This window comes from Alligator mississippiensis, chromosome 4 (assembly GCF_030867095.1).
Source record: "Alligator mississippiensis isolate rAllMis1 chromosome 4, rAllMis1, whole genome shotgun sequence".
NCBI lineage: Eukaryota > Metazoa > Chordata > Crocodylia > Alligatoridae > Alligator > Alligator mississippiensis.
The window spans coordinates 21,293,292-21,365,380 of NC_081827.1; the positions used below are offsets into that span (position 1 = coordinate 21,293,292).

At 42.7% G+C, this 72,089-nt stretch overlaps 1 protein-coding gene across 1 annotated transcript; it reads left to right on the forward strand.

Annotated features, from left to right (window-relative positions):
- Positions 1–17,780: 17,780 nt before the first annotated feature.
- On the forward strand, positions 17,781–51,977 carry GNAT3 (G protein subunit alpha transducin 3). The gene is made up of 8 exons (XM_006260159.4): positions 17,781–17,913; positions 28,049–28,091; positions 35,219–35,360; positions 40,455–40,612; positions 44,840–44,968; positions 49,665–49,794; positions 50,032–50,185; positions 51,240–51,977. Exons 1-8 carry the CDS (start codon positions 17,796–17,798, stop codon positions 51,428–51,430), a joined length of 1,065 nt encoding a protein of 354 aa, XP_006260221.1. The 5' UTR covers positions 17,781–17,795; the 3' UTR covers positions 51,431–51,977.
- Positions 51,978–72,089: the final 20,112 nt, after the last annotated feature.

The following is a 72,089-nucleotide window of genomic DNA, read 5'->3' on the forward strand; positions in this document are numbered from 1 at the left end:
AAAATACCCACACTGTAGCAGCCATAGAACCCATTAGCCTACTCAATAATCATGTGCCTATATTTTGGGCTGAAATTTTCATTATGTATCCAAACTTGGGCTTCTGAGTACCACAGTCTGATAATTTCTGTGCTCTTCAGAATGGAAATGGAGAGGGGCATCTGAACTCTGCCTAATGCCAACATCAATTAGATGAGGTCAGTGCAAGGCTCAGAACCCACAGCCACTAGAAAACATATTTGGAGGAGGTGTGCTCCTGTCCCTGCTGCTAGGGTTAATTCTGTTTTCTATCCTGTCTATCACAGGGGTAGGCAACCCTCAGCACACATGCCAGAGCATGGCATGCAAAGGCATTTTGCTTGGCACATGCACCTTGGGGAAGGGGCAAGGGCTGCACTGCCACAACAAGGATCGGACCCCTTTCAGCTACCCCACTGTCCTCCCCTGGCATGCCAACATCTTATAAGTCAAAGGTGTCTCTCTGCCCAAAAATGTTGCTGACCCCTGGTCTATTGTAAAATAATCCTGAGAGCCACAACCCAGCTTGCTTTCCTTTTGGGGGAGTGGCCTCATCACTTTTTGTAAAAAGAAGATCTCTCTTGCTTGCTCCTCTCAGGGCCTTACCAACTCTCACGTCCCATTCTGCACTGCTACCCAGCTTTGGCATGAAGGGTAGAAGATGATTCCACCAATTCTATTGCATAGCCTAGTAGTTAGAGGTGGGAAGTGGGTTTAAACCCCTTCAAGGCTAGAAGAGGTTGGAAACTATATCTTGCTTTCTATAATACAGACTCATAACAACATGAATTTACAAAATCAAAAACCTATCTAAATAAGCAGATGCTGGTCCCTCTGAGAAGAAGATAAGAGCACAAACAACACATGAAAGCTGTTGATCATAGTGAGTAATATATTTTAGGAATGCACCCAGAAAATACCATGATAAGCACAGTGTAAGAATTTACAAAGAATAGTTACATAGCATGACCTGAGTGATAGCTCAGCATCCCTATAACATATGCCGTCTCTTCTAGAGATCTACTGACAGCTCCCTTGCAGAAGTAAGTAAAAGAAGAACCTATTATTTATGCAGTATAGTGTCATCCCAGCCATAATATGTGATGTATGGAATTCTTCTTCCAGTCCCTAAGACTACTTCTGCACATGTATGTGTCACTTGAATATCTGGAAACCAACAGATAATTTTTTTCCCCAAAAAGTTATGGGAAACAGTTATCTCACTGAATGGAGCTGCTCTGCCTCCTATTATTTGGATCTCCCATTTCTACAAAAGGGACTGATGTCCTACTGGTAAATGGGCCCAAAAGTTATAGCTGGACCATGATGGATAAAAGAGGGGGAGCATGTTGCTTTAGCAGCATCATGAAAAAAACATTGTTTTTTTTTGTTTACTTTCCCTTCTGTTTTGTTTCCTTCAAGCTGAATATATGTGGGAAAGGTTATAATCAGAGCTATTTAAAGAGTTCCATTAATCAAATTAGAATTACCATGTGTTTTTCTCTTAATTTCCTGTAACGCAAAGCACTGTGGGATCTGGCATGGTATAAAAACCTTGCTCCAATGGGAATTAAGCAGTCCAAAATAGGATGTTGAGAGGTACATGTACTTAATTGTTTTTAGATTTTTTTTTCACATACTATGTTCAGTCTGTACTGGTAAATAAATCTTTCAGATTACATGTAAAGCATTTTCCTTATGAAACTCCACTTCTTATTTCCCTTAATATAAGATGTATCCTGTACAGTATTAAACTGAAGGAAATGTCAGTCAGTCTCATGAGGAACCAAGAGTCATCAGCTCTTAGCTATAAGCTTATAGCCCACAGGGTTTGTATGTCTCTCTCACTATTCATCACACTGCATAGGCCATTGTCTGATGTCAACAGCATTTCCTCCTTCTTCAAAACAAACCAGGAGAAAGGTTAATCTTAACAAAGTACTTTTCAGTACAATGATTTGTGCCAGTTCAAAATGATACAGACTAGGTGGATCCATATGTGAGTTTTATGGATTAATTAATTGACTATTTAGCTCCGCTGTAAAGTGTTACTGTTTACACGTGCATATTAGGGCACAGTAAGTTAATTAACGCTGCTGTAAGATACTACTGTCAGGAAGTTTATCATGTTGCCTTATTGGCATGTGTAGATGCACCCTTTTGGTAGTAGTCTATACTCACTTTGCCCAAGTATATGAGTCTGTACAAAGTGAGAACCATTGAAAACAGGGTACTTACTTTGCAAACCTCAACTTTTCACTGTTTAGACACAATTATGAATTAATTCCAAAATTAGAATAATAGAAAGTTAGGTTTGGAAGGGACCTCAGGATGTCATCTAGTCCAAACCCCTGCTCAAAGCAGGACCATCCCCAACTGGATCATTCCAGCCAGGGCTTTGTCAAACCAGGCCTTTAAAACCTCCAAGGATGGAGATTCCACAACCTCTCTAGGTAATCTGTTCCAGTGTTTCTCCACCCTCCTAGTTAGAAAGTTTTTCCTAATATCCAAGCTAATCCTCCCTTGCTGCAAATTGAGACTATTGCTCCTTGTTTTGTCATCTGCCACCACTTAGAACAGTCTAGCACCACTGAGAACAGGTAGTTGAAGGCTGTTATTAAACAGTCTCCTCTTCTCTGGACTAAATAAACTCAGTTTCCTCAGGCTCTGCTTATAAGTCATGTGCCCCGGCCCCCTAACCACTTTTGTTGCCCTCTGCTGGACTGTCTCCAACTTGTCCACATCCTTTCTATATTGGGGTCCCAAAACTGGACATAGTACTCCAGATGTGGCTTCACCAGTGTAGAATAGAGCAGAATAATTACTTCCCTCAATCTGCTGACAGCACTCCTACTAATGCATCCCAGTATGCTGTTAGCCTTTTAGGCAACAAGGGCACACATCCATCTTAATGTTCACTGTAACCCCCAGGCCCTTTTCTGCACAGCTGCTACTTCACTAGTCAGTCCCCAGCTTGTACTGGTGCATGGGATTGCTCTGTCCTAAGTGCAGGGCTTCATACTTGTCCTTATTGAACCTCATGAGATTTCTTTTGGTCCAACCCTCCAATGTGTCTAGGTCTCTCTGAATCCTAATCCTACCCTAGAGCGTATCTACAGTTTTTCCCAACTTGGTGTCATGTGCACCCTTGCTGAGGGTGCACTCTATGCCATCTTCCAGGTTATTGATGAAGATATTGAACAAAACCAGTCCCAGGACTGACCCATGGGACACTCCAGTTGATGCCAACTTCCAACTAGACATTGAGCTATTAATTACTAACCATTGAGCCCAACAATCCAGCCAGCTTTTTATCCACCTTACAGTCCATTCATTCAACTCATACTTCCTCAGCTTGCTTGCAAGAAGGCTGTGTAAAAGTTTCAAAAGCCTTGATAAAGTCAGAGTGTATCATGTCCACTGCTTTCCCTGCATCCACAGAGCTAGTTATCTCATCAAAGAAGGCAATCAGTTTGGTCAGGCATGACGTGCCTAATCACCTTCTTCCCCTCCAAGTGATTAGAAATGGATTATTTTAGGCTCTGCTCCATTATTTTTTCCAGGAACTAAGGTGAGGGTGACTGGTCTGTAGTTCCCTGGATCCTCCATTTTCCATTTCTTAAAGATGGGCACTATATTTGCCCTTTTCCAGGACCTTCCCCGATTGCCATGAGTTTTCAAAGATAATTTTGAAATGATCTTTTATCTAATTCTCAAATTACTATAATGAGTATAGTTTGTTTATATCTCTGGTAAAATTAAAAAATAGATATAATAAATCCTGTTTTAGTACAAATTGTTCAAAATATATATTTAAAAGGTACAAAATAGCAAATCTTGTTCCCACTAATGTTAATGAGAGTTTGACTATTGACTTCCATGGTACCAGATTAGCGTACAGCACTATAATATTTGTTAACAAGAAAAACAAGGCTTAATCTTGGCTTTACTTGTTCCTTTTGTTTTTTTAAATGGAAAACCATATGAAGCTAATAACCCTTAACACATTTCAAACTAGTCACAAACTGCACATGATTTCCTGTAGACATGGCCTCAGAACAAAATCTTTGTCCCAAACAAATTAAACCTCTGGGAATTGTTTTCTGAATGTGCACATGAATTGTATGTCTGGCTTTTTCCCTTTATTGGTTTAAACCAATAACCCAGGTCCATGCATTTCTGGACTCACCAGGTCTGTATCTGTACTCAGCCATATCTCTAGTATTACAAATTCAAAACTTGGCACAAATTTTCTCAGAACTGGGCACATGTTTAATCAAGATGTTTGTGATCATGCCAACATTATCTCAGACTTATCTACACTGGGACTGAGCCAGCTTTCCCCTATCCAGGCCCCAAAAAACTACATGCACCAGGTTACTTTTTCCATTGCATCAGCATGTGCTATAAATATAGAACTGGGTATCATGAGCATACTGAAGGCAGTACAGTGCATATCACCTTACTAAACTCCCTTGTCTCATCATAGACAAGGTGGCTAGAGCTGATTAATGAATTATCAATGTGTGTAGATTTTTGTTTTTTCTTCTATTCATTAGTTTTTTCTATTATAATTTTTTAAACCTTTTTTAACTCCTAAAATCAATAAAATGAATTGGATTTTCCCCATGTTTTGTTCCTTCCCTTCTTTTAATAACCCTTCACAACTCCAAATTTGGAAATGTTGCAAAGTGACAAAGGGATAGTATGTCGTTTTGGTAAATGTTCAGAAGTTGGAGAAATTAAGCAAAACATCGCAAATTGTGAAAGAAAGGAAAGAATACAAAAAGAAAGAGACATTACCATTATTTATGCCATTAGATTCTGTAGCAACAAGAAAAAGTAACAACAAAAATAGAAAAGAATTACAAAAATATTTCACTTTGGATACTTTTTTTCCTGAAAATTAATGAAGCAAAAATTTCAATTGCAAATTGCACAGAAATATGTGCTTACCCCATTTTAACATTTCCATGGGGAAAAAAAAGGGATTTTTCAATGACACTTATCCTATGAAGGAAAATAATTTCTATTAGAACCTATTTTATATACATACATATGTCAATTAGAAAGTTTTAAGCAATTTGAAGCTTGTTAAGGAGTTGTACTTTTTATGAGAGAAAGGTCAAGGCAAAGGATCAGCCTTTCATTATTATGTTTTTAGTGCCAACTGTTAGAAAGAGCTTGAATCTCAAAAATGCTGTCAAACTCTAAAAAGACAGAGGGACTGAGAGATAGAGCGGAATTGTGCAAGATAAAAAGGAAAAAAAAATAATCTCATCTGAGTCCCATCCAGTTTTGTTTATGTATGAGTCACAATTCAACAAAATTCCCTAGCTCTATTTTGCTCTGGATAAATGAAAGATAATCAGTCTTTCATAGGCAAATAGTTCAACTGAAATTCAGTTCTGCATTATACATGCACTGCTGAAAAAGCTTACACTAGAGCATCCTTATTATAATCTCTGCAGAGATAAACTAAGTGGATTTGATTTTCTGATAGAAGTGGCAAGATAAACAGCAGAGTTAATCAGCAGATAAAAGCCAAACTAAACCCCAAAGATTACAGCCAGTAGGTATCCAAGAAGCTAACATTTTAGATAACTTAATTCTTAAGCTGCCTTGGAAACATATGTACCAAAAGAAATAGGCTTTACATCGGATATATAACAAGAAGAGACTATAATGTGGAGAAGGTTAATAGCTGCAGTACTGGATCTGCTCTGCTTGACCATTTGTCCATTTTCACAATAATATGCTGTTGGTTTTGATTGGAAAATCTTTAAAACTTGGTAAGTTTTCCTGTGAAAATGGTGCTGTTCTCAGGAAACAGAATTTGTAATATGTTTACAATTTGTTTTGGATATCGATACCCACGTAAACCTGACTAGGTAATGGCTTTTTCTTGCATATAATTTGTGTGGCCATTTGTAATAGTTTGAAATGATATTTTATAACATTAAGATTTGGAAGGAGTTTGGGGTAGATACAGCGCAACTTGACATCTTCACAAATGGATGGATAAGTGAACTATGCCCAAAGCATTGGGAGGCAGAAGTCACTCTTACATACAGTGCATTCTGCAATAGTGCAGTGAAGAAGCCCAGGACAGGGCTAAGTGGGATGGAGGGAGATTTCATCTGTTGTGGTAAGGGACTAACTGGTCTCTTGTATGATACTGACTCCTCCTTAATGGAAGAGAATCTATTTAGAAGAGTTCAGCTATGGTGGTAAAAGTCAGCTGAAGCCCTGTACACTACTGACTTTCTTTTGAAACAGCTTTTACCATGTATAAGCTATGTTGAGATGGGATTTTGCTAAAAGAGCTCCGGTTACTACAAAGTCTGATTATAGGCAGCCTGAGGAAAAGAATGAAACCAGCATTGTAGAAATAAAGCCTGATGATTGAGTTGCAGTGAAGATGCTTGGGCTGAAGTGCTGGGAGGGAAGTACCAGCCTGAGCAAAGGGCTCCAGTAAGGGCCTCCCTACCTGGTAGCAGTTGCTTCAGGGCTGCTAGGCTGTAGATCTCCCAGAACTGTGCAGTCTTACTGGTAAAAGATTAACTTGCTTTCAGACCTAAACTCATCTGAGCTAGGACTATGAACTATGAGAAGATCCAATGAACTGTAGATCCTTTACAGAATGCAGAAGACAACCTAGTTTTGGATCTAGAAAGAGAGACAGTTGGATTATTTAATGACTTTTTTTCTTCATTCTTCACAAACAGGGGCAGCTACCAGATGATAAGCACAGTTGGTAGCAGTTAGGAAAAAAAAGATAAACAAACTAGAGTAATGAAAGAACAGGTTAGGGATTATTAGATGCTTTCAAGCCAACAGGACCAGATGGGATGCACCCTAGAGTTCTGTGGGAATTGGCTGAAGTAATTTCAGTTATACAGATTTCATAGATTTCACAGATTTTTGGTGTTGGAAGGGACCTCAGTAGATCATTGAGTCCAACCCCGTGCCCTGGGCAGGAAAGAGTGTTGGGGTCAGATGACCCCAGCTAGGTGCTTGTAGATCTCTTCTTTGAGAACTTCAGGAAGTCGGATGAGGTCCCGGATGATTGAAAAAGGGCAAATACGGTTCTCATCTTTAAGTAAGGGAAGAAAGAGGATCCAAAGAATTACGACCAGTCAGTTTGGCCTTAATACCTGGAAAGATCATGAAGCAGGTCCTCAAGAAATCTATTGTGAAGCACTTATCAAAAGCAGTCAGCATAGATTCACCAAGAGCAAGTCACGCCTGTCCAAGTTGATTTCCTTCTATGGTAAGATGACAAGCTTATGTAGGGAGAGCAGTGGATGTTATATAACTTAACTTTAGCAAGGTTTAACACGTCTCCCATGACATTCTCATTAACAAGCTAAAGAAATGCAGACTAACCAGAAGTAGTGCAAGGTGGATACATAACTAGTTGGATCATTGTATTCAGTGGGCAGTCATCAATGGCTTAATGACTAGTTGGGAGGAGGTATCAAGTGCAGTTTCCCAGTGGTCTGCCCTGGGTCCAGAATTCTTCAACATCTTTGTTAATTATTTGGATAATTAGATTGAGTACACACTTAGCAAATTTGCAGATGACATCAAGTTGAGTAGAGTTCCAGACACACTGGAGGGCAGAGCAAGGATACAGAATGACTTAGACTGAAAAAAATGGTCTGAAAGTAACCAGGTAAGATTAAAAATGGATAAGTGCAAAGTCCTGCACTTGGGATGGAATAAGTGCATGCACAAATACAGACTGGGGAATGACTGTTTAGGCTGCAGTACTGCTGAGAAGAACCTGGGGTTCACAGTAGACCATATGCTGAATACAAGCCAACAGCATGCTCTTGTTGTAAAAAGGGTCAGTGGTGTACTGAGTTGTATTAATAGGAGTGTCACTTACAGATCACAGAAAACTATTCTTTTGCTTTATTCAGTACTGGTGCAGCCTCACCTGGAGTACAATGTCCAGGTTTGGAACTCACACTTTAAGAAAGATGTAGACAGATTGGAAAGAGTCCAGTGGAGAGCAACAAAAATGATCAGAAGCCTGGAAAGCATGACATATGAGGAAAGGCTGAAAGAACTAGAGTTATTTAGTTTAGAGAAGAGGAGACCGAGGATGGATTTGATTACAGTCTTCAAATATATAAAGGGAAATTATAAAGAGGATGGAGATGTGCTCTTTTATGTGGCCATCAAGGGCAGCACTAGGAACAATAGATTCAAGCTTCAGCAGGGGAAATTTAAGTTAGAAATTAGATGGCACTTTCTGACTGTGAAGGTGGTCAAGCCCTAGCACAAGCTAGCTAGACAGGCTGTAGACTCTTCATCCCTATAAATTTTCAAGAGCAGGTTGGACAGACACTGTAAATAGGGTGGTCTAGTCAGGGATGGTTTTGACGTTAGCAGGGAGCTGGATAACTTTGTGAGATCCCTTCCAGCCCTACTTTCCTATGATTCTATGATCTGAAGAAGGAAGGAAGTAGTGGCAGCTACCTAGTCTGCAACTCAGCTGGGGAAGGAAGAGTGGTTCAGGATTACTGCCAAAGAAATGTGGACTATTGTTAAGTAGTTTGGTTTGTCAAAGTTGTTGTTAACACAGTTTTCCCTTTCCCTTTCTATTCTGTTAACCTCTGAGATCAGGTAGACCACACTCTTGACTCTGTGCTGAGGGTGGTATGTTGTGGCTGATACAGAGTCCAGAACATCCCTATTAATTTTAGTCTATGAACTGACACGAAATTTATTTTGGGGGTTTTAGTTTCTGACCTGAGTCTTAGACCAGACAGAAAATGTGTCTAATGTCTTTAGGGATGTACTTGATAGCTGTGTTGGCATGAGACAAAAATGCAAAAATGGTTTCCTAGTTGGTCTAATAAAATCATTTCTGAACCAGAAGAGAAGATGCTCCTTTCACTAGCCACTTGTCCACATATAGCTATGCCAAGACTCCTTACTACCAGTTGAAACATTTGGGTGAACACCCTTGTACTGAATCCTGTCTCAGATACTTCCTTTATGGCTGCATGATGGATGGGTGTATGATGGATGGGTGTATGTAGGCAGAAGGGTGTTCACAAAAATGTTCTGGCATTCCTCATCAGATCAATAGATAAGAGCTGGTCCCCCAGTTCCAGGAAGGGGATTATGGTAATTGGTGTCACCCTCTTGAACTTCAGTTTTTGGATGAATGATACGAGTTTCTCCAGAACTGAACTAGGCCATCACCTCCCTTTTCCCTTTCATAGATTTCATAGACATTAGGGCTGGAAGGGACCTAGGAAGATCATCAAGTCCAGCCCCCCGCCCAAAGGGCAGGACATCAGCTGGGGTCATAGGATCCCAGCAAGAAAAGCATCCAGTTTCATCTTGAAGGTGTTCAATGAAGGCGCTTGAACAACCTCTGGTGGCAGGCTGTTCCAGACCTTGGGGGCTCGGACAGTAAAGAAATTCTTCCTTATGTCCAGCCTGAAACGATCTTGTAGTAGTTTGTGACCATTCGTCCTCGTCATCCCTTGGGGCGCTCTGGTGAACAAACGTTCCCCCAGATACTGGTGGTCACCCCTGATAAACTTGTAGGTGGCCATCAGATCACCCCTGAGCCTGCGTTTTTCCAGGCTAAAGAGCCCCAGGGCTCTCAGCCTGTCATCGTAGGGTCTGCTTCCCTGACCTCTGATCATGCGCGTGGCTCTTCTCTGGATTCTCTCAAGCTTCTCCACATCCTTTTTGAATTGTGGAGCCCAAAACTGGACGCAGTACTCCAGGTGCGGCCTCACTAAGGCCGAGTACAGGGGGAGAATGACGTCCCGGGATTTGCTTGAGAAGCATCTATGGATGCAAGCCAGCGTTTTGGTCGCTTTACTAGCCGCAGCATCGCATTGCAGGCTCATGTTCATCTTGTGGTCAATGATGACCCCCAAGTCTCTTTCTTCCATAGTGCTAACCAACATAGCACTGCCGAGCCTATAAGGATGCTGCAGATTTTTTTTCCCAAGGTGGAGAACATTGCATTTATCGGCGTTGAACACCATCAGATTCTCATCTGCCCACTTGCTGAGCCTGTCCAGGTCAGCCTGGATCATCCGCCTGTCTTCTGGTGTGGTTGCTTTGCCCCAAAGTTTGGTGTCATCGGCAAACTTGGCCAGTCCGCTTCTGACTCCAGTGTCCACATCATTAATGAAGATGTTGAACAGAATGGGTCCAAGGACAGAGCCCTGGCGGACCCCACTGGTCACAAGACACCACGATGAGTGACTTCCATCAATTACTACCCTCTGGGTCCGACCCCGGAGCCAATTTTCCAGCCAGTGGATCGTGGGGGACCCAAGGCGACAATTGGCCAGTTTCTCCAAGAGACGATCATGGGACACCAGATCGAAGGCTTTTTTGAAGTCAAGATATATGACATCAATCTCATCTCCCTTGTCCAGGTGATAGGTCACCTGGTCGTAGAAGGAAATGAGATTGGTCAAGCAAGACCTACCCGCAACAAACCCGTGCTGGCTATCCCTTAAGATGTTGGCGTCGGCCAGTCCATTAAGGATGGCCTCCTTAATAAACTTTTCTAAGATCTTCCCCGGGATAGAAGTCAGGCTGATGGGCCTATAGTTAGCCGGATCCACTTTCCTCCCTTTCTTGAAGATAGGCACCACGTTGGCCTTCTTCCAGTCTTCGGGCACTACACCAGAGCGCCAAGAGTTTTCAAAGATCCGCGCTAGAGGCTGGGCTATGATGCTCGCCAGCTCCTTGAGTACCCTGGGGTGAAGATTGTCAGGGCCAGCTGACTTGAAGGTATCCAGCTTCTCAAGATGTTCCTTCACAAAGTCAGCATTAATGGAGGGCAGGGGATCACCCTCACCCGGACTTCCCGGCCCTGTAGCAGGCACAGGCGTCCCATGGGGCTGATGAAAGACCGACGCAAAGTACCTATTTAATAGGTTGGCTTTTTCCTGGGCGTCAGTTGTCAGTTGCCCCATCTGGTTCAGCAGGGGTCCAACGTTGCCCCTGCTTTTCCTCCGGCTCCCCACATATCTGAAAAAGGACTTTTTATTGTCCTTGATGCTCAAAGCTAGCTGGAGTTCAGTTGCAGCCTTGGCTTTCCTGGTCTGCTCCCTACAGGACCGGACCAGTGCAGAATAACCCTCCTTGGAGGTGACTCCCATCCTCCATCCTTTGTAGGCCTTACTTTTTAGCCTCAGGAGGTCTGCTAGGTCCCTGGAGAGCCAGGGGGGCTGCTGTCCCCTCTTGCTGCTTTTCCTCCGAGATGGAATAGACTTAGTTTGTGCATTGAGGATTGCTCCCTTGAAGAGCAACCACTCTTCTTGAACTCCCCTCTCCCTGTGGTCACAGTCCCTTAGGGCCTCACTGACAAGCCTCCTGAGCTTGTCAAAGTCGGCTTCCCTGAAGTCAAGGACTTGCGTGTTGCTGACTGACTTGCCAGCTTTTCCGCAGATGGTGAAGGTGATCAGCTCGTGGTCGCTGTCACCCAGCTTCCCATCGATCACTAGGTCGCCGACTAGGTCCTCCCCAGTAGCCAGCACCAGGTCGAGCAGCGCTTTGCCTCTCGTTGGCCCATAGACTTCTTGAGTCAGGTAGAGGTCATCCACGCACGAGAGGAAGCTCTGCGACCGCTCAGATTTTGCTGAGCGATCCTCCCACGAGATGTCTGGGTAATTGAAGTCACCCATGACAACCATGGTCCTGGAGCAAGCTGCCTCAGCCAGTTCCTGGGCAAACTCCTGGTCTAGCTCAGGACTTTGGGTGGGAGGTCTGTAATAGACTCCCACCATTGTGTCCCCTGTGCCGTGTTCCCCACGGATTTTAACCCAGAGGGTCTCCAGCTGTCCACCCTGGTCGCCAATATCGGCTTGCAGGGACGCATAGCTTTCCTTAACATAGAGAGCTACACCCCTGCCCCTTTTCTGTACACGATCCCTCCTGTACAGGGTATAGCCATCTATCCCCGTGGTCCAGTCATGGGTGGAGTCCCACCAGGTCTCCGTGATCCCTATGACATCGTAATTGTTTGCACTGAGCAGGAGGATGAGCTCCTCCTGCTTATTCCCCAAGCTCCTGGCATTTGTGTACAGGCAGGCAAGTGCCCCCTGGGGGGCTCCTTCCTTGCCCACAGATTTTACCAGGGCTGGGGCTGGGGTGGGCTCCCTTGAGTGCCGTGATCCGCTGGCTTTGCAAGGATTGTTCAGTGGGCCAGCAGTGGCGGTAGTCCCCCCGTCCCCCATCGGGCTTAGTTTAAAGCCCAGTGGAGCAGGTCAGCCAGTCTGGCTGAGAAGAGCCTCCTCCCTAGGGGAGAGAGGTGGAGACCATCTCTTCCCAGCAGCTCGCTGCCTGTCTTGCCAAAGAGCGGTCTGTGGTCATGAAAGCCAAAGCCTTCCTGACGACACCAGCGCCGCAGTCTTTGGTTGACCACATAGATCCTCCTGTCCCTTCTCAGCCCATAGCCTGAGACTGGGAGGATCGACGAGAACACCACCTGTGCCCCCAGACCCTTAAGCCCCGCTCCCAAATCCCTGTAGCGCCTCATGACCTGGCTGGGAGTGCTCCGAGCCGTGTCATTGGTGCCCACATGAATAAGGAGCATGGGATAGTGGTCTGTGGGTTTGAGGAGCTTGGGGATCCTGTCTGCAATGTCCCGGATGCGGGCCCCTGGGAAGCAGCAGACTTGCCGGACTAAGGGGTCAGGGTGGCAGATTGGCCCCTCCGTCCCCCTCAGGAGGGAGTCTCCCACAACAAATACCTTACGTTTTGTCTTGGGGAGAGCAGGGGCGGGAGCTGCAGTTAGGCCCATGTTGCCTGTGGGGGCCGGCAACTCAGCAGGCTCTGCTGGGGCAGCAAGAGGTGCATACCTGTTGCTCAGTTCTGGCAGGGGAGGGGCCTTGGTGAGGCGGGCCTTAGGGCCCTTGACCACCTTGGTCCATGCCCCTGGCTGGACACAGCAGGAGGTCCCATAGTCCTCCTCTGGCCTGGAGGGAGACTGTGATCTACCCTCTGCCTCCCGGGGGAGAAGGGCCTGGCAGTAGGAGTCTATCTCCTGCTCGCAGTCCCTGATGGCACGCAGTCGGTGGACTGTGGCCTGGAGCTCCTCCAGCTGGCGCGCCAGAGACCCCAAAAGGGAGCAGACCCCGCAAGGGGAGGTCGCCATGCTCCCAGGCCCCAGAGCCTGAAAAAGGGACAGGCAGCCCCCGCAGCCGAGAGCCAGGGGCTCCGTCTGTGTGGAGCCCGGAACCAGGGGCTCCGTCTGGGTGGCCGTCTCTGAGGTGCCGGGGGGGGGCCTCGGAGCCCGAGGGGACCCTTGGGGTGCGGCGCGTGCCCATCCGTGTCATGCCTCAGGTAGGCTGGCTACGGCTGGGACTGTCTACCCTGGGGGGTGCGCAGGCAGGGTCTGGCGCCCTCCCGCACGCCCTCCCGCGCGAACTCCGCGCTAACTCACGCGCCGGCAGAGAAGCGCTCCTGTTTGTGCAGCCTGTTCGCGTGGTTCCTGTTGCGTGGCTCCCTGGGGGGCTGGGTGAAGTAGGGGCCTGGGCAGGGCTTGACCCGGCCCGGCTCCACTCAGCTGCCGCCTCCCACACACACACTAAGGGGGTTAGCCCCTTCTCTCCACGGGCCCCGCTTACCCCGGCTGCGCTGGGGGTCAGCGGGGGGCTCCACGGCTGCTGGAGGGTTTCTGGGGGGCTTCGGGGGAGCGGGGGTGCAGCGAGCTTTCACCCGCGCGTCTCTCGCCGCTCCCGCGTCTAACTTTGGCTTTATGAAAAAAAAAATCCCTTCAACCCTTTTCTCTGATGTTGAAATAAGGATTTTAAAGGTTTTTATTGATCTCATGAAAAGAGGCACAGGAACAGGATTTGGAAATAGACTTTCAGATGAACTGGATGGTATAACCAATTGAGACTGTGTCCAAGATTAACTGATCAATTGTAGGGGGCCTCACATACCTGATAGACCTAGCACTTCCTGAAAAGAGGTGCAATTGACACTGGAATTATATGAATTGGGTCAGATCCGTCACCAAAGACATCAAAATATTTGCATATATTCCAACAAATCCAGTCTTTTGCATTTCCTATGTATTGGAAAACTGATGTTCTTCCTCCTTTGCTGATATCACTATGTGAGAAGATGGGTATGGATATATAAAGAAATACTCTGGCCCTTTGTGTAGAACCTGTCGTTTCACTTTGCCAAACATGAGGAGAGGGCTGCCATGGCTTGGAGTTAAACAGTAGCATAGTCTGCCTGGGTCCATTATCACGTAGTTTAGAGACTAGGCCAAGCCTCTATCAAGACTTTAGTGTTGAATGACTTGGTTCCTTCAGTATCCTCAGTGGGGACCTGAAGATGGTTGCCATCCTTACTAGTATAGGGTGACCAGAAAAGTTACCAGTGCATTTGTGAAGAAGGAGGTGTTGGAACTAGGGCCTTCTATATCTACAAATGATATCATGCATTAGGCCTGTGCGAAGAGGCTAACAGTCACTTCGGATTTGGCCGATTTGGGGTACAGTGATTCATGTTGGTGATTCGAATCACTGTCCCAAATTGATTCAGCCAAATCTGATTTGGAGGTTTGCAAATCAGCCAGGCCCATCCTCCGTCCACTTTCCCAGCCCAGCAATGTTTGTCCTGCCTGCCCCCACTCCTGGCACTTAAAAAAAAAAAAAGCCCCCAACTCACTTGATGCTGCCCCGCAGGGGGGGTGATCCCCGCTGCCCCCTACTACCTCACGCTGTGTGTGGGGCTCTGCCACAAGCCCCCCAGTCCCCTCCCACTCTCCCAGCCTCCCCCCCACCACAGCTGCCCTGCCCACCCCAGCTCCGGCCCTTTAAGAAAAAAAAGAAACAAAACAAGCCCTGACTCACCATTTCTGCTGGGTGGGTGGGGGCAATCCCCACTGCCCTGAGCATGAGACTCCCAAAGTCTGCATGAGCCTCCCAAAGTCCCAAGACTGCTGCAGGAGCCAGCGAGTGTGGGGGGGGTTGGGTTTTTTCTTAAAGGGCCGAAGCTGGGGTAGGTGGGGCAGCCATGAGGGGTCTCAGGGAATGGGGGGGTCAAGGGGCTTGTGGCAGAGCCCCTCCACATGGAGTGGGGCAGTGGGAGGCAGTAGGGATTGCCGCTCCCCCCTCACCAGCCAGCACCCAGTGAGTTGGGGCTTTTTTTGAAGGGCCAGGAGCTGGGGCAGGTAGGGCAGCCATGGGGGGGTGGGGCTGGGGGAATGGGGGGGGCAGGGGATAAGGCAGAGGATGGGGCCTGGCAGTTGTCCCCCCATGGTCCCCTCCCCTGCTCCCTACTTACCAGATCCAAGTCTGGGTCCAGCTCCCTGCTGCAGCAGGTGGGAACTGCCTGAATTGTCGAAGCTCTCCGAATCTTTTCCAAATTGATACGGAGAGCTTCAAATCATTTCAGACTTTTGAACTGGTCCCCCAATTCAATTCAGATTTGGAGAGTTAGCCACCGAATCGGGCCTAATCTCCTCCAAATCAAATCAGCACCTGAAGCTTTGCACAGCCCTATCATGCATCATCCTGTCCTAAGGACAAATGAACTAAGATCATACCTCACTTCTGAGGCAGAAGCTGAGTGCTGCTTCAGAAGAGGAGATGGCTGATATGACTGCTGAGAATATATAGCAAGTGGAACCATGGGTACTTGTGCAGCACCAGGAAGTTCGCCATATTTTACAAAGGCCATTGGAGGACGTCTGATCATTATGACCCCAATATGGTTCCTGCTTCTACTTCAGTACTGTGCCCCTTTTACCATCCAGGAGGCCCTTTGTATAGCATGCTAGTGGGGCCTCAGGAAGAAAAAGGTTGAGAAGCCCTGCTCTAGACTCCTGATCAATGAGAAAAGTGGGAACTCAATATAGATTATAATTGCTATAGATGTGTGTAGATTTTATATATATATATATATATATATATATATATATATATATATATATATATATATGTTCTAATCACCCTGAAGTTTATTGAAGCATTTTACTCCAGGATGGGCCCAAATTCTAACAAAGAAATGCCTGGCACCAGGACCGCACTTGTGCCATTGCAATGTTAATTTCTAAAACAAATGGAAAGATTTATGCATGAGTGCAGATGCACAGAGATCTTGTTACCTGTCATTTTAAAGAATAAGCAAAACAGGAATGTAGACTGAGCACAACAGTTTTTCTTGCTGTGTAAATAAATATGCAAAACCTCAGCTGTTGACACTTAGCAACTGCTTCCAGCCCTCCAGGAGACATAGGAAATCTAGTTTTCCTGATGCACTGAGCAGAAGGGATACACTGAAGGAGCCAAACCAGCATACCTGCTAGTATATGTATGCATCTTGCAATAATCCCTTGATTTTCAAATCTTATCACTGTAGTATCAGAGCACGTATTTACTCAAACACACAAGCAATTTTTCTGTAAGGTAAAATCAGTGTTTTGCTGAAGTCAGCAACAAATTTGCACTGATTCCAACAGGACCAGAATATCAGCCTTTGAAGTAAGAAATGAGTAAGATCTAGGCATCATTTCAGCTGAATTCTCCAACCGGATGCAGTTTGTACCTGGAGAAACAGGACTGAAAAGGAGCTGTTTCCAGGCCTCCAAGGCCTGACAATCATTATAACGCAGCATTGACTAAAGAGGAGATCATAGCAGCTGGCTTCAAGCCAGGAGAAAATGCCAACTTTGCAACTCCTTTGTGTTGGACCCAAAGGAGAGAATCTGGCCTCATGCCTTTAAAGAAGTCCTTTCTTCCAGAAAAAGGGGAGTGATATTTTTGGCTAAAAGTTATATGCATCACATTCAATAGCAATTTCTAGGGTGACCCAAAATGGCAAAGATACCATAGCTTTCACCATTAGGTGACTATGCACAAGTGGGCATCTTAGAGAAGTTGCAAACTGGAATAAAACCTAAATATTATTGAAGGAAACATAAGGCACGGCATCACAGAATCATAAAAAATTAGGTTTGGAAGGGACCTAATTCAACCCGCTGATCAAAGCAGGACCAGCCTTAAAAACCTCCAAGGATGGAGAGTCCACCACCTCTCTGGGTAGCCCTTTCTAGTGCTTCACCACCCCCCTAGTGAAAATGTTTTTACTAATATCCAACCTAAACTTCCCTTGCTGCAACTTGAGACCATTGCTCCTTGTTCTGTCCTTATAGTATCATTATAGTGTGAAACTAGAAAGCATTGTGGCATCCCAATTTATTAATGTTAAAATCAGCATAAACAAGTAGCTATGAAGCTGCACATTTCTTTGTGGATAAAGGGAATGTTTAGAAAGATTAAAAATAAATAAATGTTCCCAAATGTTTGGAAGGAACATTTTGCTTCAGGACATAAGCCAAAGATTAATTCCTGGGGTGAAAAATTCATTCCCCCTAAACAGTGTTATCCTAAAATCGGGTACGTTAGGGTTTCTTTCACTTTCCCATCTCATTAAGGACAGGATGCTGAACTAGATGGCTCTTGGTTCAATTTGGTATGGAAATGCTCATGCTCTTCTATCATGCTTTTCCATGGGTGTAATAGCTGAATGGGACATTTACATTTTCTGACATCATATGGCTGTAATTCTGTGTCCCAGTATAAATTCCTGTCAGTAGCATCTTCAAGTCATGTGACAGGGGAAAAGCAACTACTTAATTTGTATCTATAGAGAGGAGGCTGAATGGGACATTTCAGACTTCATTAAAGCATTGCTGTTGAAGAGTTTGAACTAAAGCGTTTTTTCTACTTAGATATACACTGACTCTGTAACCCCACGCCATGGGTAGTGGTGCCAGCTCAGAGAGTAAAGAGTCAGCCAAAAGATCAAAGGAATTGGAGAAGAAACTCCAGCAAGATGCAGAGCGGGATGCCAGGACTGTCAAGCTTCTTTTGTTAGGTAAAACAAAAGTATATTACTCTATGATTTTATTTTAAAGTAAACAGTACTGTAAAGGGATAAATGCAAACATGCTTTCTGATCCTTCAGTGATACTAGACACTTGACTGAACAGGTTTATTATACTGAATCTATTCCATTTTAAGTATCTTAAATCCCCAGCATAAAGGAAGAATTCGAGGAATGATCACTCCTGTCAGAACAATTATAAAGAGCAAACTCTTTTTTTTTAATGCAGGGGATAGTGCAGAAAGCAAAGGGTAAAGGTGCAGTAAATACAACACTTACACATAGATTTAAGGAGGCGATTGATTTAAAATACAGAAATGACATGCCATCAGCTAATGAAATTATCATTAATTTTTATTAGTGATTGTGAACTTCACATTGATTGTTAAGAAGCAGGGAATGACTGTAGCAGGAGACAATAACCCAAGCAATGAATATTGGGGCTATATATGAAAAAGCTTTCAATTTACTAAGTCCCCATTAGTATGATATGCACTTCTATATATTTCTGAACATTATTCTTATTCATATCTAATAGTTCAATATTTTGCATCACTAAACATGTGTTTGCTTGAGTGTATCAGAATACCGGTTGTGAGCCAACGTTCATATTTTTTTGTTATAGCTGCTTTTATTAAATACTTACAAAGGCCTTGAAATGGGCCCCATAATATAAATATCTGGCAGATCCTCAGCTAAGATAACTCAGCAGAGATCCTCTGACTATAGTTTTAGCCTAAATTATTTATATCAGATGAGAGTCTAACTATCATTATTAAAAAAATAAATCTAGAATTAGCAAAACCACCCAGTTACCTTCAGCAGCAAGGAGCAGTTTAGTTTCTGTCTTGAACATTCTGCATGGCATCTTCAGCCCTGCGGGGAATAAAAAGATCATTTGTGCTACAGCCACACAAGCTACTTGGAAAAATTAAAGCTGTTTGAAAGACCTTTTTAAAATATATATATATATAGAAAATGTTGTATTTTGCCAAAACCCCAAAGGCTGAAAGAGATTTTAACTTAAATGTGTGTGTGTCTCTCTCTCTTACTCTCTATACATGACTATTCTAGATACAAATCCTAATGTGGTCAAAATACAGACAGAGAGACAGATACAGGATTTTCTGTAGTGAATTAAAACATAGTCCATTTAGTCCACTATCCTGTTTCTGATTCTATTTCTATGCATTACTGTGAGTTTGAGAGGAAATATGAGTAACCCAGTAGAAGGCACTTGTTGAGTAAACTGCCTCTGAGGAAATTTTCTCCCTAAAACTTTATTATTTAAAGACAAAGTATATAACCCATCCAAAAATCTTGGTCTTTTAGTATTTATTATCACCATGTGGGTGTTTTGTCTACTGTTCAGTCCTTTTTACAACCTTTTTAACTATCCCTGGGGACATACTGGGCAACACGTCCTGCAGGTCAGTTGTATGCTATATGGAAAAGAATTTCTTTTTTTTCAAATTTCAATTTCTGTTTTCCAATGTCATTGAAGGTCTCTTTGTTCTTCCATACCAGGGGTAGGAAAATGACAGTGACTGAACAACTTTCTTTAAACCGTCCATTATTTTGTTTACCTTCCCTAAGGTAAAGACAGAGTTTTTCAAAAGAAAATATCCAGGCAAATTTTCTCTTGTAGAACTCTTACAATATGCATTATGAGTTGTCAGCCATCTACTAAAATCCATGTGAAAGTATTGGACAATTTAACTGGTCCTTTTTAAAACAATATAAGAAGCTATTAAGACACCGTTGTGTGCTGGGTCTAGTAGAGAGAGCTGCCCCAGGCCCAGAACCGCAAAGCCACCCTGAGCTCTCAAGATGTACAAGGATACAATGTATGGCTCTTTCTTGATGATCAACCAGAAATGTTGGCAAAGCTAGAGACTGTCCAGCCCCAACAATTTCAGTCTAGATGGAAAGCAGGGACAATAATAAAAAGGCCAAATTTGTTCACGTTATTTTACTTCCATGTTCTGTGCCAGTGTCAACAGAAATGCTGATTACATCCTTTTCATGGAACAAGTACTGGGGTAAAGAAAACTATAGTTTCCCAATTTACATAAGTCTTCTAATGGACAGAAGCATAAAGTTATTTTTAAAACAGAATCCTGTCCAGAAAAAGTGGTCCCATCCCCTACCTCTCACCCAGGCACGCCCATAGATAACACTTGCAGTTATCAGTTAAGGTTAAACTCCAGAATGATAATTAGTCTCCCCATGAACATGTTGAAAGCATAATCCAGAGCTATACTTTGTTCTGTTACATAACATCTAGCTCTCATACTTGACAAGGTGAGGACTTTCTATGTGTTTATACATCAAGTGCAATGTGCACCCTTGACACTGCAGAAACAATCAGCACTAACAACGCAGTAATAATGGGCAAGCCTCAAAAGTGGGAAAGCTCAGTTTCCATTTAGACAATCACAAACAAGCTTAAAGAACTTGCCATGTCTTGAAACCCGTTCACTGTGCAGAAATATCACCCCACACATGGACACTGGTTTACCAGCCACTTCCAGCTCTCTGGGAAGTTGGAACATAGCCACTTACATCAGACAATAGTCTATTCCCTAGAGAGGGCAAGGATTTAGATAGAAGCTGAAAAGCAAGAGAATAAGGTCTGTCAAGCATTTCCAGAAGGCTCTCATCTCCCAAGAACCCTGGATTTAAATTTTCAAGAGTGACTAGTGATTTGGGTGCCCATACTGAGACACCTCAAGCAGGACTACTTTCCGGAAAATGCTGAGCAACCATCTGCTAAATGTGCTAAAGCATCCAGTTTGAGATGCTTAGTAAGGCGTCTCAAACTGGACACCCAAACTCTCATGTCACTACTTAAAATGTAAGCCGCAGGTAGCAACCCCTGGAGATCTCCTTTCAGACACTAAGGCTCACACACTTGGATTTCTACTTTTGGAATGGCTCATTTATGCCTTCTACTCTTGTTTGGAGGAATGACAGAGGAGAACAAGAACTGGACCCCTTTATATTATTAGACACTAAAGAAGCAGACCCCAAGAAACCACTCTGCCAGTTAGGTTGATTGTGCACATCAGTTCTGTCTTCTCCCTGTGCTCCTGGGCAAGGACAGACTGGGACAGAAGCAGGAAGGGAAGGGCTAGTAAGATGTCTGCACCTACTGCTGAGTTTCTTATTCTCATCCTCAGTCAACTACTGGAGATGCAGGTAGCATGTGATTTCCAATCCACTTTCCAGATTCCAGAGGTCTGAATGATATTTGTTAAAACAAAACAAAAAAAGAGAAGAAGAGAGAGAAAAATCCAAAATGTTGGACAGAAGGGGTCAAATAGTATCTTAATAATAAATTCTCAAATGGGATAATTGTCTTCCTCATTCTTCTTATTCACCCAGCTGTTAGATCAACGCATAGAATTTGCAAATTCAAAGAAATGTTGGTACATGACTTTCAAATCAATTCTCAGGCAAAAATATTTCCTCATGATTTGCCTGCCTAATGCTGAATGCTTATCCAAACAAAACCCTTAGTTTCCAGGATAGCGAAACAGGTGCTAATTTGGAGAAAAGAAGAGGGCGGGGGAAAGAAAAAAGCCAAAGTTCTATTGTTTTATCTCACTTTCATCACCAACCACAACATCATAGGTAAAGGTTCTTTAGGGGAATAGGAAAGTGTGATATTCAAAATTAAGTTCATTTTTTTTTTCTCCAAGACTAAGTAAAAAGTTCAAAATGCCAAAGGTCCAGATGATCAAAGCCATTTATGGCCTAGGTCCTCAAAATACTTGGGCAACTAAATAGTTTTGAGGATATAGGCCTGAAAGCCTGAATCCCATTTTCACTTCAACAACACTTAGGCCTATACTTTCAAAGTCAAATAGGCATTTCTTTGCTCACCATTGCAAGACCTATGCACTTCTTTAGCTACGTATAAGCTGTTTACCCACTGTTAACCCTATTTTCATTCAAACGAGGCAAATTTAACTGTTTTATGTTAGCTCTGCAGTAAAGGCATACCCAAGTCTGTCATGAGTACACAAGTTGTATTAGAAACCAGCAGGATAACATCCAGTTGCTAAACACCACCTAGCACCCAGCACAGACTGTCCATCATCTTTAGCAACATATTAACTAGTTATGGTTCCACCTACAATTAATCCATTATTGCCTAAGTTTAAGCACTGCTATTGTCAACACTAGCTATGATTTGACAAAGTGGTAGAAAATTACATGTTAATTAAAGCATGTTGTTGAACAATATTTTCTAATATAGATTATTTTTTCAGTGTAGATAACAATCAACTCACTCCCCAACCATTGCAGTCCTTCCTGTATCTTTCAACTTCTTTCCTCGCTCTTGGTTTTATGCCTTCGGTCATATCATCTTTCATCTTCCTTAACATGCATAGCTGAGAATCCTCCTCCCCCACACACAAACACAGAGTATGGACAGATACCACATTTGCAATGCTAAAAATATGCTTGTAATGTTACTAAAAGCTATTGCACAGACCTCTGTATTGTGACAAAAATGGTGGATCCACTACAAAAATGGCAGACCCACAACAAAAAGATTTTATGAGCCCATCTTTGAGGCTATTTCACATTGCAATGTTTCTGTAGCAAGACATTTTATAGCACTATATATAACATCTGGTTAATTAAAAGTACTATTACAGGGGATTCCTTTGGTCCCCAACAGCCCATAGTCCTCCACCCCCATGCTCCTAGTGGGGTAGGCAGGAGAGAAAGCAACCCACCAAGCTAGCAAAATGGCAAAGAACCAGCCAGGGCCCTGCTACTTCCAGAATGGCTGCCCTAGTGCCACCAGCAACAATGCCAGGGCCTAAATTCCCACCACTATTACCAGAATGATGGCAATACCCAGTGCTCTGGCAGCCACAGTGCAACAGGATCAGCAACCACTGCTGCCAAAGCAGTCCCTCCCCCCCACCCCCCAATCCCTCCTGTGGATGCTGCCTGCCTCCCCTGACCCCTCCCATGGACTCTGCTTGAGCCCCATCCCTGTCTGTGGACCCCTCAGGTCGGGGTCAGGAGTCCATAGGGGGGACTGGGAGGGCAAGCAAGGTTCATTGGAGGGATTGGGGTCAGAAGGGCAGGCAGGGTCCATGGGGGGATAGCTAGGCTCTAGGAGGGTTTGGTGGGATCTGGGGGGCTTGCAGGGTTTGTGAGGGCTCTCTCCCCTACCCCCCCCCAGGACCAAGGGCTATTTTGAGCCCCCTGACCTGCCCCCCCAGATAAATACCCCCCCCACACACACACAAACCAATCTCCCATCCTTTCCCCCACCAGGATTTACTTCCTTGACTCCCGGCATTGGTGAATGCTGATTAAACCAGCACCAGGAGCAGTTTATGGGATGGGGACTTGATGGGGTGAGGTTGGCTGGTCTGTTGTGGGGAGGGTTGTCCATCTGGGAGTTGGGTGAGAGACCAGGGAACTAAAAATAGCCTGGTGCTAGGGGACAGGTAGGAAAATCACGGCTCCAGGGCTGGAGCTGAGGCTGGGGCCCAGGGCCAGTGGCTGTGCTTTCCTAGGCTTAGGGCTGCAATGGGAACTGTACAGAAATTCAGGACAGTTAGATCAATCTAAAAATGGCCAACCCGATCTAAGTTAGACTACCTCAGAGGTAGGGTTAACTCTAGATAAAGATGGCCATTTTTAGACTGATCTAACTTTCCTAGAACTTCTGTACAGTTTGCACTTAAATCAACTTAAATAGGGATCTGAGTGTACGGTCCACACCTGAACAAACTGTGTTAGATTGGGTGGCCATTTCAACACTCTCTAACCTTTCTCTAACCTCCCTGAATGCATGTATGAACCTTTGGTAAACAGGCTCCCCTGAGGAGAAGGGGACAGAGTACTGCTCTGTTGCTCCAAGGCTGGACAGCAGGTCTTTGGGGCACCAGTATAGTCTTCCAATCAGGGGGCTGGAATGCCTGTATGCTCCCATAGTGCTATATTTTTGTAGTGCTACAAAGTGCTCAGGCAAATTAACATCTGTCCACAACCACACCCACTTCTTATTCACCATCCACATCCTTCAAATCCCGCTTCAAAATATATTTATTCCATGAAGTCTCAACAATAAAATCCCCATAACCATCCAATAAGAGGCAATGATTTGTATAGGTGATATCTTTAATTGGACCAACTGTATAGTTAAGAGGGATTTAAACAAGATTGTGGCCATAAAGCACCATTCTTCAAGTCTATATTTGTTTATTTTACACTACTTATGCTTGCGAATGGTGACTTGATTCTAATGCATAATACACATTTATTTTGTATGAAAAAATGTGCAATGCTAAATAATAAAATAATCAAGCTCAATTGAGTTCACTTTGCTTAATAAGTGACTACATTTTTGAGCTGGAATAATCATTCATAACCTTTGGAAGTGCTATCTTCCAGTTGTCAGTCATTCCTAATCAACATTATTCTTTAAAATGATCAAAGGGCCAAGTTCTTCCTTCATAGGACTAATTTAGCAAAGGTCATCGGGAGTAACTTGGCTTAAAGCAATTTAAAGCTGTGCTGCAGTATTTCATATTTTAAGAAACCATGCTGCCTTTACAATTTATACTAGTCTGGGCAGAAATTAAGAGTTAACATGGCCTAATATAGGTAAACTTAAAAAAAAAAAGCATAGTTTTGCTTCAAACCAGGACCCAAGCACTAAAAGTTTATGTAATCTCTATCCTTCCAGCTCAAATCTTCTGACTGTAATACCACAAGAATAAACTTACTGACAAGATTCCCAAAACTATGTCACAGAGAATGGGTCAGGAATTTTCAACAACATGTTTCAGTTTTGGTTCATTAGAAAGGTCACTTAAGTCTGTTACAGAATATCTGGTGAGAACCAGAGAGGGGCACCCCCGAATGATTAGGGCATCCAGTTATTCCAGGTAAGTACTCTAGGCATTGAGCAACAGAGACAATCTCTCTCTCCCTATCATGGGCGAAGATGAGCACACACACACACACTGAATATAAGTGGCATGGTTTCACCAGAAAAAAATTGTTTTTTTATAGCACTCACTACATATATAGTATCCCCAAGTCTTTTGTTAAAAGAAATCAGGTTGCCTTTGTACCCCAATAAAAATGAAATCTCAAAATGTTTTAAAAAATAAAATTTTGTTGGCCTGTTTCAAAAGTGGTCACTGACTCTTGGATGGCTCCATTCTTGAGAAGTCTTTCGTGAGGAACCTTTTGGTTTACTAATTTGAGGCACTAAAGACTTGAGGCCACTTCTGAAAATGGTAGCTCTGATTTTTTTAGGTCTTGAAGACATGAAGTACAAGAAAAGAGTCATGGATGACTATATCTGGTTCCTGGCAAGCTTGGAAAATAGCCATATAATACTTTTTAAAGTTAATTGAACTTTTCACAGAAAGAAATGAGGTTTGGCTTGAGCTGTGGGCCCAGATGAGCCTCAGTTCTTTTTTATTCAGAACAGTTGGGCTATGTTATCACTTCTTCCCTGGGTCTTCAGAAGGGAGCAGTGGTGACCAAAACCCTATAAACCCTTGGGCAGCAATTTAAGTGCTATTGTGGCTCTGAGCTCATTGTACTCAGTTATTGAAGTCCTGCTGTAGAGGGGGAGGAGGGGAATGTATGTAGAGTTATAGTTCTGTTATTTTTTACCTTATCCTGAATGACCTGGCAAATGGAGTTAGCTGGACTTGAAGGAATAAGGATAGATGCAAAGTTACAGTAGATTGTTTCTGTCCCATCCCCTTGAGAGCTAGTGCATCTATGAATGCCTGGGAACTGAGCTTAATTGCTCTATGTAGTCCATTATTTTGTTTTTATTGCTGGGTGATACATTAAAAATATATGCAGATGAGCAAAGATGCACCCATAGGATAGAAATCCCAGATCAGCTCATTTGACCTTGAACAGGAACTCATTTCCATATTATTTTCACTAACATCTTCCAGCTCCCTCCCTGCCCCTGCCCCCCGCAGCATGTGTACTTTGCATGAACGTCAATTTTATGAGTTTTCAAACTGAGGCCAGCAGGGGTGCATGGGGATTTGTTTCATCTTCCAAGGGTATTAGGAAGATACTGAATAACCCATACCAAATTTGCAATTTCCAGATGCAAAACTGATTGTTGACACAGTCGTAATTATTCACAGTGAGTGGCAGATGGCAGCAGCGGCTAACTTTGCATAATCTCAATATTTTTCACCAGCGCTTTTTGTAACTCATATTAAGAATTTCAGAACCTGTTTTGCATATGTCTTGCTATTGGTTGTGATTCATTTGCTTAAATTAATCACTGACATTTAAGTGCTATTCAATTTATAAAATCCGTTTAGAAAATGTTTGTAATCAATTCATTCAGTTCATCCAGTAAGCATCACTTAAAATAGCTACAGCCTGACTGGCCACAGGGCAAAAACGGATGCAAGTCAAAAATACGTTGCATCCACTTTGCATTCTTGAAATAAATGACTACAGACAGGGCAGGGCAATGGAGAATCACATACTTCAAAATTAGCTCCAAAATTATGGCCTTGTTCAACTTACAAACAGTTGGGCCAGATTGTGGTAGGTAATTTACTTACCAGGACTTGCTTCTCCCTGTTAGCAACTCTGGTAAGTAACTGCAGCTACCCTTGCTTTGCAGTAGGAGAAGCCATTCTTCTTCACCTGAATAGAAAGACTGGGTCATCCAGTTATATGAACCCAGACCTGACCAGATCTAGATCTCAAGTCCACAACTGACTTTTAGTCAGCAGATGACTGCACCCAGTTAAAATCTGGAGGTAACATTATCCATTACACTTAGACCACTTAGATACTAAGGGCACTTAAAATGTGAAGATGCTTACAGATGTTATCAAAGAAACGAAAAACTTTGCCAGAAGTGCATGTCAGATCAACTCAGGTTCACAGCATCTGTATAGACTGGACATTTCAGTGGAGCTTTTTTCACATTTTTATCCAATAGCTGATTCAATCAACTATTAGATAAAAGCGTCAAAAAAGCCCCACTAACGCAGCTGATCTATCATTGGGCAAGTTCAACTAATGAGATGTCTGTCCTGGGTATGTACTGGACTCAGCATGAGAGCTTATGGAGTTTAAAGTGCCTTTTTTATGTCTGTAAGCAGCCTGCGCATTCACACATTAAAGCTTGTTAATTCATGCTAAGTGCCTTCTCAAAGTTATACTACATCAGGCAAGGTTTAACTCTGGGCCATGCTACCAAGCTCATGCCAGGGTAACTTCAGTCCTCTCCATGGAGATAAAACAAGAAATTTGCAGTACTCCAGCATCCCAGGAAGCACCACTCCCAGTTCACAGTCCCCCCTCTTCTCCCCTCCCCCAATGCCAGAGCAGTGATAGACCCCAGGTGTCCTGGCTCCTAGCTACACCTGTAGTAGCAAGTCAGAGCTGCACAGGCAAGGCACAATATTAACCCTTAGAGTATGCGGTGAGCAGTCACATGGTATCTTCAATGCTGCTGAACATTCAATAGCTTTACTATGGTCTAAGTGTAACATATAGCTTCACCCTTGGTCAATACGGCTCCGGGAAGACATGGAGTTCTTCCTGAGCTGTGTCAGCGGCAAAGTCAATTGGAATCCAATAGTTTCACTCATGCCACTCTCTGATTTTACCTCACAGTACTTGGTTATGGAAAATACAAGGCAGAGCAAGATAACTACACCAAGTTTGTGTCCATAATGCCTCTGAGTCCATCAGCCAGGGAAATACCAAATGTCCACATTCTCTTCCACAAAAGCCATTTGCTTTCTTGTGCGGAGAGAGGCACCTGCTGCACTTTGTGGAACAATCAGAACTCAGACTTCTGTCACACTCCAGGGCAGGAGATTGTGGACAGCTCCCCCAGAAGGCAGCATGACTCAGAATTAAGGGTATCATTTGCCTACTTTTTATCCATTAAGAGCTTTCCGCTGCTTTACCCACCTCACTGGATGTTGATAAAACCCAAATCTGCCCCTGCATCTTTTTTCTCTCTCTCCCTCTGTGCAGCCATACAAACTTACGGAGTTTGCAAGGATTATGTTTAATGTCTAACAGAGTTAATTGTGCATCAGTCAACTTTTTGAACTTTTTCTTTCTGCAGGTGCTGGAGAGTCAGGGAAGAGCACCATTGTGAAACAAATGAAGTAAGTTTATGACTATGTAGATGAAGCAGAGAATGTGACTATGTGCAGCATAAAACTATGAGTTGTTATAGTGACTTTATTTTTCAATAACATGCAAAAGAAATAATTAAAAAGATTGTCTTGGTTATTCAGCCCAGTAAAACAAGGCCTGACAGGGAATCTGACTGCTCTTTACAAATGTATCAGGGTAATAAGCAACTGGGAGGGGAAAATGCATTTAAATTAGAGGACAATGCTGACACAAAAACAAAGTTGTTAAACTAATCTGGAATACCTGTGGGCTAGAAACAAGAAGTTGTTTTTCATCATCAAAGGAGTAAGGTTCTGAAACAGCCTCCCACTACAAGTAATGGAAGAGCTGGTTTAAAGTGGGTGCTTGATCAATTAATGAAAGTCCTCTGCAATAGTAGAAGACTACATTCATTGAAGCAGGAGGTCACTGAATGCAGTTGGAGTCCTTTGAATTAGATTGGAACATACAAAGAGAGCAGAGACAACCTATTAGCTTGCTAATGAAACCTATCTGATAAATCTTGCATTGATGCAACACCTACTAGAGTGAAAGGGAGTCTTCCCACTAGCTTCAACAGGATTTGCAGCAAACTGTAGATATCCTGTTAGGGAGTGGCAGTCAGTAGATAACCATTGATTAGTACACACTTGCTCTAATTCATACTCATCACCACACCCCCTTGCAAGAAGAAAGATTGTTTTTGACTCTGAAAGTTTTGGGCCTGCCCCCGAAACACTCACTGGAGATTGGAACAGAAAGGTATTTGGATTTTGCTACTATCCAAATAGCCTAGAGCTGTAACAGCTATGACAGCCATTTACTTAAGGGCCTGGTTCTACTTGCATTGAACCTTGGCTTATTTCCATTGACTGCAAAGGGAATTGAGTTACACAGTGAATGAACTTCATGGATTATTCTATTATAAATCATAACTTGACAGTTCAGGGTTCTTAAGATGTAATGAAACTGGCTAGGACTCAATAAATCATTTCATTTTCTCATTTTCAAATAGCCAAAGTAGCCAAAGTAGAGACTGCATGTCTGATTTGAAGAAGTAGCTCAACTGTACCAAGTCAGTAGCAACATAGCTCATACTTAAATGCATAACCCAAATCCTCCTGTATATATAATCTTGTAAAACCTTATAGGTTTATCTAGATTTCTTTTTCTAAATAGTCATTAGGCAAATACAGGGAGATTGGAAAACTGCAAAGCTGAGAGCACTGTGAACATGTCCTCAGCTAATTAGCAGCAACCTGTTCCAAGGAAAACATTTTTTAGCAAGAGAAATTTTAATAAGTGAGCTACTTCATCCCTTATTATTTTTCTCTCTCTCTCACAACCTTATTGACATATTTAAATAGCAACTTAGACTGTATTATGTGTTGGGGAAAATCACAGAATGATAGAAAAATACCACAATAAAAATAATTTTCCTTTTTGTTCTACTGATTATGTAGAGACACAATCTCAGTATCACCAGCAATGCTTTCCCAACTTCCCATTTTCTATGAGATGTCTTACGTTGTACTGTTCTCCTTGGGCACATCTGAACATGCAGTTTAACATGCAGTAGCCTATTTTACTGCACATTATAGTGTCACAGCAAAAACCATCCTAATATGGTAATGCACAGTAAAATTAGGCTGCTATGCAGTAAGCATCACTAAAAAAAGTATGTTTTCACTGCTGCACATTAGGGCAGCCTAATGCACATTTAGTTAGTACCTCACATTAGAAAACGTTTATACTCGTGCTTCAGGAGTGAGGGGAGGGTGCTTTAATTAGAGTGACTCAGAGGGTCACTAATTAGAGATTCACTCTAATTAAAGCGCCTGGAGCATCTCATGTATCAGTGTCCTCATGCTTCAAAATGGTGGTGGAGACACTTTATCTGAAGCTCATCAAACGAGCTTTAGATAAAAGTGTTCCTGCCACCATTCTGAAGTGTGGGGATGCTGATACATGAGATGGAGGAGGCTGCTGGAGCACACTTCAACTGACCTGATTAATTGAATCTGCTCCAATGCACTGGAATTGCAGCACAACAGAACAGCCTCCCTGCTTGTGTATAAGGACCCAGAGGTACTAAATTTAATGTGCCAGAACAAAAACTCATTAATGAACATGTAGATGTACACCTTATGAATAAAACTGAGAGGCAGAGTCAATTAGTTCACATGGGGCACATCTACACAAGATGCTGACTGCTCAGTAGCATGCCACAGCATGGACAGTGCTAATAAGCTACTGTGCAGTGCTATTAGGCTACTGCACAGTAGCATCACCTAAAAGATGTTCTTCAGCACTTTGTAAGTACTAAATAAATGCACAGTTACCAGAGTTAGAGCAGCAGTACCTGCAAGCATTTTTTAGGTGATGCTACTGCACAGTAGCCTAATGATATGTTTGGTTTTACAACTAGAACAAGTACTAAATAAAAGCACAGTATCAGCTTTGCAGTAGCGTCTCATGTAAACACATCCACTGCTCTAATTCAGCAGTTTACCCTATTCAGCCAAACATGTCAGTAAGTACTTAATTCACATGGAAGTTGTACATAAATTCATCCTTACTCTGAAATGCATATAAGTATGTTTTTTTCCACCTGGGAAGTGAGAGATGGCTGACAACCACAGTTCTTAATGGCACTGAGAATCAGACTGAAAAGCTCAAGATCACTTTTAAGGCCCCCATGGCTATGAAATGTACAGCTCAGAGTGTGTTCCATACAAAAAATTGACAAAAATGAGGGTTATCATTTTTCTTGCCTTTTTTGCATACTTTTTTTTCCCCATGGACAGTGTCAAGTTTTTAGCAAAAGTGCAAAATTAAAGTATTTGCAGCCAAAAAACAAAACCATTTAGCTTTTGGGCATTTTTTTTTTTTCAACAAAATGTCACACACAGTAAGTATGGTTCACAAATTATGCTATTGTTAAAAGCCCAATTTTTCATTTAAGAAAAAGCATTAATGGACTATTTTTATCCAACCCTAATGAGGTTATTTTGATACAGGTAATATAATATTATAGAGAACAGATGATGCTATTCTGTCTTTTATTGGTCATCTTGCTGGAGACCTGTTCCAAAACTCACTAAAGTCAGAGTCTATCCAAAACCTATTGACTTCAATGAAAAATGTCCTATGAAACTCTGGGTAAATTGACACTGCAGTGAGGAGATACCAGAACTCTAAGATTGGTACCAGAATCGCGGCAGAAGCAGGGTAGATTAGCCATAGCTGAGCTAGCTTGTTTAAACCTATACCACTCATGAATATACACTATACTACTTGGATACACTATAGTGTGGGAGGACATGCCATAGCTCAAGCTTGTGGTGTCTTAACACAGAAAAAAAAGAAACATTTCAAACATGTGTTAACTGACCCTGCCTGTTGCAGCTGAATTAACCACACCTATCTGATAAAAATGGCATCTCCCTACACTTAATAACAGGAGACTAAATTTTCTAAGGTTCACATGTCACTTATTATGAATAACACCTAACGCAACATGGTTTCAACTACATGAGGTTTATGTTAAAGGTTGTTTACTTTCCCAGTTAGGAACAAGGTCAATATTCCTCTGATGCTACGTAGAGACATTCAAAAAGCGCAAGGCCGAATCAATCCAAGTTATACAGTTTTCTGTAAGCGGCGTAGTTCAGATTGGTAGTGAAGAGAACACACATTTGTTCCTTGGTGGGGGAAAGGGAAAACGTTAGACTGGGTTCTGCCATTTTTAAACCAGTATGTGTGTCCTAAACTCCTGTTCTGCTATGGGTATAGACTAGTTTGTGACTGCTTACGTTGGTAAAAGTGTAATGTCTGTACCAGGCCCAAGTGTTAATAACTGATGTTACCTTCTGAGCATTTCAACATGACAACACTGGTTTTCAATCTTTTTTAAAAGAAGTTCATGCCCCCAAACTGTACTTGTATATGTTTCTCTCCTTGCTAAAGGCATGTTAAAAGTTTGCTGCTGCCTTAGAAGTCCACAGGGTAGATGACATGGAAGCTGCCAGATCAAGTAAATATAAGTATACATATATAAAAAGCCTCAAGAAAAACCAAGGGCTCTTTTCCTCTAATTACAGTAGCATATTTTATTTTGGGTGTTTATATTTTCTTGGTCCCTTTGTTCTACAAATGTTCTGAAAGATAAAACAAAAAGCTTACATCGGTTGTTTTGGGATTATAAGCATCTTTGTCTCTCGTTTGATCTCATTCCCTCAGATATTTGCAACTCCACCGCGAAAAAAATCCCAGACATTTTTTTTTTCAGTGCCACAACTTCCACGTGGACCCTACTGCTTTCTTTGCCATGACAAGCTAAAACAGCCAGCCTCAGAATTTGCATGTTCTGTGGCCTGGAGTTTCCTTGCATTTCCTTCCATCATTCATACTAAAGCACCTGTTCTCAGTACTGAGCCAAAATGTTTTGAAAATGTATCTGATTTTCCCCCCTGTAAAACATGCTGTAACCACAACGGTTGAATTGCCACTCAGCTGGGTGACCTACTTTGCCTGTTATGAGCATGTGGACATTTCAAAATGATCCCAAAATGTCTTCGCTCCCCACCCCTCCCCAATATCTCACACTGTCATGGACCCTCCACAATACATAAAATTGGGACATATGCAACTCTTCTTCCTTCTTGAAAGTTTTTACAAATGCTTGAGGTCTTTCTCATTTTGGGCCAGATGTAAACCACTGGCATCAGTGGGAGTCCCTGACTTCAGTGGGCTTTGAAACACTATATTTTCTTGCATACAGCATATACCCTTCATCTCCTCCCCAATACCTCCCATATATAGTATGCATTTTGTTTTGAAGAGAAGCCAGAAGGAAAAAAAGACATGATCTTTGTGGCTATGAGTAGCAGCAGCTAAGGACCTGAGCCACCTCCCAATTCTGCTACCAGCCCACATGCGAGGATGCTGGGTCTGGGCCCACATGCCCAGTCTAACCCTATTCTCTGGCTCTGGGGATGCACACTGGGTGACAAACTCACATGCTGAATCTGGGACACCATGCTGAGTCTCTTACCCATTGTGCTGGCTCTGGGGTCCAACCCCATACGCTAGGTCTATCTGTGGACTAATCACCTACACACACCATCCCCTCTCAGAGCTATGCCAATTAATGCTGCCACTGTGCTGCCACTGCTCTCCCACCGCCAAATTTCTGGATCCATGGGGATCCATTTTTCTTGCAAATATTGTGCGCATCAATTTTAACCAGCTGGTTCGAGGGGAAAGACATGGGTCATATGCATGAAAATACAGTAGATTCTAAATATTATTTTAATAATATAGCTGAAGCTACTAGCCCCTTTAGGTGCTAAAATCTAACCTGGACATATTATAGAGCATTTTCTTGTCTATCACTGCATGCAACTTTGCATCTCCTGTTCCTAGCTGCAGAAGAATAATAGGATGCATGGACAGGTTTTATTTATTATTAGTCAGCTTCCCTTCTTTGACAGTGATGGCCTGTCTTCTACATTAATATTTCTACCCAAAAAACCCAGTTCATTTAGACGTAGTCTGTCAAAGCTTTTACTCACCTGTGTAGTGAGTAAAGATTCCCCCTCCTCTTTCCAATCAGGTTGTAGCTCTGGGCCGTAGGAGTAGGAACTGCCTTTCTCCTACTCGATATCCTGTCCTCTGCTCTGAAGCCACAGAGGGGGCAGGGTGGAGGGAACCGTGTTGTACTTGCTAGCCCAACTGTGTGGCTCAGTGGGACAGGGGAAAGAGAAAGAGTGGGCACCAGAAAGAGATGAAGTAATTTCTCCTCTAGAACTAGTGAGGAGCTGTGTGTCTTCCTATGATATAATCTAATCTCTATGCTGTTCCTGTAGCTGTGCAGCTCTGTGTCATTGCAAAGCTGCAATCCACCCCTCAGCATAAGATTAATTGACTTTTCTGTTCAACCTCCCTGTCCATCTGGCTATGGATTACAACACAGAGACAAGTCCCCTGTAACAATCTAGGTGCCACTGAGCCCTACAGGAAAATTGCAGGGGGATCCCTCAAAAAGCAGACAGGTTTCTCAGTTTTCCTGACGTTGTGCAAATGGTTTACATAATGAAAGGAGGAAATAGAAATGGGATGATTTCTTGAATAAATAACTCAGGGCACATCTACATGTGCCACTGTGGTGATGTTGTTACTGCGCCATGTAACAATCCATACTGCGCCGAATGTGTGATGCACAGTTATTTTTAGCAGCTACTTTGCTGTAGCAGCGTGCTATACCAGGGGAGTGCACTGGTATGGCAAAGTAGCTACTGGCCCTGTGGAGATGCCCGCGGATGCCGCGTTACTGTAGTGCATTGCTATAGTGACAGCATTACATGTAGTCGTGCCCTCAGAGTAGGAAAACATCACAGCAATTATGGCTGTAATCTAAAGAAGACTAATAAAAATAAAAGTGAGATTAAAAACAGATAAAGAAACCTCTATAGTAATAAATGGATTAGGAGTTAAAGTAGTGTACACGTATACAGAGAGTTGTACACAAACATCCAGTGTGGAGGAGTATCAAGAAGATTAAGATCAGTAGATAAGAGAGCTTTAAAAAGTGAGGAGGAAAGAAAAATTTACCACTGAATATACTTGAATATATTCAATAGTAAATGTTTTAAACATACATAGAATAGAGCTGTGATGCCAAATAAATAAAAGGAAGAGAGTTTTCAGCAGACTAATGGGAGCCTGTCAGGAGATGGGACAGGAATTTGTGCCTGTGCAACGACGTACGACACAAAGAGTTTCCATGGCTGCACCCACCAGCTTCCAGGCCATGAACAGTTCCTTGCTAGTATATGAACCACCCCACAGGTGGCAGAGGGAAAGAGTCCGTCTCACATAACTCCACCACCCAGAAGAGGAGAAGCAGTAGGAGAAGCATATGCAACACATAATTTTTTTGCAGATCTCTTATCTTTCTGAGATGTGTTGTTACGTTTCCTGAACAGCAAGTGTCTTTTCTGAACCTGCTTACATGAACTTCTTCTTCAAGCACAGTGCAAAAGCACAAAATCCAGTTCGTCTGGATTCTTTCCCTTAAAGTCATCTAAGATCCATTTTTCTGTTTGCAACACAGGATCATCCATAAAGATGGTTTCACAGATCAGGAGCGCAAGGAGTTCAGGCCCATCGTTTACAGTAACACACTGCAGTCTATCCTGGCTATCGTGAAGGCAATGTCCACATTAGGAATTGCTTATGAAAACCCAACCAGTATAGTGAGTATCATGCATGCCACTCCTTTTGAAAAAGGTTCAAGTGTATAAACTTTTGTATCAAGGTAATGAATTCTTGGGGGCTAGCAGGAACAGTTAAGAAAGTTCAACCATTGCTTTGCTCTAGTGCAGTGTTTCTCAACCTGTGGGTTGTGACCCAAAAGTGGGGTGCAAGAATATATGAAGGGGTCATGAACAAACTTTAAACATGGTTTAAACAGATTTTAAAAAGAGATACTCCTTTAAAGAACAAATGTGGGAAACTGAGCTTTTCCCTTGCAGGCTGGCAGAGCTCCAGCCTGAGGGGCTGCTTGGGGGCCCCCATGCCCCACACATGGCAGGGCTGGGGCCTGGAGCTTGGGGAGGGGGCAGGGGCAGTGGGTCAGGAGTGAGGGGCACTGGGTCAGGACTGCCCACTGATGTTTACAAATGGGTCCTGGTACAAAAAAAAATGTTGAGAGCTTAGTGGGAATGTAATGCTGCTCGAATTATTCTTGGGACAAAACTATGCTTATGAAACACATTCAGTCTTAACGTCCCAAGGCTAAAACCCAGAAATCTGATGTTTCAAGTCTACCCCTTTGAGTAACACATTACTGTACACAACTGATGAGAGCACAACCAAATAAACCGGCCTCCATTATTAAAGAAATGATAAAATCCCAGAGCATTTCTTTGTAGTTGCTAACTACTCTGTTCATTGCTGTTAAGAATGGCAGTAAATGTTTCCTTTTTATAGACATAGTTTGTACTTAGTTGAACCTGAAAGAGCCCTAAGCTAGAGGGGACTAGCTAGAAGGGGTGTGCTGCCCCCTTGTGGTCCCAGAGCTCTCCTTTTGTACAGAAACTTCACACTAACTGCAAGGGGACACCGCTTTTCTGCTCTTCTATGCAACTGGAAGGTTTTGTCTGCTGGTATACTGATCTTCTCCTTCCTCTACCCTTTTTAACACTGTTGATTAGGTCACCTTGCACTCCCTGAGCTCACCTCGAGGGTTTTAAATGTAACCTACAGAGTGTGATCATGGAAGTAGTAAAAGAGAAGAAAAGAGCTTCACCACCTCTCCCCATTCATGCCGCATCAGTTATCTTACAGCTCTGTTATGTGCTGATGCTGCATACAGATAATGAAAATGTTAGATCTCTTCTTTTGATAAATTGACTTACAAGTAGTCCCCACGTCCTCCTATAAAAGAGTATCTTACTTCATAGTTGGCACGCAGAATTGTTATTACTACTGAAGGAAACAACAGGGAAAAAATAAAGGAAGGGACACATTTTCCTTCTCTATATTATGACTACTCTTTGCCAACATAAGTACATATTGTTGAGAACTTCTCCAATGCTCGAGTGTAGCCAGAATTTCAGCTCATTTTTCTAATTTTGGCAGGTTTTCCCTATTCCCCAAAGTTATCTTAACATGAATTGCAGGTGCTTATCTGAAATTTGTTCTTGTTCTGAAAGTCATTTTGTCAGTACAAAGGCATATGGTAATTTGGTCTAAAAAGAATAAACAAACACTTCATGGGTTGCTAAAAGTTAAAGCTAACATAAAAACTGACAAACTCAATGTATCTCTTTTCTCGTTTTCATTTGAATTTTCAAGTATTAATTTGAATTTTCACACAACGTCCCCCACAGATCCATGAAAAACGGGTTACAAAGTTATTTTCAGAAGCCTGTGCTAATGCAACATTAGTGGCCCGTACCCTTCCTCCAGACACACTGTTGTGAGTGGACCCATGCTCTGGATTCCTTGTATCCTAAGACGGCCAGATTCAGGCAGACAAAGATCACTGTTCCTGCTTAAGGTCTTAATGGCCTAGTGACCTTTATTATGAGGTGGAGCTTGGCAACTCTACTGTCTTACAACTTAAAAACCAATCTTCAACATAAGTTACTCCCTTCAGGTGCTTATGCATTGTCCCTTGGGCTTTTGTCTAACTGGGGCTGATTTTATCATATTGATATAGGAACAACACGGAAAACAAGGAACACAGACCTAGCAAAGATGGTTATCTATCTTTGGAAACACAACAAATGTTTCTGATCCCACTCCCTTTGAGTGCCTACTAGGAGACTTAACTTTGGTCAGTACTGCCTGCCTTCTCTCTTCTTCAGGCCTTTCTTGACATGCAACAATAGATTTACCTTCCTAGGAAACATTCCCAATCTGACCCATTTGGTACGTGTCCAGTCTGAGGCACTCCTGGCCCCACCCTCATTGAGACTTCTGCATAGAGATTCACTGTTTCATGGTAGTTAGGACAACTAGAGCTGTTGGCTCAAGATTGCTCTATTATTGGGGGTTTTTCAGTAGAGCCAATGCATTAGGTATCAAGTGACTACTACAAAAATATATGCTCTGGTCCACAGTAGATATTGCAATACAACACAAAGGTCACACTCCAACATGAAAGTTAAAATGAGAAATGGAGAAATAAGCAGTGTTCACAAAACAAGATAGAGTTCACAATTTGATCCAAACAATGCCCTATGTCACAATACATCTGTCACAATAGCTAACTTAATAGTAGGGGAAAATGGATAAAAAACACTTTTCCCCTCATATTTACTTGTATTTCCAAGTCTTGAGTCACTCAAACAATTGTGATGCCATCAAAGGCAGATTCACAGCAAGCATTACAAAATTATTTTCAGAAGTCCACACTGGTTAGAGAGTGGATTTTGTATAACTTCCATGGGTTATGGAGCTACTACATGGAAAACATTCATTAAACAGCTCGGTTGCATTTTTGCTGAATACAAATTTTGTTAAGTTATCCTTTATACTGTAATAAGCCTGCTCTTGTTCTCACTGAGGTTAATAAGAAAATGTCTCTGTAGGAACAGAATTGCGGGTGTAGTATAACTATATTCTTAACGCAAGCTCTTTATAAATGTAATTGCCATTTCAAATGAAACCTCATCATTTTTAAAACACTTGGGTTTGAGTTTCACTGCAAACTTGAGATTTATATTGGGTAGGTTCAATGTCTCTAATGAATGTCCCTTCTTGGTGAAGCCAGGCCAAATGATTTTTTTTCCATAACACTGTACACACTTTACAATTTCTCATAGTTTTGACCTGAGCAAGGTAATACTCTGGTTTCAACTAGGCCTTGTACTAAGTGGGTTTTGTTCAAACCCAGTACTGAGAGCATGTGAACCTGAGGGGGGTGTCTAAAATAGATTAAAAAAATATTTATGCAAAGCCCTGCAGATGAAATCCAGGGTTTTTTGTCAGTAAGCAACTCATTCATTTGAGAAAAAAACAAAGGAGATGCTATACCAGTTTGTCCAGCATCCATTTGCACTCTGTACTTAACTACTCTGGGGTATAGGAGACCCATTTCTGTCAAACTTCTGAAGAAGATTTGACCGTAGTTTTTGCATTTTACTGAGGACTGAAACAGAAGAGAGACACTAAAAAGAACATAGGGTGTCTTTACACATGTCCCGGGGTAGAGGAGGTGCTTTAATTAGAGCTGATCTCAGGAGCCACTCTAATTAAAGCACCCACAGTGTTGCATGTCTCCAGCATCTTGTGCTTCAAAATGGTAGCAGAGGTGCCTTAACTAAACCTTGTTCAACAAGCTTTAGTTAAAGCACCTCCGCTGCCATTTTGAAGTACAGGGATGCTGAATACATCATGCCAAGGATGCTGGAGCATGATAATTAGCACACTCCAGAAAACTTGATTAGTCTGTAGTCTGCTCCTACACTTGCTAATTAGCACAAATCAGAGCCGGCATCGAGCATGTGTACAGGTGCCCATAATGTCTATAGGACTTTGTCTACTCCCTGGGTTTCAGATATTGAATGATTTGCTCAGTGTTTCTGGCATTTTATCTTTTACCTTTCTTTGCCTTTCTCGTTTTTCCCTGAACAATACCTTCCACCACAAAACTAAAAAAGCTATTTTAATTGCTGTGGTTACTGAATTTATTATTTTGAAGCACAACATAGGGCCCAATTTGTTATTGTTATTCATACTAAGTGAAGGTTGATAAGACTGTCTTCAAGGGGTTTATCTTTTTTTGCCACTGAATATAATATTTTATTAATAATATATTATTTTGTTCTCCTCTCCTTCCTCTATGCATACTTTTCAAAGTTTCTCAAATTTGGGCAAAATTGTCGTGTCAAAATTTCAGTGTTTCATTTTTTCCAGACTGCAATTTTTCCAAGGTTGGCAAATGTCGATATCAAACAAAACAGAACAAGTCTTTAATTTCTAAATATTTTATGTAAAAAATGTAATAATTTTATAGAAACAAGAATTTTATCTTTTGAGGAAACCACAATTTTATGCTCTAAATGTTATAACACCTTTAATTATAATTTAGGATTACCGAGAGAGTCATTTCAGGTGTCTAATTATGTTACATGATTTTCTATGATTTCCACTGCTCTGACATTGTATCAAATGACCTCATTTTAATCACACTTTTTCTTGAAATATTCTTCTAAGCTATTAACTACTGAAAAGAAATCTACAGAATACATTACCTTCAGTCATTTGTTGATGGACTACAAAAGGACACATACAATTAGGAAAGATTATATTTAAAACAAGAACATTTTATTTTATTTTTTTTTTCAAGTACAGTTTCTTTCCTTAAGGATCAGATCGGGAGAGAAATACATTCATTAGTTGGATTCATTTAGCAACCTTTTTTCTGTAATACCCCAAAGCTAGAAAAATGTGTTAATTATTTTCAAAATTGTATTAAAAATGCCCTTAGAAAATATTTAAGTCTAAAGTTTCACTCCTACTTTGGCTCAGGAGACATATTTAGAGATTTCAATACAAGTACTCTGTGTAGCCTTGGTCTGATGTGAGCAGCTATGGTGGGATATAATAGACCCCTGTTACAGGAAGAAGACAGAAAAAAGTTCTCTGCCCCCATTATGTCCAGCTTCAGAGGTGTGCCGGTGTGTGGGGTGATAGGCAATGGGGTCATACAGTAGCGTTACAAATAAGACTGAGATTGAGAAATCCCTAAACCATCATTGTTCATTATAAAACAAGTGTATTTAGGAGGCCAAGTGATATGATATGGTTTCACTCAATTCATTTAAATTTTACTTTAGAAAGATGAAGGACAACTCTACGTTATGGCAAACTCTATGGATGAAGGTACCATGTCTTCTGAGTTGGCAGAAGTCATAAAACGACTGTGGAAGGACCCAGGGATCCAGGCCTGCTTTGAAAGGGCTGCAGAATACCAGCTTAATGACTCAGCTGCGTAGTAAGTTACAAGAATTATAGCTGAATGCTTAATTACTTCTGGGCTGGACCTGTGGAAATAACTCAAACTAGTTGGTCGTTAGCAAGTCCTAAAAGGTTTTTTGTGGGTTTTTTAATGTTCTTTTCTAGAATCTAGAGTACCTAGCATATACAGAATACATAGCGAGAAAGGTGGGGATTTAGCAACCAGGCTTATTTTTGGTCTTCCTATGATGTTAAAATCATGTAACCAAGTGAACAGATATCAATAATAATAGGATGTTTCTTTCATTAGATACATCTATGCTGGAGATAAAAGGTGTTCTTTTAATGTAAGTTAATTTATGTAACCTGAATTAAATTTTCCTTAAATTAAAGGTAGTGCAAGAGCGATTTAGCCATGATGGTCCAGAAACTGAGACACAGTCAAGGACTTCTTAGGATGATATCGTTTATTGGAGCAACTATGTAGTTGGGATAGAGTTAGATAAGCTCTCAAAAGCAAGACATGTCAGAGCTGATGAAGAATATCTTGCATCTGAGAGCTTGTCTAACTCTATCCCAAGTATGTAGTTGGACCAATAAAAGATACCACCCTAAGAAATCCTTGCCTCTCACTTAAAGCTTTTTGTGGAGTCTGGGTTTGATCTTGAACTACTAAGGCGCCCTAGGGAAAAGACCTTAAAGGAGAAATAGAAAGGCAAGAATTGGAGCCAACAGCTGCAGGGCAGATACAGGCCAGAGATCTCTACTGTAGCTGTTCCTGAAGCTGCAAACTCTATGAGGAATGTATCTGCAGTTTTTTCCCTGCTAGCCATATAGGAGAGGGGAGGGGGTGGGGCAGAGAAATCCTAATTTACCACATTTCTGAGTCTCAGGATACACTGGGCAGACCCAGCTCCCATTTTACACCTTTTTCCTGTGCAGTTTTTGGTTCAATTGTTTCTGCAATTCCTCCTACTAGATGGAGTCTGGCTAGAAGTACCTTTTCAGTAGTAAAAAAAATGATAAAGTTTTCTTATCTATTAGAGAAAGGTATAAGTAGCAGCACTGATAGGAAGCTGAAGTCAAATAAATTCAAAGTAAGTGAGGGTACTTACCCACTGAAACAAACTACCAAGGGAAGTAATGAGATTTCCCATTCTTGATGTCTTCAGCTCAAAACTGGATCATTGCTTGCAAGATATTTAAAGGAAAGTTACTGTACTACTTAGAAGAGAAAATTTCACTGAAATTCAATAGCCTGCATAATAAAGATCATGCCAGATTTTTGAGTGATCCCTTAAAAATATAGGCAGCAACTGCGTAAAGTAAACCAGTTTTTTTCCCCCATGTTCTTTTAATATCTTGCCAGTATGGCTATGGGATGTATGGTGAAACTCTGCTAGTCCTTCTTTCCCCCACCATGCACATCTAGAAGAGAAATTATGCATTATCTTCATGTTATTTTAATGAATGACAACTAAGGGCTTCCACATTAGGAAATTTGGCCACCAGGGCCAGGTACAGAGGTTATACTTTTAGAAATATAAGTGATTTGAAACTGGTCCATACCCATGACAGAAGTTCAGCACACAGACTGGTTTAAAAATAGTGGAATCCAATCTAAGATTTTCCCCTCCACCACTAAAAGGCAAATGTGTGTCCCATTCACTACCAATCTAAACTGCGTCTTTTACAGAAACCGATGTAACTTAGATTGATTCTGCCTTGGACTTTTTTAATGTCTGTACCCAACTGAGAAGGTGAAGTCCAAGATAACCTAGTAGGTCAGTAGCACAGCTAGAAGAGAGCTCAGGTCTCCTGTGTTCTAAATTAGTGTATTGTCTCCTATTCCACACTGAAAACTTACAAAAAGAGGTAAATGCCTTCAGAAAAGCATGGATGGACACGGATTATGTGATGTGATGGACATGGATTATGTTCTTTTTTGTTTTTAGCCAGAGATATATTTAAGTAATAAAAGAAATTATCCAAGAACCACCTATTTCAGGGGTATCATTAATTTTTATGGGAATTATGCATCTAACACCTGTTCAGATACTTCTAAAAATCCAATTAGTTATCTCTATGCATCTTTAGGTGCCTGAATACCTTTCAAAAGATGCTCTCTTAGTCCTAACCCTGCACTATTAAAGTCACTGTGATTTTTGTCATTGCCATCAAGCTTTTCATTATCAATCTAAAGCTTACTGAAGCCAATCAGCCTTCCAATGTAACAATTGCATTGCTTTTAGAACTAAACTGTAGTAAATTAGGATAGTTCTTTTGACTTCTCCTGACAGATGCCAATTTATACCTGCTGAGGATCAGACCTCAAGTGTGTAACTGATTATTCTTTAATTAGCAGATTTGGTAAACCAAGTTTAATCACTCCCCTTTTATTTCTTTTTTTTTTTTTGCTGCAAAGTAGCATTAAAATGTTAGGCTTATTGAATTCTAGTGAACATCTGCTTTTAGGGAGTAATAAATCAGCTGCTGAAAAATGAAGAAAGGGATGAAATCAGGACTATTGAAAACCTGCTGCGTGAACTATAGCATTACTACTACTAATACATTGTACTTGTTTGTTTAGTCACTTGATTCCTCTTTGCATTTAAGAGGCAAGGTGTGAGTATATTAATTTTCATGCAGATGTCTGTCTTTTACTACTTATATTCTTTATAGTTAAGACTGCTGTGATTCCTGATTTCTATAGACTTGACCTATAGTTACAGCAGCTGTTAATACATGTGTTCTGAGCACAAAACTAAGAATCAATGAACTAGAATTAGATGGCAGTTTTAAAATAAGTTGTGTGCATCTGCAACTGGACAGAAATAATGGATTGACATGGAAATGCTGATAATAAGTTTCAGTAGTTTCTGCATGGATGATGGCTATTGAGTTTAAAATATGAATCTTCTTACAAACCATTTGTTACTAACCTGCAAGTGCTGAAAGGTTATAGGATTACCATGTTTTTTACTTTGCAAATACACTGAATATTGCCTGGTTGGGATGATAATATCTGGAGTTTATTTGTATAGCAGCAGTTCATGCTGACCAGACCTTTTGTGAGGGATGAAAAAAAAAAACATAAAACCTAGAAAACATGGGAAAGCCTTACAATGATGAGTTTAACAAAAGGAAACAGGTAATGTAGGCCAAATGGAAAAGTGCCAGCAAAGACATCCTGAGGGCCTAGAGTTACCTCAACCACTGCCGAACAATATATCCCAACTGATGTAGTTCTGCTTTTTAATTTTGTTCAGCATTTCAATATAAATTGGAAAAATCCATTTATTTATATAAATGCACTAAAATTCCCACTTTATTTTATGTTGCTTGTACTTACAGGAGAGGAGAAAAGATGGATGGTGGGAAAGGGATTATGATTCAGGAGATCTTATTCAATTCCCTGTCTTGCCACACTTTATATGTGATCCTGAGCATGTTCAGTACTTCCAATTCCTCATCTATAAGAATGAGACTGATATTTCCTCTTTCATATGGTTGTTCTCATGATCTTTATAAAATGGATCAACAAGATGGCAGGAAGCCACCAGAATGTCCTGCAATATAAATACTAAATACAAAATGGTGACTAAATTCAAGAAGAGAAAAACAGGCCTATACCTTTACCTTGTGAATTTCAGGATGAAGGGAAATAACCCTTAGCTATGAATTCCTCCAAACCACCATGTTCTCATTTCATTTGAGAGACACAAAGAGATTTTAATAATCTGGAAGCATTGTCTGATAATATTACCTGACATAATTCCCAGAAGATCCATTTCTAAGAGTTTGGTAATTTCCATTTACTAAAATGTTTGCTTTGCATTTTTGAGGAAGATAAAAAATGTCTCAGAGGGGTGTTATGTTCTCACTTAAAATGGCAGGCCTCCATTAAAACCTATGTATTATCAGTGGCATATATCAGAATACAATTGAACCCAATGATGGCTGATTTAAACAGGCAAATAGTGCCTCAGTGCTGGTTAATGGATGATTACTGTAGCATATTTCACATTTTGAATCTTTAATGTTAATTGCTACTCAAGCAGCATTGAAGATGGCATTTTCTTCCTGCTAAGCTGCTCTTATACGCATGTGACCCTGTTGACTTCAGTGGAGTTTCTTCAGATTTACAGTAGTGGGACTCACAAAACTCAGGTCTCTCTGTATGAGAAAAATACTCACTCATCTGCTGATATATCAGAAATCTCCTCCAACTCCCTGATTATTAACTTCTGTCTTATTCCATTAGCTATCTCAATGATTTGGACAGGATGACAGCACCTGGGTATATTCCCAATGAGCAAGATGTTCTACACTCCCGAGTGAAAACAACTGGAATTATTGAGACTCAGTTTTCCTTCAAGGATTTAAACTTCAGGTATGAAAATTTTACCTGGATACTACTTCCTCAGTTTGTCAGATAGCTAGATCTTTGTAAAAGATTGGTGGGAAAGGGGGAAAGAGGGGGAGAACAATTTTAAAAAGATAACATAACTTTTCTGGGTACTACTTATCAAATATGGCTTATTGTAACAAACCACCCTGGGTGAAAGGCAGGTATGAGCACCTGATAACCCCAGCCCCCGCATCCCTGGTAAGTTTATCTATAACAGGGACTTGGAAGTCAAGTGTGAGGCTCCAGGGGAGGACAGGGCTAGGAACCATAGTCTGACAGAGAGGGGCTTGGAGCCCAGTGGGGATGCCTGGGGATGGGGCTGGCAGGCCAAGGACAGAGCTGAGAGTCAAGAGAGGCTTGTGCCCTGCTGATGGGTCTTGGAGCCTGAGGACAGGGCCTAGAGCCTATGGAAGGGGATGATAGGCCCAAGGATAGGGCTGGCTGCAAAGCTATGTGATGATGAGGCCTATTACTAGGCCATATGAAACATCTGTGAGGCATGGGACACATCAAGGGGAGGTTGAAGCGTATACAGAGGCACTTGTCAGTAGGGCAGCTAAAGGGTAGCCTCCCACCTGATTTAACATCAGACAATGAGGAACATCAAGGCATGGCAGGAGAGATGGGAGGGTGGCTAGCCCAGAAACAAGTGGGCAGGCCTGTATTGAGATTGGCCCCAGGAAGTGCACTTGTTACACTCATGTATTATAACATTAACAACCCAGTCACAGAATCTCTGAACCTTCATTTTTATCTGAGGGAACCGAGCTATTGAGACAGGCAAAATATTTGTGAGTAAACTTTCCAAGTTTAAATATATAATGATACCTTTTAGATCCCTAAAGTTAAGCCCCCAAAATGGAATCTTTAGCGTCTAAGGCCAGGTACAGACATTATACTTTTACTGGTATATGTGATCAGAAACTAGTCTATACCCATAACAGAACAAAAGTTCAACACACATAGACTGGTTTTAAAATGACAGAACTCAATCTAAAATAGACCTGGATCAATGTGACTCAAACTTAATCAAGTTAGGTTAGTCTAGTGAATCAAACTTTTGTACCAGATCCCCTATCGATTTATGCTAGGTCACTATCCACCACCATCCCAGGCTCCTTTGCAGCTCCCTGCTAAGCCCCTTGCACTTGCATTCATCCTGTCCTTGGCTGCTCCAGCTAAGCACCCAGTGGGCCCTAGCCCTGAGCTCTCCCTGAACCGAGTCAGCACTGGCCCAGATACTTTCTGCAGTCTTGCCTCCTATGTCTAGCCAACTGTCAGCCCCAGGCAGGTAGAGTGGGGGGAGGGGGGGAGGCATCTGTGTCTGTCACAAATCTTGTCATGAAGTACTCCATGATGTACACAGAAACCTGACACTGAACCCAGGAGAATCCCCATGGGCGAGTGCAGCATCACGGAGCCCAACCAGACTGCCAGGCATAGGCAAGCACTCCACCTCCCCTGCCACACTGTCCATCAGCCACAGGCATCTGTCAGCTGCAGGCAGGTTCTGCTGGGCTCAGTGTCAGGTTTGTGTGTATATACAGATGATACAGAAGAAACTTTGTGTATCTCCTTCACAGAAGATTGTAATATTATGTCTGTGTGAAAGAGGGCAGAATTAAAGCCACACAAGCAATATTAGCTTTACAGTTTTCAGCTTGTAAACATTGCCATCACTGTGTTCTTTAGAAGTATTTCTAAATGGAGCATATGCATATGCTTATCTTCTTTGTGCTCTGCCAGTCATTCTTTTAATATTTAAAGGAGTACAACTATTGTTTTCAAAATTAAAAAACTATACATTGAAATGGGACATGATTTTCAAAGATCCTCTGTACCTGAAAGTCCTGCTGATCAGACTGGGAGCTGGTCTATTTAAATAAGGCTACCTATATTCAGGTATCTTTACCTGAGGACAAACACAAAGAATTAGCCCCTTGTATGTGGCTAGACTGCAAAAAATTTAGGCTTCTTGAGCATTTTGACAGTACTTCCAATACTTCACTGTCAGTCATTTCTATACCTGAGTTAATATTACCATATCTGATTTCAGGTTTTTAGCTAGAGCTAAAAACAGTCTGAAGGGCTGTGAAACAGAAGAAAGATATTACCACAAATTGCTATCAGGAAACTTGAAGAGTGGACCATGAAGACTACTGAAAAAGATAGAGGGTTGTTAGCACCTGCAGAGTGTATACATATTAGTAGGAATTGGGAAAATGTTAATTAGTCATGAAGGCAGTCCACTCTTTCAGCACTGCCTGAATAGAAATGCCACTGTCCCTCCCAGACTTTTGATGTTAAAGTTTGGGTGGACCAGGAATCAAAAGGAGGTGCAACTGCACTACTTCAACCCCCTCCTGGATCTGCCCCTGCACATACAAACATGCACAAAAGACGTAGGTGCATGTGTACACCTGGATCTAAGCAACATTTGAATAATCAAGTACTGGTTAACAAATTAACAAAGCTCAAGTTCAAAGACACTCTGTGAGCGAGAAAAAGAAAAATATTAAATTTCCTGAAAAAGCTGTTTCCAACTCTTTTGTCAGCTCTAGAAATTAGAGTTTCATTCAGTATATGAAATATGAATAATCTCTTCTAACTTTCAGGACTCAATTTGTTCATGGTGAACCAAGTGGAGGATAAGTATATTGTAAGAAAAACAATTTCTGTAAAAAATGATTCCTGCCATGTTTATTAGATTCCTGCCATGTCAATTAAAACTGATTCACTCTTATTGAATCTTATTATTTCTGTTGCTAGCAAAATTAAGCTGCATTTCACTCCCACATAGGCTAGGGACAGACATACAAAAAGCCTGTGCCTGAATTGATTCAGCATTTGCAAGTTAGTCTAACCTGGCTAGGCTAAATCAGTTTGTAACTGTCCAGACATCCCAGGCTAGAAACTGGGGTGGGGGGAGGTGCTAGAGCAGCCCTCCCTTCCCTTCCATAGGGCTAAGCTAAAGCGGGGTGGGGAGTGCCTGCGCCCTAGCAGGATACTCTGATTAGGGAGCAATTCCCCCTCACACACACGCACACTTCTGACCAGCCCAGCAAGGAATTGACTCCCCATAAGTCAGGGTTTATCACCCCATTAAGAAAACAAAGGGACATTACCAGCTACCAGTTAATTCTGCTTTGTCCCATCTACCACAACACAGACCATAGCCAGCATGTGGTCTGCTAGCTAATGCTGAGAGGTGTCTGTGTAAAGCAGAGGGGATAAGACAGTCCTTGTTTAGCAGGGTGGGGAGAGGAGGTGGAGAGCAGGAGGAAGCCAGGCAAATGCCAGCAGTCTCTGCCAAGCCCCAGCCAGGGAGCAGAGGAGAGAGAGTGGCTCTGCTCTGGAGCAGAGAGTCCCACCCAGCCCAGAGAGCATGCCAGGATACTGGAGGAGTCTTGTTTAACTTAAACCAGCATGGGGTCTCGGACAGATATTTCGTAAATTGATTTGATCCAGATCAGTTAAGTCTGATACTACATTCAACCAGATTTAACTCAAAAACCAGTTTCAGCCATTTTCAAACTTGTTTATGTATCCTGAACGTCTGTTCTGTTATAGGTTTAAACCAGTTTCTGATCACTTAAACCGGTTTATGTGTAATGTCGGCCCCTCACCATAAAGTGCAAAATGTGGCTTGAGTTTCAAATATAAAATATTTTTCAAAGGATGGAGATAATGTAAGAAGGACTTTGCACCTTAAACTAACTTTGGGATTCAAAGTTTGCCAAACTTTTCCCAAAAAACAGGAGAGAGGAAGAACACTCATCCCTGGTACCTGAAGAAATGTGAAGATAAGTGAGAACCTTAAGGCCTCTATTCTGTCTGACCATGCTGGTCCTAAGGAACCAGATTCTTATACTGAAATCTCCAACTCAGGAGAGTGTTGTAGGATTGTGATGCAAAAAAAGTGGTCTTACCTCAGTCCCCCACAGATGGTATGGTACCTTCTTCTGTGTTTAAGAAGATTGGTGGTTTCCAGCTCTGCACTCGCTCCAGCACCTATAAAACGTGCTTATATGCTTATTTGAATAACAGCCATATTTAAATCCTTTTTTTCCTTTAATTATGGAGCAAGCATGTCATGTAGCAGATGCAACAGAGTGAAATTGCCAGGGCACAAAATAGATGTAACATACAAAACATTATAAGAGATCCTGCTAGTTACACAGCTATATAACAGATCAAGGAAGGATAAAGAAAACAAATAGCACCCATACTAGGCAATATATTATAACTAGTAGATTAACTACTGATTGGATTCCTAGTAATCTTATGTTGATCAGTTCCCTATAAATGTTACAATTAAAAAACAAAATAATACTATATTGAGGGTCTTTTTAATAGCCAGGGCCTCCTTAGTTCATTTCTATGAGCAGTTTAGAGCCCAGTCTTTCACTGAGCATCTCTGTCGGGCCCCCTTGACTACACTGGTGCTCTGCTTGAATATAGGGATCCACCACACGTTGCTTTTAGCATCACCTATTGGCCTCATCTCTACCACATATTTGTAAGTAATATGTAGATCGTTTTGACTTTCCAAAAAGAGTATTAGAGTAGTAGTTGGGTGAGCTTTGTAGTAGTTGGGTGAGATTGTAAGTTTGAAGGTATAAATAAGACTTCATAATTTACTGCTATACATGTTACATATGTTATTCCTTTTGCCTAGAATGTTTGACGTGGGTGGACAGCGATCAGAGAGAAAGAAGTGGATTCACTGCTTTGAAGGGGTTACTTGCATCATATTCTGTGCTGCACTTAGTGCCTATGACATGGTACTGGTAGAAGATAAGGAAGTGGTAAGTTGGAAGGAAAAAATAATATCTTATTCTGTGAAGTTTTAATGCAATGATGTCACATAAGAATTAATGCATCTCACAATAACTATTAAAAGCTGACTAAGCAGTATTTCTTCTTGACTAAAATAAGTTTATACACACACATTTGATATAGATATTGATAGAGATCTAGATGGAGAGTGATGCCTGGGGATGGAATTTATCAGCTTCTAATGAACAACTTCTGCTTCTTAACAGAACAGAATGCATGAAAGCCTTCACTTGTTCAACAGTATCTGCAACCACAAGTACTTTGCAACCACCTCCATTGTGCTATTTCTAAATAAGAAAGATCTCTTCCAAGAGAAAATAACAAAAGTTCATCTGCGTGTCTGCTTTCCAGAGTACAACGGTAGGTTTTAGGCTTCAAGAGGAATACTACATAAAAACAGTCAATGTGGAGGCTAATGAGAAGGTTATTAGAGCAAGAGGAGATGATGTCACCATTACTCTTTGTGGAGGTCAATGGTGTTTCACCTACTTACCTCATGTCGGCATCTGGATTTTTTTCCTTGCATTATCTAACAACATTCCATAAATGTAAATGCCTGTTCTCTTATGGATGTCAGAATTTTCTCTGCAGATAAAAAACAGCAGTTACTCCCAGTTGGTGAAGTGGAATATATATTACATAATCATATAACATTATGCTAACTGAAAAATGTGTCGCTATTCCAGAGTGTTATCCTAAGTATACAGTGTGGCCTTGAATTTCAGAAGTGGCTAGCAATTTTGGGTGCCCAACTGTAGAGCTTTACTTTCTATAACTTAGGATACTTAAAACATTATGGTCTAGACCCAGTGGAATTTTGCCAGTTTACATAAGCTGAGACTCTGGCCCTCCATAAACATGAGTAGACCCAGATATCACCATATCCAGATATTACTATATCCAGGCAACAAGTAGGTGAAGGACACCTGATTCACATCCTGCCCTGTGTTTGAAATAAGTCCTCAGAACAGTCTTCCATCCCTTTTCTGTGAGTGCTGGCAAAATTACATTAAGAAAAAAAGAACTTTGAACCCTTAAACCTATGCATTTTTCCTGCATTTTTCTTTTTTTCAATTTCTTTACTCCTTCCCCTTCTTCCCTCCTGCCACATCTATCATTTTTTGCAATCCTAATCCTGCTAACACTCCTAGCTCTTTCACTTACTCTTTCTCAGTTGCAGGCACTCAGCATTCACAACATTAGATGATTTATTTTTATGCTGACATTTCGATTTCAATGGCTAATTCAAACTTGACATTTTCAAGTTGGGGTACCTAAAGTTAAGTGCCTATGCTCTCCCTCCCATTTCCCATTCTCACTTCTCACCCCTATCAAAATCTTCTTTGTTAGTAGCGATTAGGATGCCCAAATTGAAAGTGTCTTGTTTCTGTTTTCTATTATTATCTCCAACTAGGAGCAAACACATTTGAAGATGCAGGAAATTATATCAAGAAACAGTTCCTAGACTTGAATGTAAAGAAAGAAGACAAGGAGATATATACTCACCTGACCTGTGCAACAGACACCCAGAATGTTAAGTTTGTTTTTGATGCAGTGACAGACATAATAATCAAAGAAAATCTGAAAGACTGTGGACTCTTCTAAGCATTTGTTTGCCACATCCCGCCTCCCAACTTCCCTCTTTCCTTTTCAAGCTCCCCCTACTCTTCTTTCTTGATCCTATATGATGAGTGTAAAGGAAAAAATGGAGGAGGAAAAAGATGGTGCACTCAGCTAAGGTTTGGTTAGATGTAATGCTGAGTCTTGACTGTAGTTCCCATTGTAGAAAGCCTCAGTTATGAGGACAATCATGAAAGTGCCACACAGGTTGCGTACCTACACGAGACACTAAATGTGCAGTAGACCAATTCTACTGTGCATTAGCACATCAGGCAAATACCATGGCAATGAGCTAATGTGCAGTAGAATTAATCTGCTGTGCATTAGGGTTGTACGAAGCGCCGGGTGGTGATTTGATTCAGAGGAGATTCGGCCCAATTCAGCTGAATTGAATCAGAAGATTCATTAAAAGGTTCAAATTGATTTGAAGCTCTCCAAATTAATTCAGAAAAGATTCTGAGAGCTTCAGTGATTTGGACAGTCCTTGCCCACTGCAGTAGGGAGCTGGACCTGGACTCCATGCTGGTAAGTAGGGATGGGGGGGGCAGAGAAGGGGGGAAGGGGACCATGGGGGACCCCATCCCCTGCCTGCTCCCCCAGCCCTCCCTGACCCCCTCCTGCTCCCCCAGCACGCCCCCCTCCATGGCTGCCCCACCTGCCCCAGCTCCTGGTGCTTTAAAAAAAGCCCCTACTCACCACGTGCTGCCCTTTGGGGGGTGATCCTTGCTGCCCTCCACTGCAGGGCAGCCATGGGGGGGCTGGGACAGTGGGGGGGGGGTCAGGGACTTGTGGCACAGCCCTCCATGCAGCGTGGGGCAATGTGGGGAAGCAGGGATCGCCCCCCTGCTGGGCAGCAGCCAATGAGTGGGGGCTTTTTTTTTTCAAAGTGCCAGGAGCTGGGGTGAGTGGGCTGGGGATGGGACCTGTGTGATTCAGACATTCAGCTGATTTGGCAGCAGCCATATCTCTGAATGAGATTCGTCCAAATCAATTCGGGACACTGATTCAAGTTACCGAATTGAATCACTATACTCTGAATTGGCCAAATCCAAAGTGAATACTAGCCACTTTGCACAGGCCTACTCTGCATTAATATCACAAAAAAGCCTATGCTGGAACTACTGCGCAGTAGCACCAGTTACTGCGCATTACATTAGTACCTGTTATCACAGATACTAAACATAATGCGTTTTAACTACAGCACATTAGTGCACATGTAGACATGTCCAGTGGTTGGGAAACATGACACTGATCTGAAGAAATGTAGGGAACTAGCAACTTCCATGAGAATCAGTGGGAAATCAACACAAATTGCAGGTGATCAGTATTTCCCAGGATAAGACTCCATAATCTTTAATCAAAAAAGGGAAAGAAAATGAGAAGTTGGGGTGAAATGGATAATATGGAGCTGACGTTGTGAGGTATTGTGTTTCTTTAAAGGGTTAAGAAAACCTTAGCATTAAACAAGTCCAAATGTTCTCTAATAGTTTCTTTTCAGTTTTGCTTGTGTTTTTGTATCAGGTTCATGATAAAAAAAATGTTGGATTAAATCCATAAATATTGATTTATGCAAGTATAGCATACATTATATTTAATTCATCTATGATAAAAACAATGCAATAATAATATTTCTGTAGAAAAAAATAGGGAATCTATATACATATAAACACACAATGCATGCATATAAAATTTGAAGTGGGGCTACTGGATGGATGTAGGCACCAACCATTTTTTTTTAAAGTAAAACTGATTGAGAATGAATCAAATTACTCATTATATAAATTACTGTATATTCCTTAGGAATAATCTGCAAACCTTTCTTTTTAGTTCCTAGGAATTGACTGTAGAGTCCTGAGATCACCTATTGATAGTTCCATTGGAACTGCTATTCCATTTCCCCTGAATTTGGTGTAGTCACTTGTACTGAGACAACAGGTATAATGTGCTTGAAATGCTACCATTTTATATCTCTGCACTGGAGGGCTAGACTAGATAATCTTTGAGATCCCTTCCAACACTATGATTCTACAGTTCTACTTATGGAGGTAAGTGCTATGCCTGGTATAAGTATTCGCAGGAACAGTCACATAAAATACTGCGTGCAATTCTGGGCGCCGCACTTCAAGAGGGATGCGGATAACCTGGAGAGGGTCCAGAGAAGGGCCACTCGTATGGTTAAGGGCCGGCAGACCAAGCCCTATGAGGAGAGACTAGAGAAACTGGACCTTTTCAGCCTCCACAAAAGAAGGTTGAGAGGCGACCTTGTGGCTGCCTATAAGTTCATCACGGGGGCACAGAAGGGAATTGGTGAGTTTTTATTCACCAAGGCACCCCCGGGGGTTACAAGAAATAATGGCCACAAGCTAGCAGAGAGCAGATTTAGACTGGACATTAGAAAGAACTTCTTCACAGTTCGAGTGGCCAAGGTCTGGAACGGGCTCCCAAGGGAGGTGGTGCTCTCCCCTACCCTGGGGGTCTTCAAGAGGAGGTTAGATAGGCATCTAGCTGGGGTCATCTAGACCCAGCACTCTTTCCTGCCTATGCAGGGGGTTGGACTTGATGATCTATTGAGGTCCCTTCCAACCCTAACATCTATGAATCTAAATCCTAACATCTATAAAATATGACCGACTAAAAATGTAAATGTTCAAGAAAAATATTATTTAACTGTTTTAGGGATTTGAAATTGCGTCTTGGAAAATGGAATGCTAAACACCAATTTTTAAAATAAAAAATAAAGTTTTGTTAGACAACTGACCTACTCCTCAGGTCATTAGGTGTCTGAAAGCTCACCTAACATCTATCCCAGCTGTACACTTACTCCAGTAGAACATTTTGCAGCCCTCCACCCCAGCTGCCATCAAATCCTTGTTTTGCACAATTCCTGGCCCATTATGGCAGCAATGGCACTCCAACCTTACTGCAAGGAAGTTTTGAACATTCTGTTATAATTTTCACTGCCCACTAATTAATAAGCTCAATGATAATAGACCAATATTATTTAATATCTTCATCAGCAATTTGGATGAGGGCATGGAGAGCACCTTCTCCAAGTTTGCTGATGATACCAAGTTATGGGGCAAAGGAGGGCAGGGAGCAGATTCAGGCTGACCTGGACAAGTTGGATCAATGGGCAGAGAGAAATAGGATGCAATTTAATAAAGATAAATGTAAGGTACTCCATCTGGGAAGGAGGAACCCCCAGCACACCTACAGGTTGGGGAGTGTCTTTCTCAGCAGCTAAGGGGCAGAGAGGGATCTTGGAGCCATAATTGACTCCAAGATAAGCATGAGCCAGCAGTGTAACAAGGCCATCAACAAGGCCAATCACACCTTTTCATGCATGAGCAGGTGCATGACTAATAGAACAAAGGAGGTGATGCTCCCCCTCTATGCGGCACTGGTCAGGTCGCAGTTGGAGTACTGTGTCCAGTTTTGGGTGCCGCACTTCAAGAGGGATGCAGGGAATCTTGAGAGGGTCCAGAGGAGGGCTACTCACATGATTAGTGGCCTTCGTGATAGATCCTACGGGGGGAGGTTGAGAGAGCTAAATCTCTTCAGCCTTCAAAAGAGATGGCTGAGGGGAGATCTTGTGGCCACCTATAAATTTATTAGGGGAGGTCAATGGGGAATAGGGGATGTGCTGTTTACTAAGGCGCCCCAGGGAGTGACTAGGAATAACGGGTGTAAACTAGTTGAGAGTGGATTTAGGTTAGACATTAGGAAGAAATTTTTCACAGTAAGGGTGGCCAGGATCTGGAATGGGCTTCCTAGAGAGGTGGTGCTATCACCTAGCTTGGAGGTCTTCAAGAGGAGGCTAGATAGTCACCTGGCTGGGGTCATCAGACCTCTGTCCTCTTTCCTGCCAGGGGCAGGGGGTTGGACACAATGATCCATTGTGGTCCCTTCTGACTCTACAATCTATGAATCTATGAATCTATAAGTTCAGAGTCAGTGTGCTTAGTCTGTCATGCAAAGACCAATACCATTTGTGCAGGCCCATGAAAATATAGGTTTCTTTCTGAGCAGGCTACTCTGTAAAACACTAAATTAAAGGTCATAAATCACTGAATTTAATGTCATAAAAAGAATAAACAGTAAGGCAAATGTTACTCAGTTCCACTAATGTAAACAGTCAACAATCCAGGAACTACTTGTGGCACTGTCTGCAAACACAGAAGACTGTAGTTCTCCTTTTGCTATCCAGTTAGAAGCCAGTTGTTTAGATTCTCCTTTCCATTCTTGGCATCTGTCCTGGGATGGACAATAAATATGCCAGGTATGAAGGTGTGTCTTGTATGAAAGCCTGTAGGATAGAAAGCAAACTAAGATCAGCAGGTAGCCCCCAGATGGAAATATTTTAGGTCACCAGCAATCTGATATCAATGCCATTCTCTAACCATAGGAACATCAAACTCATAAGGAGTGACTCTAAGAGGTGGCTATTTAGAAGAAGTTAAAGGGCCTAAACAGACTCTGCATGGGCAACTGGTGCCTCCTGAGTTTGGGGAGACACCAGATCGCTGATGGGGGGCGGGGTCCCCCCAGCAGCCAATCACCAACCGGAGGGGAGGTCCCCCAGTGGCTGATCACTGACCAGAGGGGGTCCCCCAGGGGCCAATTGCTGAGCCAGTGGTTAAACTGGAAGTGCACTTCTGATTTCAGGGCTGGCGAGTCCATGCAGTGCATGGCCAATCTCAGGGGGTACACGTGCACCCGTGCGCACCCCCTACATGTCACCAATGAGACTGTTTAAGTAAGTGAAGAGGAAATGACAGAAATTGATAGGGTATAAATGTAAGATTAATAAGATCCTATTAAGAAAGGTCCACTATTAATTTTAGGTCTAGGAAAAATCTTCATGTTGGTGACATTTCTTAGACTATGGAAGGGTCTGCCCTCATTTAAGACTCTTAAAATTAAGCTGTAAACACACACAGAATAGTTTATCATAGTGGATGGTCCTTCACTGACAGGGAGGGTCAAGATGACCAAATACAGTGGATCTCTGCCACCTCTATGTATATATATTCTACTCTGAATTGTAATTCTTCCTTGATTAATTCATTATTTGTATTTGCAATAATGTATGTTCATTGCCAAGACATCTGGTTTTGCCTGCAGCAATAAATCATGTTTAAAATGAATACTGTCAAGAGTGGCAGCATCAGAATTAATTTCCAGATGCCCTGATGGTATAATTTAAGCTAAGATCTTTGTAAAAAGCATCATTTATAATTACAGGGTCCACAGGTTATTCGTGATACCCTTTACGTCCCAAAACTTTTCAACCTGAGCAAATGCACAGGCCTTAAACTGTAACCTGAAGGTCAAGTAAATATAAGATTCTCCGCTAAGGATTTTCTTGCTTCATCCTCTCAAGTTACTTTTTGGTTGCTGCTGGAGATAAAAGTGGAGATAAAATGGCATCAAGTATTGTGTACAGTTTTGGGCTCCACTTTTTAAAATGGATGCGAAAAAGTCAGAGAAAGTCCAGAGATGGGCAGCAAAAATTATAGAGGACTTGGAAGGTAAGACATATGAGAAGAGGTTGAAGGAAACAGCATGTTCATCTTTCAGAAGAGGTGATTAAGAGGGAACATGATATCAGTCTTCAAATAGCTGAACGGCTGCCACAAAGGAGAGGGAGAATATCTTTTCTCCATTTCAACAGAGAGTATATGTAGCAATGGCTCAAAATTGTAGCAAAGGAAGTTTAGATTGACTACTAGGAAAAACTTCACTGCTGTAACAGTGAGACAGTTGAGCAGATTTCCTAGGGAAGCTGTGAAATCTCCTTCATTGGAGATTTTCAGTAAGTTAGGTAATTATGGTTAGGGATAATCTAGTAATACTTGGAGTATTTTATGAAGAACAACAGTTGGAAACACAGGAGCCCCCCACGTCTGGATTCTTAGGGGATCACAAGAAGACCTCTGCAGCCCAGCGCAGCTGGATATTGGAGAGGACAATGCTCAATAGCAGGAAAACAAAGCAGAACTCAGAGGTTCCTAGTTAAAAGGTCTTGCCCTACTACTCAAGGTCAAACTGATCGTGACATATGGGGCCAGGAAGAAACTTTACCCCACAGTCAGATTGATATGCTTTCCTCTGTAGCAGGGGGCATCATCCACTTCCTTAGACTTCTTGGGCACATCCAGGCAAGCACAGTTCTCTGAACTGCAAGGGCACGCTACCCAAGCATGCTCTGCTAAAAAGTGGAGTCAGGAGGATAGGGGCTGCGCTGTGGCTGCGCTGGTCGCCAGGCTCCGCCCGGCAGGATCACTGTGGCTGCAGCTCTGGGAGGCCCCCAGGACCCCAGGTAAGGATGCACAGTGTTGACCCCAGCCTCTCTTATGCCACCCAGGACAACTGGCCACGCGCCAAAGCACGTATGGCACGGGAGTTTCCCAGGGACGCAAGGTGCACTGCTGCTACTTGTCCCCAGAGAACCAAATGTCTATGCACGTCTGAACATGCCCCTTGAGTGCTTTTAACAACCTAAAAATGGCAGGGCATTGATGGTGCCCTCATCCCTCTGCTCTAGCTGTGGTAATCAGGGTATTTTGAGTGTCTCTGTACAACAGGGTTGTTTGTGCAATTCTAGAAATAGGTTACACAAAGATTGTATAGTTTGGTTCAGATACAGATGTTTCTGCCTTGAGCAGGGCATTGGATTAAATTAGCCCTTTTAGCACTACATTTTCCATTATTCTCTTTCTAAGTATGATCCAGACTGGCTGTTGTGGTTTTTTTCCAATATTGGGATTGGACCCACCAACTAAGTAAATGAGCTTTGGAGTTGAAGGGGCACTATAAAAAAAGCAACCACCCAAAACTGAAGATCACTGGTTGGAGACATACCTCTGCTGCTTTTAGCCATCAGGAAGGACCTCAGAACCAGGACCACATCTATGAAAAGACTAATATTTGCCTCCAAAATACCTGCATATAAAATTTGATTTTTTTAACTGAACCTAAGGCAAATTATCTGTAAAACACAGCTCTTCTTTTCAAAAATCACCTTATTCTCCCTTCAAAGCAAATTCAGCTTGCTTAAATTCATCCCAAGAAGAAATTCATTGCTTCAGCATTGCTGCCAAAAGTTTCACCATTTCCCTTTAAGTAACCAGTCACAAAAGAAATAAATTGCTGGTGCAGAACAAGAGAACTTCTGGAGCCTAGAGAGATCTATATTAATTCCCTACTTGTTCTGTTGTTTTCTCCCATTTGTTTTCTTTAAAGACATAATTTATGTCATCAATTACTTTTCAGAATTTGATTAATATTTCATGAACCAGCATGCAGAGATGGCAAACATGAACAGAAGCATGATAAATGCTAGTTACTGAAAGGTACAGATTGGCACAGCATGACTCCAACATCTTCCAGCAGAAAGTGTTTTGGAACCTCCATCAAAAGCAGCACGTCTAAAAGCAGTAGTAATGATATCAGTAAAGTAAGGAAGGGCTTGGTATCAGGCTTATACAAAGACATGATTGCTAAACATTTTGCAACTGAATTAGCATTGTTCATTTTGCGGTGAGAGGGGAGAGAAACAGGTTTCAAAGATTAAATTCCTTTTGTAGTGAAGGGAACAATTCAAAAGAAAATAATTAAGCCAATATCTTCTCTCTCTGAAATCAACTGACTCGATTGCCTCAAAACTCGTATTTAAAGAGTGAGTAGATACTGGCTAGCTACATTTCTACAGCCATCTTGCAAGGGTGTATATATAACTGCAACCACATGGGGGCATATTGACACCATTTTTCTCCTGTCAACTATGCTACTTTCTTAAACTTCAACATCAATTCTGTACTGCTGCCAATTTGCTGTATAAAAAGAAGAAAACAAAAATGGATTAAAAATAATTCCTTCTAGGCACACAATTTATGCTTCCAGTTCAGTAATATACAATAACATCCAAGCAAATACTGTGATATAAATACATATTTTGTATGCACAATCATGTGTGTGGAATAAACTTAGCTGAGTGAAAACTCTCCCAAATTACAATCCATGAAACCGAAATGTAATAGAAGTTATAGACCCTACTAAATCTCCCAATAAGGTATTTTTGTTTACAACAAATCAATGTAGTCTGCAGGATCATTCATTGTCTGACTTCCATAAGCCATTCTGCTAAGGGCTAATCTTGCAACCATTGAAATGAATGGCACAACTCCTTCTGATTGCAATGGGATACAAGCAGGCCTTTCTACCTTAATGCCACTGCCTAGGTGTTATAAAGCACTTTTCCTCAGTAAATCTCAAAGCATTTTACAAAGAAGAATGGGTTTCATTATCTCTGTATTACAGAAGGGAAAAACTGAGATAGAGAGAGAGAAAGAGATGGACTAAGTTAAGGTCACAGAGAAAAAGCCTGTGGCGAATTTAAGACCAGAACCAATGCCTCCTAGTTACCAGGAGAGAGTCCTGTCCACTAGACCACACTGCCTTCCCTAGTTTCCCCTCAAAGACATGATTCAGAAAATAACAAACAATTCTGCTGCACACAAAGTATTCATTTGTATTTTCATTTTTCTGCAAACCTCAATGAATCCAAAGAACCTGAAGAAAGGCTGTAAGCTTCCAGTGCAGGGGCAGATTGCTACAAGTTAAGTTCAGGTACGCCACATGTTAAGCCCTGCCCCAAGTGCTGATGTACTCCCTACCCGCTTCCAGACTGGCCTTGAGCAAAGTACAGCACGGCAGCTACTTCTGCCATCTATATGGCACACATGCCATGGCTTAGCTATCTGTTTTCTAATGTATACCTTTTCCCTTTTCCCATATCATCCACACTGCTGAATGGTAAAATAAAGGAGGGCGGCATTTGCATTTTATTTATTACTTCTGTTTGTAGTCAGGGGCATTTTTATACCTGACCATAAGATCATTTCAGTTTCCTATCATGTTTCTGTCAAAAGCCCAGTAAAATAGTGGAACTGTACAAAACACAACAAAAACAGGGAAAGTGCTAATTCACTTTGCCAGGACAGAAATAAGCCTCTCATTACTGAATTTTTCAAAAAGAAATATTATGTATGGTGATTTCTTGATTGGCTGTGTTCACGGGGCAAACCATAGGCTGGGGTTTTTAGAATCACTGAGCAAACTGTTGGGTTTGTCATTGACATGGGTTCATTAGAGGCAGGTCCTGTCAGACCAACCTGGTGGCCTTCTATGACCAGGTCACCAAGTCCCTGGACGCAGGTGTCGTGGTGGACGCAGTCTTTCTGGACTTTAGGAAGGCCTTCGATACGGTCTCTCACCCCATTCTCATTAAAAAACTAGGAGACTGCGGTGTCAATGCCTACACAGTCAAATGGGTCACTAACTGGCTGGAGGGGCGCACCCAGAGAGTGGTGGTGGACGGGTCTTATTCGACCTGGAAAGATGTAGGCAGTGGGGCTCCCCAGGGCTTGGTCCTCGGGCCCACACTGTTCAACATCTTCATCAGTGATTTGGACAACGGGGTAAAATGCACCCTGTTCAAATTTGCAGATGACACTAAGATGTGGGGAGAAGTGGGCACACTAGAAGGGAGGAATAGGCTGCAATCAGACCTAGACAGGTTACAGGGGTGGGCGGATGAAAATAGGATGGGTTTCAACACTGACAAGTGCAGGGTACTGCACCTGGGGAGGAAGAACCAGCTGCAGACCTACAGGCTGGGGAACTTCCTTCTCGTCAGTGCAGAAGCAGAAAAGGATCTTGGAGTCATTATTGAGGCCAATATGAACATGGGCCAACAGTGTGGGGATGCAGTCAGGAAGGCCAACCGCACCTTGTCATGCATCCACAGATACATCTCGAGCAGGTCCAAGGAGGTGATCCTCCCCCTGTATGTGGCACTGGTCAGGCTGCAGTTGGAGTACTGCATCCAGTTCTGGGCGCCGCACTTCAGGAGGGATATGGACAACGTAGAGAGGGTCCAGAGGAGGGCCACTAGCATGATCAGGGGGCAGCAGGGCAGGCCCTACAAAGAGGGGCTACGGGACCTGAACCTGTTCAGCCTTCACAAGAGAAGGCTGAGGGGGGATCTACTGGCCTGTTACAAAGTAGTCAGGGGGGACCAGCAGGCATTGGGGGAGTCCCTGTTCCCCCGAGTAATACCAGGAGTGACTAGAAATAACGGTCACAAGCTGGCAGAAGGTAGATTCAGACTAGACATCAGGAGGCGCTACTTCACTGTCAGGGCAGCTAGAATCTGGAACCAACTTCCAAGAGAAGTGGTGCTGGCTCCTACCCTGGGGGTCTTTAAAAGGAGTCTAGATAAACACCTGGCCGGGGTCATTTGACCCCAGTACTCTTTCCTGCCACAGCAGGGTGGTCAGACTTGCTGATCTGCTCAGGTCCCTTCCACCCTACCAACTATGAAACTATGAAACTATGACTTCAATGAGAGACGAAGTGTTAGGTAAAGGCTGACCACTGACAAATCAACCACCAGGATCAGCAGTAAACTTGAGTGACTCCCCAAACCTCTCCTGAAGTGGTTCAAGCGGGTGCCATCTCTGTGATCAAAAAAGTTATATTGCTATTCCTGCATGAGTGCTCCAAGCCCTGCTTTGGTGAAGTCTGCACCCTGTGCTTGTCAAAAATGAATATGATCATCAGTTTTACTGGCTGGGTGACTCTAGAAATCCAGATCAGTATCTTTATGAAGGATAAGAGATCAGGCAATCTACTGTTTGTATATGGATGTGCTAAAATTTTAGCAAATAGAGTAAGTTAATGTACCATATGCTTTATCCCTTGCTATGTGATGCAGTACTATAAAGTAACCTTAAAGCTAGGTCAAAGGATTTTTATATTGCCAAAGCAGCCAAGAGAACCGTGGATAAAATTCTATTTTTTCCTCACATTTATTAAGATTATCTTTAATCTGTAGATTAAAAAATACCAATATATATAAACATGGCTGCTTGTACCATTTAGAGAATAAACAGCTACATGTGTTGTATCCTGGCACCTGCTTTTCTAACAGTGGTGTAGAGTGATTTAAAGATAAGGAAGAAAAAATTACTTTATTTTCTTCCACAAAGTTTTCTCCTACCTCTTATCCTTTCTTCCTTCTATTCACTTTTACTTTCTTCCTCTTCCTCCACTCCTGCAGGCTTTGCATCCACTAAGAAGTCTGAGATAAGCTCTTCCTGGCTCAAAAAGCAGTTACCCCCAACAGAACAGTCAAAAGGGCACAAACCTATTTCTGAGAACTGTCAATGGAAGAAGGTTTAGAGAAAGAAGCAACTGAGTTCATGATGTATTGAATTATCCACTACTGCACTGGAGTGGAATATCTCCTATTCCCAATTCAGGAGAACACTTAAGTATGTGCTTAAGTACATGCATGGTCCCACCAATGTCAAGCAAGTAACAGAAGTCAGAAGGTCAGCCTCCCTCCTTATGAGTCAGTCAGTCTTTTTCTAATAAATTGGATTAACGACCCTGCTGTCTAGTCTTCTCTCCACAGGGACCTGTAATTCTTACTAGTGTCAATAGGATTTCATGTGCCCATGGAGAAGAAAATAACCACATCACAAGTTAATCAGTAGTGTGCACTGCATATCCTAAAACCATTTCTAGGATACCACGGCTAAGAAGCCTTCTGAAAATACAGACTTACCATAACATCTAAAAAGAATATGGCTGACATCAATCAAATGGATTTTGAGGTTTTAGATAATGAATGTCTCAAAAGCCTCTTAACCTTGGCACAATCCAGAGTCCATTAGAAAGGAAAATTAAATATTTAAAAGCATTTAAGCATGCTTAGCTAGCTGAGCACTATGGCAAAGAGTCACAAAGGTATTTAGGGGCTTCACTGCTGTTGATCTAAACTTCTGGGCTAGGGACAGACATTCAAAAATCCTGAGCCTGAACTGATTCAATCTTTGCAGGTTAGTCCAACCTGCAGAGATTGAACTAGTTTGCAAGTGGATAGATATTTCCTTTTCATTCTGGAAATGCAGGCACATGCCTGCAGTGGCTCAGGCCAGAAGCTTGGGGCCACTATAGCAGCCCTCCCTTCCCTTCCCCAGGGAAACTGAGCTGAGGAGGGGGGAAGGAGAAGAGGGATGAGGGGAGTGGGATGGAGTAGCTAGGCCACATCAGGCTTGAGTAAGACTGAGGAGGGGTTTAAACCCCAACTTTATCCTGCAGAGTTCAGAAGCTGGAGGAAGAGGGAGCGTGGCCAGACCACTGTGGCAGGCCAGAAGGAGGAGGGGAGGGCTCTGCAATCCCAGCATACAGGGCTACCCAGCCCCAGAGGGGAACTCTTCCCCCTCCTTCTTCTCCCCTACTGCCGTGGGGTGGAGAGGGGGGCTTTGTTCTGTGCTGTGGGGCTCTTCCTCCTCCTCCACTCCCCCCCACAACAGTGGGGTGGGGACAGGAGCTCTGCAAGGCTGCCCAGCCCCACAGGGAGACTCTTCTCCCAATACCTCCCCACTGTGGGTGGGCAGGCGGGCTCTGTTCAGTGCTGGGGGGGTACTCTTCCCCCTCCTCATCCTCCCCCTGCCACCATGGGGCAGGGGGTGTGGGTTCTGTGCAGTGCTACCTGAACCAGCTTGGAAGCACCCACAGGCCTAGAATCCGGCAGCTGCCCACTGTGGGGGCTCAGTGAGAACCCATTAGCCCTCACAGCACTTCCAAGCCACCCCGGGTAACCCACTGCCCAGGCAGCCACTGGCCACATGCACTGGGCCAGGCTGGGATGTGCTGCTGACAAGGCTCAGTGTCCCTATCACTGAATTGCAGATGCCAGGGGTGGCCCCGCTCCCAGGGCCTGGTCCAGCCCCACCATGTGGCTACCTCAGCCAGGGCTGAGCAAGGCCAGTCAGGCCCAGGAGGCAGGGCCACCCCCTGTGGCTGCAGCTCAGTTAAAGGCTGTCCCAGCACAAAACAGAGGGCCCTCCCTGCCCCATGGAGCGGGAGGGGAGGAGTAGGGGGAAGAATCCCCCTCTGGGTCCAGGCAGCCCCACGCAAAGTCCCCTTCCCCACCCCAAGGTAGGGCGGCAGGGGGCTGCTCTACCCAGTTGCAGTCCTCTGGTGGGGAGGAATTTACCCTTTCTCTGCCCCATTAGCCTTAATGGGGCCATGCCAGAGGGACTGTGGTCCCTGCTGGTGGGACAGAGAAGGGAGGGAAGGAACAAACCCCCTCCTGGGCACTCTGACATTTAGAGGGTACTTATGCCTCTCCCCATCCCCTCTCTGTAGAGTCGGTTCAGGCTGGATATCAGGAAGCACTACTTCACAGTCAGGGTGGCTAGGACCTGGAACCAACTTCCAAGGGAAGTGGTGATGGCTTCTACCCTGGGGGTCTTCAAAAGGAGGCTGGATAATCACCTAGCCAGAGTCATTTGACCCCAGCATTCTTTCCTGCCCATGGCAGGGGGTCGGACTTGATGATCTACTCAGGTCCTTTCCAACCCTACCAACCAACCATCTGCTCCAGCAGCAGGGATGTGGCCAGACGTCATTTTGCCATGGCCCCATTAAGGTGAAGGGGTCAGGGAGAAAATTTAATTCCTCCCTCCATCCCTTCTGCTCTGCAGCCAGGGTCTGCCAGCCTCAGGGGCCACCACTGCAGCCCCCTCCTCTGCTCTCCGGCAGACAGGCAGACCCCAGCTGTGGTCAGGGAGAAGGGGAAGGAGGGAGGAATTAACTTCCTCCCTGCTCACTTTGCCTTAACGGGGCCATGCCATCTGGTGTCTCACCACGTCCCATCCCTGCTCAGACGAGAGAACAGAGGGGTGAGGCAATCTCTGCTCAGAAGCAGAGAGCACAGCCCAGCCCAGACAGCATGCTGTAATGCTGGGGCACTCTGGTTTAACTTAAACCAGGAAGGGGTCTGGGACAGACATTGCTAAACCAGTTTGAGCTCAGTCAATTAATTCTGATATTACATTCAATCAGGTTTATCTTAAACTGGTTTGGGCTGTTTTGAAACTGGTTTATGTGCACTGAATGCCTCTTCTGTTACAGGTTTAAACCAGTTTCTGAACATTTAAACTGGTTTATGTGTAATGTTTGTCCCTAGCCCTGATTGTGTTCATGTGGGAGTCGGATCCTTTCAACAAAGGAGAAGAAGGCCCTAAAATGCATTGAAACAGTCAAGATCTTACTGCCTTGGGGTGGTAGTAAGTAAAATTTCCCACAGGCAGAACTAAAATTGAAAAGGGCTTCCCAAGTGGACAGCGAGAGAGCCATTGTCTAGATTGTCCCCAGTGTAACTATTGAATTTGGGGACATAACTGAAATATTAGAGCAATTTTCTCATGGAAACCTTTGATCCTGAAGAAATAACATTTTCAGTCAGAAGATTCCTAACCATATCTAATAAGTATAAGGTACTACACATGATACATGATTCTGTAATAGGAAAGGCCTCAAAATTCACCATAGGCTACGCTTTACACATTAGTACTTCATAAATATAGATGATGTTAACATAGCTTTCAGATGAGAAGGATTACAAACCTTTATGCATCTGCATGATGCATGACACTGCTCTGATCAAGCATAACAATTCTCCTATTGTTAGAACATACATAAAATGGGAAGGTTTTTACTGATACTTAACTATACAATAAGTTTGGCTAGTTTGGTGATAAATGGCTTCATCCTATCACATCTATTCCTATTATGCTATACAAAACACTTTAATTTAAAAAGGGAACCAGTCTCTCATTTTTCTTAGAAATACTTATTTTTTTTTTTTTTTTTTTAACAAAGACACATTGACTCTGTTTGCAAAAAATGTAAGTGGTAGTTATATCAGGGTCGGGCTGTGCCATCACGTTTTGAGCAAGACTTCCTAGATCAGTGGTCCTCAACCCACTAGGAAAATGCCAAGTCTTAGTTTTAACTTGTTTTTTGACTACAAAAATAGAACAGTTCTTCTATTACAAAGACTTCAGAAAGGCCATGGCAGCATAGAAAGTTTATAACACTATGGGTTCCTATTTGAAATCTCTGGGTTTATTATAATAGGAAACACGTAACAACAGTGATAACATTGTATGGCACCCCCCGGCACCCCCAAAAGGATCTCAAGTTATTCTATAGTGCCATGGCATCCTAATTGAGAATTACTACTCCAAAATATTTCAAATCCCTGTGTTCTCCATAAAAATCAATGACATGACATTGCTATGTTTAGATTGACTGAACAACTTTGTTCCTTGCAGTCATGATCTTATTGAAAAACCTACATGAGCACACATATCTTGTAGTTATGCTTAAAACTGTTGTTTGTATATATAGTATTAGTAATTAATAGTAATGAATAATAAGTTGCTATGTAATACAGCATGTATAAATATCAGAAACAGTGAAATTCACATTTGTAAAGCCTGATGCTTTCTTTTTTACTGTATCGGTAATATTACTCTATACTAGTCTCATTATTGTTGCATTTTCAGGCACACAGCTACACATGCTGGGAGTAGGGAGAAGATTTGCTGCTCTTTGCACCAAGTTTCCTGATGCCCTGCAATGGGCCGCTGCCATCACCGGGGAAGCTTCAGGTTCCACCCCAAGTGCTAGCCCAAAGGCTGGCAGGGAGCACTGGACCAGGAGACAGCTGTCTCATGGCCCCAGAGGGCTGCCTGCTGCTGGGGCTAGGACAATGTCCACCTGCCCTGGCAGCAGGGAGATCCTGGCCCTGGTTCCCAGGGGACTTAGGAAGATCTGTAAGGGAGGGGAAGGTCCCAGACCCCTGCCCCAATCTGCTGGTGGGGCAGCTAGCAGCTAGCCCCAGCCCTGCAGCTCTTTCCATGCATAGTAAGTATTTGCACGTGTAGATACACATGCTTACTTTACAGTAAACTATGCTAATGCAAAGTTAAGTGCCTCATGTAGACAGAGTCAGTGTATCTTAGCTCCTGACAATCACAACAATGCAAAATCTAGAAAAACAAATTCTCTTGGAAACTGTAAGTATTAGAAGCTACCTTGCTGTTTTCTATTCAAATTTGATATGATTACCAGATTTATGAAAATATACTACAGATTATATTTAATAGACCAGCAGTTTAAGTAAGTTCTATATAAAGTCTTAATATAATTCATAATATGGCAAACTTCAAATGGGTTGTTGGACTGGATAATTTAAATGACACCTGCTACATTTCATCCTGAAAAAGCTCAAGCACCAAATAAAAATGTTGGAAGTTTGAGATAATTTTTGTTAAAGGATGGAAAGCTGAAAGCAACGTAGAATTAGAGTGAAACAAGTGAGGTAAAGAAAGAAACCAGAACTTTGTACTCTCAGAACATGTGGTCAATAGACCTCTGTGAAGTGGCTAATATTCACTTTGGATTTGGTTTCGGCTGATTTGGGGGACAGTGATTCAATTCAGTGATTCAAATCACTGTCCCAAATCGATTCAGCCGAATCTGATTCAGAGATTCTGCCACCACCGGATTGGCTGAATCTCTGACTCAAACAAGCCCCATCCCATGCCCTCTCTCCCAGCTCCATCAATGGGTGCCCCACCTGGCCCCAGCGTCCCAGCTCTTTAAAAAAAAAAGCACCACACTCACAAGCTCCTGCCAGGTTGGGGGGGGGGGGAGATCCCCGCTGCCCCGCACTGCCCCATGCTGCATGGGGGGGGGGGGGGGCTCTGCCACAAGCACCCAGAGGTCCCAATGGCTGCTGCAGCAGTCGGTGAGTGTGGGACTTTTTTCTTTTTTTTTTTAAGTTCTGGGACCCTGGGGCCAGGCAGGGCAGCCACTGAGGGCGCTGGGAGAGTGGACAGGGTTGGGGGCCACTCAGGGGGCTAGTGGAGCAGACAGAGGATTGGGCCTGGCAGGGGTCTTCCCATGGTCCCCAACCCCTCCTCCAGCCCCCCCTCCCGCCCCCTGCTTACTGGCACAGAGTCTGGGTCCAGCTCCCTGGCTGGCAAGCGGGGACTGCCCGATTCTCTGAACCTTTCTCAGAATCTTTTCTGAATTGATTCAGAGGCTTTGAATCAATTCAGACCTTTTTAATCGGTCTCCTGATTTGGTTCAGATTCACAGATTTGGCCACAAAATTAGGCCAAATCTCCTCTGAATGGAATCAGCACCCGAAGCTTCACACAGCCCTAGTGGTCAACTCTGGTTTTGCTTACTGCAACTTTCTTGATCTTAGTGGAGTGCCATGGTATGACCAAGCAAAATTTAGTCCACAACAGCCTATCACATCAGCTCATTATGAGTATGTGAGCTTGATTATCTTCCAGGCCTTGTAACCTCATGTTTAGGTCTCAGATCTTGGAATGACTTCCTGAACCTGCAGAGAACCTGGAAGAGCAGCTCTTGAGAGCCTGAACAATATATCTCTGCAAGGATTAACTTCCCCTCCCCCCCCCACAACCCGCCCACCTCACATCTCAGGGGAGTATAACTGCTAAATCAAACCAGCAGACTATGCAGCAGAAAGGGGAGAGAAATAGCCTGCGCCATAAGCAGAAACACCCCAGCAGCTAGGCTAATTACTGTGCCTCCCCCTGGTGTCACCCCACCTACTCAGAGGAAGAAATGTCCCATGCTGCACCCTTCACATGAATACTGCATGCTCCCAGAGGCTGGGGCAGGGAGCACGACAAGCTCCTGCAGGCAGTGGCGGTGCTCTTAGCAGTGGGAGTGTGGCAGTGGGGAGCTCCCACAGGTAGCCACGGCCATCTCGCAGGTGGGGGAGTGAGCACTGACCAGCAGTTGGAGACCACCTGCAGATGCTGTGGGCAGCATTGATGGTGGCCAGCAGCGATCGCAGACCACACACAGATGCCACCAGTGGTGTCGGCAGTGAGGGGCGAGGGGCAGTGAGTGGCAATCACCTGCAGAAACTGCTGACACTCCCGGTGGTGCCTTTTTGCAGGGGGTGAACTGCCACACTCAGAGGGTGCACATCCATGCATTGCCAATGACCCTTCCTCTTCCAATGGGGAGAAAGAGCAGTTAAAAATCAAGGCAGAGTGCAGCTGTCATCCTTGGAGAGAAAAGGGCCCCAGGACACAGGACATTTAAGATCCTCTGCCATCCAGGTGGGGCATGGAGCCACAACAAAGGCTCAAAAAGGGCACATGGATGTATGCTGTGTTGTGATATGCCTAACACTGCAGATTGCCTTAATCTAGACCTCATGTTAATGGGTTCAAAGGAACTGGTTGTGAGGACTGATTTCAGATCATTAGCAAGAAAACTTTGATAGGAACATTTCCTATTGGGAAATAGATTTTTATTATAATTAAAAAAAAGAATTCCAGCCCTGTCTCAGTTCTGCCAAATTTTGTTTTTGGGGAAAAGGGGAAGAAAGATTTTTTAAAATGCCAAAAGAGCCTTCTCAGAAGAAATCATTTCTGTTTTCCTTTGCGCAACATCTTTTCACTTTGAAGCATTTTATTTCATATTGCATTTTTAGAATATACCATTTAAAAGGCAAAATAAAAGCCAAATCTTTTGGCTGTATTGAAAGAAAGCAGGTTAGTAGACCTGTGTTTGTGAAATCTGTAAAATGTCCAGATCTGAAATAGAAACATATTTCAAACAAATCTTCCGTGAATCAGAATTTCTGTTCTCTGCAGAGCTCCAGTCTGCACTATGTAGTCCCCTTCGGTCAGTCTGCATACACTAAACACAATAGTCACCAAGAAGAACTAGCCTGAAATGCTTGAAAAGCAGAGGGCAGTGGTGTTCACACAACACGCTGTCTAAGGCCTAGACATGGCAAGATTGAAGCACTTGCCAGCACTGTTTAGACAGAACACTTTCCCTGCCTGTTAGCAACACTCTCAAAATCATTGCTCTGCTATACTTCTGGGTTATTCCCTAAACTAGCAGAAGTCATTTCATTGATGTGGCACCACAAGTGGGCTAATTAACATGCACACACAGCAGTACTAAGTAGCCCACGAGAAGCATTGGACACTTGCAGCTATGTGGCTTCTTGTTTAGGAGTTGGACACAGTCCATGTGTAGGAGTGCCAGCGCAGGTCAAGGCCTGGCACGGTAAGTTTGCTGTAGAGACATTCCTTTGTTCTGCACAGATACTGAATGGGATTTGAAGGTATCCATCACAACGTATGGGATGCATAGCCCTCGCAGAATCCTGTCCCCAGACTAAGAACTCTTGAACATTTGAATATATAATGGCTTTTAGCATGAGAGCATCAACGGAGTTCAAATTCATTAGATTTTTTGCCCCAATCACCCTATAAAATAATCCTTGCAGATACAGTTTAATATTTACCTGACAACATTCACACAAAGAGAAGCCTCACTGAATCCAAACTGCAAGCCACCTGGCTCAAGGGGACCCCAGTCAATTCCTGTTAAATTATCCTCACTGATCTATGACAACCGAATACCCAGCTGAGTCCATGCAGGTTTACAAGTGCAATGAATCCTGGGGTTAAGATATCAAACAAACACTTGCTAATTATGACATTAATCTCATAATGTCGGCTGCTGAGATGTTAATGTTATACTAGTGGCATGCTGCCTTTAAAGTCATTTCATCCTGTGCTGTAAGTCATGTGGTTATGACTGCTTGTTCAAGGGGTGGTGAATGGACAAAAAAAAAAAAGGGCACAGCAAAAACCACATAGTAGTGTTGGTTTTAAAAGCCAACATATTCAGAGTTAGCCTCTGATTTTAAATTATTCCATTTATAGAAGTCCAGCTTGAAACATTCATAAGACACATCCAAAATATTCTGACACAATCAGAGGAGGCCCTGAGCTCCTTTTTTAATCTAATCATTCTCACTGAAAGCAATGGAAGATGAAGATGAAGACACAAATCACCTTGTGGGAGTGTTCAGTAACCTGCAGAACTGGATTCTCAAATGAAAATAATGAGGTATATTATTTTAAAAGGTCGCTGTAAAAAACACAGAAGTAAAGGTGCTAAAATATTCAGAAATATAACTTTAAACAAAAAAAGCACCCTCGAGTCATGACATATTTTTATTCAGTTCATCAATTCAAAACCGCAAACATCTGTTCTCTTATGTCAGAAAGCAGAAACGTACAATGTGATATATGTATCCATTCAAACTAGCAATAGCTGGAGAACCATGTATTCAATACAACAAAATAAAAGAAGTAGCTGGAAAGTGGGTGAAGGAAAAATCGGGACATTGTGGGGAGGAGGCACTGTGTTGCTCCATTGCAGAGCAACCACGCTCACTCACTCACTTCCCCAACCAAAACTTACCGACCCATGCTCTGAACTTTACAGACATGCAGATTACAGACCCACTGATCCACAGACCCACTCACAGACTTCATCTATCAATGCACATCAACCCACACACAACTGCAACCGCAGAATCTCTGGCATCGTGGGCCTTTATAGTCCAAGATCACTCTGAACTAATCAGTACCCAATCTGTGCTGTCTGTCAGTTCATCAATACCAGGAACCCCACGGCAGGGAGACTGCAGCTGATGCAGTGGCCCAGGCATGGGGGTGCATGAGCAATCCCTATGGCTGAGACACAATTCAGTTGTGGTCTCCCAGCCATGGAGCACCCCTCAGACTGTGACACCACAAAAGCAGCAGTCTCCCAGCTGCAGAGACATGAACTCCTGGAGCTGGGAGCCAGTGTAAGCTGGGAGCTCCCAGGCTGAGAGATGTTCCTGTCAGCT

What these genes read in the sequence shown, in the direction of transcription:
- GNAT3 (XM_006260159.4), top strand. Translation starts at nt 17,796, where the DNA reads ATGGGTAGTGGTGCCAGCTCAGAGAGTAAAGAGTCAGCCAAAAGATCA. An exon ending in CTTAATGACTCAGCTGCGTA is followed by an intron (nt 40,613 to 44,839) that starts GTAAGTTACAAG and finishes TTATTCCATTAG; the next exon opens with CTATCTCAATGATTTGGACA. An exon ending in CTGCTTTCCAGAGTACAACG is followed by an intron (nt 50,186 to 51,239) that starts GTAGGTTTTAGG and finishes ATCTCCAACTAG; the next exon opens with GAGCAAACACATTTGAAGAT.